The 72,089-nt window shown below is 39.7% G+C and overlaps 1 non-coding gene across 1 annotated transcript; it reads left to right on the top strand.

Moving 5' to 3' along the window:
• Positions 1 to 35,843: 35,843 nt before the first annotated feature.
• On the top strand, positions 35,844 to 35,915 carry TRNAA-AGC (transfer RNA alanine (anticodon AGC)). The gene has a single exon. It is a non-coding gene; the product is annotated as a tRNA-Ala (tRNA).
• The last annotated feature ends 36,174 nt before the right edge of the window (positions 35,916 to 72,089 follow it).

Consider the following 72,089-nt stretch of genomic DNA (forward strand, 5'->3'; position numbering starts at 1 on the left):
CAACTGAGCCCACTGACTCTACCAGAAACAGCACTTCTCCAACAGACACTTCTACACTTCCTTATGGCGTTTTTTTTTGGGGGGGGGTTGTTTGTTTTTTTACCATACAGTTTTCCTAATGCTTTAGGGAATGTGAGATATGAGTAAGCCCTTAGAGCAGGGATGTCAAACTCATTTCCACCTGGGGCCACATCAGCCTTGGGACTGACTGCCTTCAAAGGGCTGAATGTAATTTTAGGACTGTATAAATGTAACTACTCCTTAACAGTTAAGCAAGAGCTGGGCACTAACACCGGGTAGAAACAAGGTGTTGAGCCAGATGAAACAAGGTGGAGGGCCAGATTCAGCCCACAGGCCTTGTGTTTGCCACCTATGCCTTAGAGTATACTGCAATGATGATAAAAAATGGGTAATGTTTGTCCATTTCTAGAACTCTAAATCTGGGGGTTTAAGGTATTATTTAACTTGAAAAATGAAAAAAAGTTATTCAGAAACCTATATATTATTTTAATGTTTTTAACAAGAAAAAGTACATTTAAATGCCCAGCAATTGAATGATGGTGAAGTAAATTATGATGTGTAGCCTTTCTATGGTATTGTATTAATTTTTCAACAATTATAAGCATTAAAAATATAGAAATGTGGACTAATATAGAGGTAAGCCAGGAAAACAGTAAAGTTTTATTTTTACTATGATTTTAATTATGAAAAATAACACATATCTACTAGAACAAGTAGTGAAGAAACAGATAACTGGGTTACGGTTATAAGACTGACACTCTCTAGGTGATGCTATTGTTACCCAGCAGCAAGTGGGGCTCCACTGCCTGCACCCAACAGACAAACTCCAGAGGCACAGGTTTGGTGAAAAAGGACAGGGTGATTTATTCAAAAGCCACATGATTTTGGAAGAGTGGCAGGCTTCTGCCTTAGGGCCCATTCCTTTTAAAACCTCCAAAGAAAAATAACGCTGCCCCTCTTTGCCAGGCCAGATCAGAGCAGTCCAGTCTGAGGCTGTGCCCAGAGTTCCTTCTCCCATTTAAAAATACCATCCTTTGGAAATGCAGGCGGCTGCCGCACCATCACCCAGACCACTTTCACTGGTTTCGGTTGCAGCTGGGCTCAGGCGTCTTTCTGAAGTCTGAGCGTTTGCCAGAGTCCTACTTTTCAGCACAGACCGTTCTTCCACATGCTGCCCACCTGTCTGGCACCTACACCCTCTGGCTGCAGGCTCACCAGTGCACTGTACACCTGGCTGGACAGGGCCGCCTGCAGGGCAGTGCCACATCGCTGCTGCTTCTCATGCCAGGAGGGGTCTGGGTTTGCTGCCAGACCACCCTGTTCCCAGAACCTGCCGGTCCGCCGCCCCTCCAACAGGGTGAGTAAGGGGAAGGAGAAAAATGGGTGAGCCTCTCTGTGTGCTGCGTTTAAAAGTCTGAGCCCAAAATCCCGTGTGCAGCAAAAACGTCCAAATTCCCAGCCAAGGCAGGCTCCTGTTCATCATGCTCATCAGCCTGTGCAGTGTCTCTGCCCCTCCTCTTGCTGCCAAGATCCAGAAGGAGGGAATAGTTTCTAGCTGTGAGCAGCATCAGGCATCACACACAGGTTTGTTTACCCTTTACCCTGGGGGTGTGGAAATGTGTCACAAGTTGGCTGCAGCTCCCGACCCCTCCCCCACTCCACAGAGTGCAGCCTCTTGAGCCACCTTGCGGGTCCCTCTCCTACTCAGATCTGCCAGATCCTCCTGTAACACTATTTCCTCTTTTAAATAGTTCATTACATTACTTGGGTACTATTTGAGTAATAAATAATGTCCCTTTTAATTTTTTTTTACCTTTCTCTTCAAAATGTATGGGAATAACATATGTTAACAGATTAGCACACTATTTTTAGTGGCTCATCACGGCCATCCTCAGTGCCCCCTGTGCCCCCAGCCTGGTAACCAACCCACCCTCGACCTTCTCCATGTTCATACAAACAATGCTTACCTAGAGTCACATTTTAGGAGAGTTTTGTCATTGGTATTTGTTTTACATACAAACAAAAAAAAGGATGTTGTTAAATAAGTTACCCTATGTGTTTTACTTAGTAAATGTCGCATTCTTGATAGCGCTTTACAATACTCTTTTCTTGTCCTTGCTGGGTTGCTCAGCTGGTTGGTGCATTGTCCTGTACGCCGAAGGTTGTGTCACTTCTCTCTCCATCAGCTGTGGGTTCCTAGGCTGTGGGTTCCTGCCCTGTCAAGGCATGTACCAGAGGCAACCTGTCAATGTTTCTCACTCACATCAATGTTTCTTTCTCTCCTTCTCCCCCTCTATCTCAAAATCAATAAACATATCCCCTGAGAGAATTTTTTAAATTACTCTCTTAATAGCTGTATGGTAAGTATCCACTATTTAAAACAAAAATAAAACAAAAGGCATTGCACTCTAATTATCCGTTTTGTCCTCTTACACCATTACCAGCATCTTTTTTCTTCATTTTTATTGTTGACACTATTACAGATGTCTCCATCCCCCTCTTTGCCCTTTTCATCCCTGCCGCCACTCCCTTCCCTCTTCAGCGATGTATTGCAAAGCACACACAGCTTCCTTGACCTGAAGGTGAACTTTGCAGCAAGCACAGCAGTAGCTCCAGAGCAGTTGGAGGATCTATGCAACAAAGGGAGCCATTCAGCCTCACTTTGCAGGACTAAGACCAGCTTTTCCTCCCCCGAAGCAGAAGAGACTTTAGCAAGAATGTCATCACACACTAACAGTGTGCTCTGTGCGGTCACAGTTCTGCAGCGGTGCAGCCCCTCTGCTGTTGTTTCCTCTCCCGAACATCTAGTCACTTCACAGAGTTGGCGAGAAGTTTCAGAGCCTCAGTGACTTACTTTTTGTTTTCCAGGTTAAGACAGAGGTCTTTAATGACTCTGAGATGACAGTTCTTCAATCAAAATCAAACAATTCACAACGTTAACTTTACAAGAATGGGATTTGAGGTAATTTAAAGAAAATTGCAATATTCAATTGAAGCTTTTAACAGCTCTAACTTGGCTAGCTCTGAAATTTTGTGTTTGCTTTGTGAAATTGTTACAGAGCAAGAGGGGGGGTGGTTCCTTCACGATAAATTATTACAGAAAGGATTCCCCTTTTCTGTCTCTGGAGGTTCCTTCCCCCACGCCCACCTGCTAGGTTTGCAATGCCCGCCGCCAGAGGAAAGACGTCTCTCAATGCCAGAGACTGGTGAAAAGGAAAGGAATTGTTTATTTAAAAGTTACACAAACTTAGAATAATGACTTAATGTCTTTAATAAGATACTAAAGTCCTCTAGAATACCCACAGATGCACAGTCCTTCCCTCTCCCTGTGCCCAGTCCGGGGTACCGTGTCTCAGGAAAAGAAGTAGAAGTCTGTGATTCAGGTTCCCGGCACCATCAACTGTGTGGCTGCTGCAATCTCCAGTTAATCCAAAGCCATGTGGCACCTTCTCATGGCCCAGCAGCAAGAGTCCTTTCTCCCCTTTTCTTCCCGGCAAAGTCTCTCCTGCTGCCTAAGTCGCGTGGCAAGAAGAAGCACTCCAAAACCTCGTGTTCCTCTCTACTCTCCTTCAGAACCACGTGGTCCTTTTCCCCACTTCAGAATCACATGGACCTCTATCTACTTGCTTCAGAGCCTCGTGGTTCACTCCTTCCTTCAGAGCTGCATGGTCTCCTCCCCATTTATTTTGGAGCCGCGTGGTCTCTTCTTTCTCCCCCAAAACCTTGTAGTCCTCCCCATTTACTTTGGAGCCGCATGGTCTCTTCTTTACTTCAGAGCCGCATGGTCTTCCCTTTCTATGGCTGCCGGGCCTAGGTTTAAATCCCAGCGCCCAGCTTCCTTTGCAGCCCCGTTTCCGACTCCTCCTACAGTCAGTTACACCTGCCAGCATCCCCGTATTCTTCCAGCTTTACTGGGCTGCCATAGTAAGTCTGGGCAGGTGTGGCCCCATGGCATGGAGCCAATTATCTCCAAGCTCTCACGCAGGCCCTGTAACCAGGGGGAGTTGCTTCCCAGTCCCACCTTGGGTGGAAGTCACTCCCATCTCCCTGGCTCAAAGCAGGGCCACAGCTATTTAACATATCTATGAAACCAGTTAAAGATTATAGATATGTTAAATGACTGCCAGGGGTTAGCTGCAAAGCTGTTGCTACCCAAAACAGCTCTGAATGGCCCTGTTCCATGTGTCCCATCCCCCCTGGCTCAGGCCTGTGGGGGTGAAGACATCCTACATACATTTTTCTAATATTTCCTGGACACCCCGAGTCCTGGACCCCATTACAAATCCCTTCTTGGGGCCCTCCTCTTGGCTGCACCCTGCTTCAAAATGATTCAGATCTTCTCTCTGATGTTTTACTCACTGAGCAGTTTTGCTTTTCCACATCATCTCATCCATCAGAATTTATGAAGTTTTCAAATACACCTTGTCTGAACATACACCTTAGCTGGTAAAATATCTCATTTGAATATAAACAACTTCTTTTTTTCTTGACATCACTGATTCTTCTGAAATAATAAGATCGAAGTTAATTGGGTAGATATGAAGATGAAAGGCCAGATAATTAAAAAGTAGAGTAACATATTTCTTATAGTCACACAGTTAATAAACTCAAAAGCTTTGAATAACGTTTCAAATGAAGTCATTCTCCTGGGACTAATATGAAAAGCAAAAGGCAAGAGAAGTAAGACAGAGGTACACATATACTTTCCATTTCTAAAGCCTGAAAATAGCAGAAAACGTTTTCTGAAAGCTTTGAACTGTCTGGGCATCACTCTACAAAAACAATACTTTTTAGGGTTATTGATTCAAAAGAAAATTGTCCGGAGACTACAAAAGATTATAGTATGTCCACACAGTACAGAGTTATATTAAGAACTACCTGGTTCATTTGATTCACAGAGAAGTGCTCACAAGAACACTCTGAAGTTTTCTTTAATCCATGTGAAGACATTAATTATTTTGATATTAAAGTTAACCATTTTAGGATCTTGGTTCCAAATCTCGCTATTTAACTAATGATTTTTCTCTTTATGCATGAAGCTCGACTACTACGTTTCACTTGAACAGGTAGCGAAATGGAGAACAGCTGAGCCTCACTACAAGATTGTGCTGAAGTTCATTCAGTTTTGCAGTGTTGTGTTTGGTTCTGGACAGGACAGAAGGGGAAGGAAGCGACATGGCTAGTCTCCACTATGTACACCAATCATTTTCTCTGTTGACCTTGCAAGGCCTTCCTCTCTGATTGAGGCCATGTGTCCCCGCTCACGTCATGCTGCTCGGGTGACTTCCACCCACAGCAGCAGTTCCTACCCAGTGAGAAGTTGGAGAACCTTTGAGAACCTGTGGAAATATTCTCATACACACCCCAAGTGTCCATGGATGCTACAATTTCCAGGGACTATCAGACCTTCTGAAACCCATTCCCAAGTCTTGTGTTAAGAATCATTGCCAGCATCCAGTGTCACGGATGGAATGCAAACCTGAACCCTTGAGCTCTATATATAACATGCCCTGCTCAGGAGGTCCTGCACGGAGCACATCGTTGGGACAAAGTAGGTTCTCAAGGAGGGAGCTGAATAAGAAGCAGAGGTAGAAATCATACATTATCAGAAGTCATTTTAGGCAAACTCATCTACCCATCAGATGTGGAAACAGAGTCAAGTGCACTTCCTGGGGTCACACCATGGGGAATCAGAAAATAGGGGCTGAGACCCAGGCCTCTGAACTCTCTTAAGAGCCTTTGTAACCTTCCACATGGCAGAGAAAAAGACTTGAGACTGTTACAAAACAGAATGGGGGGTAGGAGGGTGGTAAACAATATACTATTACCAAAAGGACCCCTCCTTTCTCTGGGGGTCCCCCCCCTGCCCTACTAGGTTCGCCTTCCCACCACCAGAGGAAAGATGTCTCTCAATGCCAGAGACTGGTGAAAAAGAAAGAAATTATTTGTTTAAAAGTTATATAGACTTAGAGTAATGACTTAATGTCTTCATTAAAATACTAAAGTCCTTTAGAATACCCACAGATGCACACAGTCCTTCCTTCTCCCTCTGCCCAGTCCGGGGTACCGTATCCCAGGAAAAGAAGTAGAAGTCTGTGATTCAGGCTACCGGCACCATCAGCTGTGTCTCCGCCATGGGGTCCCCACTCTGCCAAAGCCGCGTGGTCCTCTCTCTCTGGTATGGCTGCCGTGCCTGGGTTTCAATCCCAGCACCAGTCTTCCTCTGCAGCCGCATTTCTGACTCCTCCCACAATTGGTTACACCTGCCAGCATTCCCTATTCTTCCAGCTTTACTGGGCTGCCATAGTAAGTCTAGGCAGGTGTGGCCCCATGGCATGGAGCCAATCTTCTCCAAGCTCTCATGCAGGTGCTGTAACCAGGGGGAGTTGCTTCCCAGTTACATCTTGGGTGGAAGTCACTTCCATCCCCATGGCTCAAAGCATGGCCACAGCTATTTAACATATCTATGAAACCAGTTAAAGTTTATAGATATGTTAAATGACCAGGCCAGAGGTTAGCTGCAAAGCTGTTGCTATACAAAACAACTCTCAATGGCCCTGCTCCATGTGTCCCTTCCCCCAGCTCAGGCTTGTGGGGGTGAGGACATCCTATATATATTTTTCTAATATTTCCTGGACACCTTGAGTTTTGGACCCCATTACAAATCCCTATTTGGAGCCCTCCTCTTGGCTGCACCCTGTTACAAGACCATGCTGGAGAATAGGGAACCAATAAATAGCATTTCTGTTTTCTCTGCTGCAGGTCATAATCAATTGAGAACTGAGGCAACTAGGCATCCACTCGATGAAGATCATGATGTTATTTTTATTATTGATAATTAATTTCTAGGATGTGCTTCTACATGTGATTAGAAGGGCCTGCTCACACCCCATGCCAACTGAGGGGGGTTTAAAGCAGACATGCTCAGCCAGGATTGAAGAAAGAGAGAGGGACATGAATCCCTGGTGCTTTCCTGTTTTAATAGATAGTTAGCTCCATCCAGTCAAGGTGAATGGTAGCTGCAAATCAGGAGACTCACCCCTTCACCAAGGAAGAGAGAAAAAGACACCAGGCAGCAGACCAGGAGTGATCTCCAAGTACAGAGCTCTCCACCTGGAAACACAAAGCTGGCTGGAGAGTGCATGTGCATATGAGCTAGGTCTCTAATTCACAGGGCTGGCACAGTACTTTATCATGCCAATACACAAAAGCCACATCCCAGGGAGGGCTGCCTCATCTCATCGGATCCATGTGATGGGTTGCCATCATTCACAGGTAAGCAGGGATAGCATGTCCAAAACGAGCCATATCTGGGGTCAACAGATTAGGACTCATTTGGTATAAAAACCCTGAGCTTCCATACTTTAGTAACACTCTTCCTCTGCAGGTGCCAGAGCTCTCCTCATGCTAAAGGTCGACTCTCTGCCAGAGGCTCTGGCCTGCCCTCCCGCAAGCGCTCTTGCCCTGGACGTGCTGTGCAGTGACAGTATCAACAGCCATGAGGAAAGAAAGTGTGCACATGCCCAGTGACTCATGGCACAGCGAGCATATGCTTGCCTAGAGGTTAAGAACTGTGTCGGCCTACAATGCCACTGCTATAGAAGTGCGTAAATGTGTGGGAGGGGGTGGGTGTGCCACATATGCATTCATGCAAGAGATAGGTGTATATCAGGAGGAAGGTCTAGTTCAGATAGATTAGGGAGTTCTATATTAAATAATCTTTTGTTTGTCAAGTAATGCATTATAAATAATTTTAATAGGCTATCTGGTTGCTTTCTACATTATTATATCTAAGCCAGTGGATTGAATGTATTGAGGGTTTTGTATGAATTATTATTTTCTCATTTTCTGTATTCATGAAGTTCTAACATCTGGTATCTTCCTGACCTTAGAGAGACAGCCTCCCAGGGTTAGCCAATTCTTAGAGATAGTAAAGACTTAAACCTGGGAAAATACCTTTAATATGCAAATTGATCAATCCAGTGCCCACACCCCTAACCACCTCCTTTATCTCACACTCTGGGACACAGTCCCACTGCCCAGTGACTGTATTTCCTAGGAATCCTGGCATCCATGTGCCAAAGGACTGAGTTCAGGCCTGTGAAATACAGTCATGATGTACTCCAGGTCTGGTCCAAATTAGCTTCCCAGTCCTTAGGTCTCTCTTCCCTCTTCTCACTAGGCCACCCACAAGCATCATGTATCCAAGATGGCAAAGTCTCCACCACCCTGAGTTCCTCAACCATGGTTTCCAGGAGCATCATCCCTCCCTGTCCCCACGGACCTTCATGTGAGAAATGTGTGAAGTGGCTAAGATTGAGGTGTTACTACTGTGGTGGCTAGTGTTCTAATTCACTTAAAAGCACATCCGAAGACATTTTGAAGGTTAATACATAATTCAAGAGCACCATTTAAGTGATGGAAAGCTTTATTTGTACAAGGATAAAATAAAAACAAATGCTTCATTTCAGAAATCAGCTTGTTCTTATGTAAGGGTAAAGTAATCACAATGATTATTTTGTTTTCAATTTGGCCTATAACCCTATAACTTCCGGGGTCAAAGATATATAAAAGAAAAAGGACAACAGAACCAGTTCTGCCATGTTTGTATTGCTAGGGTAACTCTTAGAAGCAATAAAAAGAACATTTGTTATCAGATATAATTTTGCAAGCAAAACTGGGATTTGGGAGAAAAACCTATTTAAGTCTCATGGACTCTTTTCAAATCACAATTATTTGCCTCTCCTAAAATAATGCCTCATTGCTTTACTTCTTCTTTAGCTTTCAAGTGAAGCTGTCTTCTGAATCATTCATCACCAACAATAGCTAGAGACATATGGAGTCCCAGCCAGATGCAGTTTCAGCCAGAACGCAGTAACCTTGAATTCTTAGTTTATTTACAACAGCAATAACTTTTGTAGTACTACTACAAATAGCCTTAATCAAAACACTTTGCAGCCTCTTATGATATTATGCCACCTTCACCATCACCATTTGTATTTCTAGAGCCAGATGACCCTACAGCTCAAAGGACTAACATCATATTTGTGAGGGTTATCTCATCATCTGACTTCAACTGTCTCTCAAAATTTGGAAACCACATCCTTGTAGGACATCTCATTTACCAAGGCAATTTTAAGATTTTTAAAAATTTAATAACCACATTTTATGTCAACCATAGTAAAAGGTCCCATGGGAACCACTCTCTGCCTCCTCATTCGCTGAGACCCTAAAATCACTTATAGTCTCAACCAAGCTGTAGGCTGGTGTCAATTTCTATAGACAACCTGATCCTCACAGTGCTTTTCCTGACCTTCATTTCAATATATACAGTATCCAGCAGAAATAATGCCTGCTTGAGTGTGGTTGGTAAGGTAATAATATGTGTATAATAATTTATGGTTTTAATTTGAACATTTCATCTAAAATGTTACATGGTATGTTTGAGTGTGATATTGTTATGTTGCAGAATTACATGCTTATGATTTTGTAATAAAAAAGGTTATTCTTGCTGAACCCTGTACAATAGAAACATTTATCTGAAATGTCCAAAACTTGACCTGAGATTTCTGGAACTTAGGTCTTGTTATTTCAAAAAAGTACAGTGATTTAAAAGAGAGAGAGAATAAAAATGAAAAGTAAAAAAGGCTCTCTTCCATTAAATTCTCCAAATGACCCTAAAAAGTTGTCACTATTGTTATCATTTTATATATGAAAACAATGGGGCTTAACCAATAAAGTTTAGTGAGTTTACAGAATACAGGAGCAATATCCAAAAATAAATTGTGTGTCTATATGCTAACAACAGACAATTGAACATTAATTTTTTATTTAAGTGCTATTTGTAATAGCATCAAAAAATGAACTATTTCATGATAAATATGACAAAATGTGAAAGACCTATTGCAGTAGGCAGAATCTAAAATGACTCCCACTAAGCCATATGCTGGTATTATTCTCTCCCCTCACTATGGGTAGGCCCTCAAATTTCTTCTAACAAATAGAGTACAGCAAAGGTGAAAGGACTTTTCAGATAATTATTAATAAGTTGACTAAATTAACCAAAAGGGAGATTATCCTGGATGGGCCTGAGCTAATCAGGTGAAGAAGAAAAAATTACAGAGGTGGTGAAATATATCTTCAGTATCTTGATTGCGGGTTGTAGTGATGGTGTAATAGGTGTATACATATCTTAAAGTATGTAAAATTGTAAACTTTAAATATGTGCAGGTTGTTGTATGTCAACTACACCTCAAGAAAGCTGTTTTAAAAACTCTTCAGTGATATCCCATCATACTTGAAATAAAATCCAATCTCCTTTACTTGATCTTTAAAGCACCATACAATCTGGTGCCCAGAGCTCATCTCCCACTACTCTCCCCTTTGCCCAATCTTTTGCAGCCACATTTTCCTTCTTATTCTTCAAAAGATCAAATTTACTCTCACTTCAGGGCCTTTTACTTTTGCACTTGATTTTCTTCTACCTGTACCACTATTCCTCTGACTCTGCTCCTGCTATTCAAATCTCAGCTCCAGTGTCCATTTCTCAAAGAAGCTTTCTCTTCATTCCATCTAAAATCGCCCCCTAAATCACTCATCACTGTTTATTTCCTTGGAAATACTTGGCCCTACCTGTTCCCATGTCTAGGGAAGGTCCACACTTTTGCTGTCTGCAGAGATATTAGATTAAGAGTTATTAATGGAGGTAATAGAGAGTAAGGAACCCATTTTAGGTAGAAAGGGAGTAAGGAGACACAGGGACAAAAACGATCAGTATGGCAGATTTCTGGAACTAAAGCATATCTTGAAGCAATAAATATTTAACATCAGATGACAGACATGAAGGAGCCACCAGATCATGTAGATTCTTATATACAATGCATTAGAGACAAAACTTCACACAAAAGAATTTTAACTACGACAGTGACAACATAACTTTTGTTTTTAATTATGCACTCTAACAACAAGAAACCCTAGCAACCGGAATAGTAAAGCAAAATATTTTGAGATATATTTAAGAGAAGTAGATAGCACTTCATTAATCAGTCATTGATTAATGTTAAGTTATGAGAAGACATCAAATCTATTCCTTTTGCTATCAGTTGACTTGTCTAGATAGAGGATGAAACTACTCAACTGAGAGACAGAATGCAGAAAAGCTGGTTTAAATGAATTCTGTACATGTTTAATTGAGAATTGTTTTTCATGGCCTGAAAGAGCTATCTAGTGGTCAGAATACATATGAGATCTGAAGCCTGGGAAAAGGGGCTGATTTGAAATCATTCACTTGTGAGAAACAATTCCAAACAATGAGAAAAACTGCAGTATTGTGGAAGTAAAAGAATATTGAGCCAAGAGTGGAACCATTGCCATCTCTACTATTTGTCACTTCCTACATAACAGGTGCTATACTATGAACTTTATGTTTTCTCATTTAATCACGAATCTGTCTTTCTGCCTTTTTTATTGGAACCTTCTGTACCTAGTTCATAGTTGTAAGAGATGTAAAGAATTCTGAATTAAGTAAAAAATATATAGATTACTACTATTCTCTTGTTTCTCAAAGGCATAGGAAGGTTAAATATTACTTGTGTGTGAGCACTGAAGGTTTTCATAGGAAAAAAAGTTTAAAATAAAAATATTTTATAAGTATAGAAGAAAGGGATGATATTGGGGAGAAAAGCATGTAGAACAAGATGAAGAAAATAAACTAGAATGTCAGTAGCAAGTAATTTGGAGAGGACTGGGGCTGTGTGGTAACGTAGCTGTCTAGGGTACTGACTGAAAGCAGTCTCATGGAATCTAATATTTAATGGGCTGAAGGGAAAGCAAAGGATGTTTTGAATGAAGAGGATAATCTGGAGTTTTAATATCAATAAGATTACTATGACAATAGATCATTTTAAAGAGAGATCATTCAATTACAAATAAATCCAACAAAACAAGAACCGGGAGAATCTCTCCATTGGAATAGGCAGGTGACCTAAACTAGTTTTAGTAGAAAAATGACATAATTTTATTTACATATACCTATGTAGAAAAGTGTAAAACATGCACATAAAGAATACATAGCAACTTAAAGACAGCAAATATCTGTGGAGAAGGAGAGGGGTGGGGTAGGAAAGGGATATTACCACTGTACCTATAAATGTTTTCTTTTAAAAAATCTGAATCAAATACAGCTAAATGTTACCTTTTTAAGTCTGTGTGATGGGTACATAAATGCTTATATCACTGTTTTCTATAGATTTCTGTACTTAAAATATTTTATATTTTAACAGTAAATAGAAAATGGGAACATTGAGTTTGAAATGTTTCTCTGAGGTGACTAATGGAACGAGGTCTCCAAAGCAAACAAAAAAAGAGAAGTCCTTGGAGAGAGTCATGTCACAATGTCTGATCCTAGATGAAATTAAGGTGGCTGTGATTAAATCAACATGTAGGTAAGAGAATGTGATACTAAAGCTCTAAACTGGGGCTTTATCACTTAGTCTGCCATATCTCGTGGTTTTCAAAGACATCCTGATGAAATGAGAATTTAATGTTATTTTCCTGCTTACATATATTTAATAGCTGTCCATTCTCCTAAGGAAAAAGCCCAAATTCCCTTCATTACAATAAGTTTCTGCCAATTTTTCCAACCTCCTCTATCACCTTTCATTCTCTATCCTTCTTTCTACCTCTTCCCATCCCAGAAAAGTACACTTCAGACACACCAGACTGGATTCAATCTCCTGAACTCACCCTTGTGTGGCAGTTTTATAATTAGAAGCATGCAGTTGCTTCTTAGAATATCCTTCTCCGCCCTGTCTCTTAGCACCAGACCAAGCTCATGAAAATTGGTGAGATTGGCCCTAACCATACCTGCCTGAGCTGACCATTTTCTTTTTCATGCCAACACTGAGTGTTTTTCAGAGAACTTACACCAGTGTATTTCAATCAGTGGCTCACATAACACAGACAATAAAATCTCAGACGTGTCTCAGAGCAATATTGTTTTCTAATATATCTCCTCAGGCAAGAAAAGAAATAAGCAAATTGTACTACTTCAAACTAAAAAGGTTTTACACAGCAAAAGAAACCATGAACAAAATGAAAAGACAACCCACTGAATGGGAGGACATATTTATCAATGATAATACATCGGATAAGGGATTAACATTTAGAATTTATAAAAAAACTTATACAACTAAACACCGAAAAAAAAATCCAGTTTAAAAATAGGCAAAAGTCCTGAATAAACACTTCTCCAAAAAGAACACACAGATAGTCAATAGATATATGAAAAGATTCCCATCATCACTAATCATCAGAGAAATGCATATTAAAACCACAGTGAGATATCACCTCATACCTATCAGGATAGCCATCATCAATAAATCAGCAGACAAGTGTCGGTGAGGATGTGGAGCAAAGGGAACCCTTGTGCACTTTTAGTGCAAAGACAGACTGGTACAGTCACTGTTGAAAACATTACAGTGTTTCCTCAAAAAATTAAAAATGGAACTGCCTATGACCCAGTGATTCCATTTCTGGTAATATATTCAAAGAATCCTGAAACACTGATTCAAAAGAGTATATGCACCCCCATGTTCATTGCAGCATTATTTATAATAGCCAAGCTATGGAAGCATCATCCCAAGTGCCCAACAGTAGATGAATGGATAAAAAACCTGTGGCACATTTACACAATGGGACACAATCTTACCTTTTGTGACAGTATGGATGGGCCTGGAGATTTTTATGCTAAGGGAAGTAAGCCAGTCAGATAAAGAGAAGCACCAAAAGATTTCACTCATATATAGAATCTAATGAACAAAATAAACAAACTAAATAGACACAGAAACAGCTGTGTCTAGCAGCTGTGTCTAACAGCTGTGACAGCTGTTAGAGTGGTGGGGTGTTGGGAGGTGGGCTGAAAAAGATGAAGGAATTAAGCAAAAAGTAAAAAATACCCTCACATACACAAATAACAGTATGGTGATTGCAGAGGGAAAGGGCTATGGGGAGAGGTACAAGAGGGTAAAGGAGGGATAAATGGTGATGGAAGGAGACTTGACTTTGGGTGATAAACACACAATTCAATATGCATTATAGAATTGTACACCTGAAACTTACATAATTTTATTAACCAATTTAACCCAAATAAGTTCAATTAAAAAAATTTAACACATTTTAAAAGGAAAATAAAAAATAACCCATGGCAGACATTCATTATCTCACTAAAAGGTAATATATAATTTAAGAATTATTTTTTGGAATTTTAAAACAACAAAAAAGAAAAATAACTGTAATAATACCATTTGAAAGCAAGTAAAGTGTTGTTTAATCTCATCTTTTGTTATACTAAATGTTCAAGTTTGATTACTTATTAAAATTACAAGATATACTGATTATTTAAGTCTCTAGTTATAGGTAAATCACAAAGTTATACCTGATAAAGCATTCCAAGCAGAGGATCATCCTTTAATATAATTCATAAATAATTAGCTGGGACTCCAGAGTAAAAATTAAATGTCATCAACAGTCATAACAGCAAAAGCACTTTTTTTTCTTAAAATTAGTAGAACAGGCCCTGGCCAGTGTGGCTCAGTTAGTTGGACCATCACCCTGCAAACCAAAGGCCGCAGATTTGATTCCCACTCAGGGCACATACCTAGGTTGAGGGGCTGGGTCCCTGGTTGTGGGATGCATGAGGGGCAACCGATTGATATTTCTCTCTCACATCGATGTTTCTCTCCCTCTCTCTCTCCTACCCTTCGCCTCTTTCTAAAAAAATCAATAAGTATGTCCTCGAATGAGGTTAAAAAATAAATAGAATAGTATGTTAGTTAACTCTCACAAAGAAAGGGAAAATTCAAGTGAATGTGCAACTGAGTGAATTTTTAATTAAACAAATCAGTTTATTTGACTACAAAAAAATTACAACTAAAGTACAGAACAGCCATCATTGAAAGCCACCTGAAATATAGCTGTACAGAAAAGTCCTATAACTAAGAATATACAGAAGAAACCATATGGACACTTGTTCACAAACCCCAAACTGGCAGCATTTAGACATGACGTGAGCCATACCTCTTGCTAAGCAGCCCCAAGTCTGACACTGGTGGCAGCCAGCCAGAGTTTACAACTTAGCCTCTCCCATTTACCTCCAAGCCCAGCACAAGTAGCAACCATCAGCAGATCACTTTGAAGATCTTACCAAGTGGCCCCAGGCAAGGCATAGTCAGCAGCTGACTTAAGCCTGCAGCTCTCTAGAGGCCCCAAAACTAACAGGCTTGGTGGCCATCTTCAGAACACACCAGAGCACCACCAAAAACAACTTTTCAAATGACACAACCAAAGACTATGCTCAGCAAGTGACAGAGTCCCATTAAATTAAATCTTGCTCTGTAGGTTCAGCCCCAGCATAACACCTCCTCCACTGTAGTCACAGTCAGTTCTTATGACTAATTAGCTTAAGGGTCAATTGCTCCCAGTGATGTCTCACCAAACAACAAGCAAGGTTAAACTACAACACGAAGGCACATACACCCACACAAGGGACACACCTGGAGCATCCAGTGCAGGTGACCAGAGAAAGTGTACTACTGGGCCCTATAGGATACCTAGATACATAAGGCCACTCTACCAAGACTGAGGGGTTAGCAGTTTTACCTAATATGTAGAAACAAACACAGGGAAGCTGCCAAAATGAGGAAACAAAATAACATGTCCCAAATAAAAGAACAGAATAAAACTCCAGAAAAAGAAATAAACAAAATGGAGACAAGCAATCTACCAGATGCAGAGTTCAAAACACTGGTTACACGGTTCTCAATGATCTCAATGAGAACTTCAACAAAGAGATATGGGATATAAAAATGGAGATATAAAATGGAACCACTCAAAAATAACTGAAATGAAGAATACATTAGAGGGAATCAACAGATTAGATGAAGCAGAGGATTAACTCATCGATTTGGAAAATAAAGTAGCAGAAAACACCCAATCAGAACAGCAGTAAGAAAAAAGAATCTGAAAAATGAGAGTAGTTTAAGGGACCTCTGGAAAAACATCCAGCATACCAACATTTGCATCACCAGAAGGAGGAGAAAATTGAAAATCTATTGGAAGAAATAATGATGTAATACTTCCCCAACCCGGAGAAGTAAATAAACATACAAACCCAGGAAGTGCAGAGAGTTCCAAACAAAATGAACTCAAAGAGGCCTACACTAAGACACATCATAATTAAAATGCAAAAGGTTAAGACAAAGAGAGTATCTTGAAAGCAGCAAGAGAAAAACTGTTAATTACCTATAAGGGAACTCCCATATATCTGTCAGCTGATTTCTCAACAGAAATTTTGCAGTCCTGTAGTGACTGGCACAAAATACTCAAAGTTATAAAAAGCAGGAACCCACAACAAGGCTTACTCTACCCAGCAAAGCTATCATTTAGAATCAAAGGACAGATAAAGAGCTTAAGGGAACCAACCATATGAGAAAACATTTGCCAATGATATCTTGGACAAAGGTTTTATCTCCAGAACATATAAAGAACTCATATGACTCCACACCAGAAGACAAACCTTCCAATTAAAAAACGGGCAAAGGAACTGAACAGACACTTCTCCAAGGAGGACATACAGAGGGCCCACAGACACATGAAAAAATGCTCAACATCATTAGCCATTAGAAAGATGAAAATTAAAACCACAATGAGATACTACTTCACACCGGTCATAATGGCTATCATTAATAAATCAACAAACAAGTAGTTCTGGCAAGGTTGTGAATACAAGGAAACATAGTACAGTGTTGGTGGGAATGCAGACTGGTGCAGCCACTGTGGAAAACAGTATGGAATTTCCTCAGAAAACTAAAAATGGAACTGCCTTTTGACCCAGCAATTCCACTGCTAGGATTATATCCTAAGAACACTGAAACACCAATCCAAAAGAACCTATGCACCCCAACATTCATAGCAGCCTTATTTACAATTAGGCTGGAAACAGCCTAAGTGCCCATCAGTGAATGAGTGGATCCAAAAATGATTGTGGTACATTTACAATGAAGCGGCTTACGTTATGCTTGAGATCAAAAGACACACAGAGACAGAAAGTAAAGGGATAGAAAAGGCATTTCATGAAAATGGAAATAAACAATGAAAAATAGCTGGAGTAGGATTTCTTATACCAGACAAAATAGATCTTAAAACAAAAGCTATTACAAGAAACAAAGAAGGACCCAGCAATTATACTTTTTGGTATTTGTCCAAAGAAACACAAAGCACTAATTCAAAGAGACATATGAATCCATATGTTTATTTCAGCATTATTTACAATAGCCAAGGCAAGGAAGCAATCTAAGTGTCCATCAATACATGATTGAATAAAGAAGTGGTCACATATACAATGGAATGTTACTCAGCCATAAATAAGAATGAAATCTTGCCATTTGCAACAACATGGACTGACCTAGAAGGTATTTGCTGAGTGAAATAAGTCAGAAAGACAAAGACAAATGCCACATGACTTTATTTGTGTATGGAATCTAAAAAAATGAATAAACAAAACAGAAACAAACTCATAGATACAGAGTATATTTTGATGGTCGTCAGATGGAAGGGGTGTTGGAGAGGTGGATAAAAAAGAGGGAGGTATTAAATATAAATTAATAGTTACAAAACAGTCACAGCAATGTAAAGCACAGCATAGGAAATACAGTCAATAATATTGTAATAACTATGTATGGTGCCAAGTGGGTAGTAGATTTACTGGGGTAATCAGTTTGTAAGTTTATAAATTTCTAATCATTATTTATATACCTGAAACTAATATAATATTGTATGTCAACTGTAACTAAAATATTATTTAAAAAATAAATTCAATAAATAGATCAAGAAAATGAGGAAAAGGAATGTTATAGAGGTCTGCTTCTTAAGAGGACATTTACAAATTACTCTGACCTTCGACAAATTAAGAATTTTTTCTAGGAAGTCAAGTTATTAGAGAAACATCAAATTAAATTTTGGATGGGTTTGTAGCTTAATCATTCAGCTTGAGTTTCACAATGCTTAATTTTTGAGGTTTGCTTATTTATGAATTTCTAATACAGTTATAATTATTATAAATCTCAACTTGGCAATTGTACATATAATGATTTCTTAAAATATATCACCACAAGACTTTAGAAGACAGTTTAATAAATACCCATGCGTCCTGAGTAGACTTTGTTGTTATTTACAAATCATCTGCTCTCTACAAAACTATATTATTATTGTTTAGGCTCTAAATTCACTATCTCACCTAATCATCATATCATACTACTTATAGGATTAAGTATCATTATCTACATTTTATAGATGAAAAAGAAAAAGGAAAGCTAGTGAGATTAGGAAACTTCCCTATGTTCACTTACCAGAAGTGATAGAACCAAGATTTTAATTCATGCCTTTCTGATTCCAGAGCTCACACTTTTTAGTCACTGCTATGCTGAAATCACCTTTAGGTAGGGCATCTGCCTCTTCATCATTGTGTCCTCCACAGCTTATAGTACTGCATCTGGCCAGTAGCAGATGCTGAATACTGTCTGAGTAGTTAAATGAAAAAACAGTGAATGCTTGCAAAATAAATTATATGGGGAAAAGTCCAGCCATTGTTAATATAAGGAGAACCGTTTGTGCAACACTGATATAACCTGGCAGCCAAAGAGAGTGGACTGGAATGTGCATGGGTGAGCAATGACAACTTCACTGTACTAGTCAGTGGGGGCAGTAGACACCGTCGAATGAGCATGTATACTGTGTGGCCATAACATTCAAAATGACTGAGCAAGTAGAGCAATGAATGAATCTTCATCCAATTTTGTGTTAAGCTTGAACATGCCTCCACAGAAACTATTTGGATGATTCAGGAGGCTTTCAAGGATGATGCAATGAGTGCAGTGCAAATAAAAGGGTGGCACAAACATTTCAAAGATGGTTGAGAATCTGTTTAAAGCAATCCATGTTCTGGAAGGCCTGCAACAAATAGAACACCTGAGAATGTTGGGCATGTATGGGCTTCAATCAACAAAGATAGGCAACTGACAGTGTGAGACTCAGAAGCTGATCTGGGGATTCCAAAAACTACGGTATTTGAGGTTTTGACGCAGGATTTGGCATGAAACATGTTGTGGCAAAATTTTTTCCGTGGATTGTTTCCTGAGCAGGAAGAACATAGTGCAGCAGTTATTAATGACTTGATTCAAATTGTTACCAATGAACCAGATTTCCTCAAGAAGGTCATAACCAAAAATGAATCATGGGTCTACAGCCATGATCTGGAAATGAAGACCCAGTTGTCCCAGTTAAAGTTCCCTGGTTCTCCATGCCCAAAGAAGATATGGCAAAGTTGCAGCAAGATCAAAACCACATTAACTGCGTTTTTTGATTGGGAAGATGCTGTCCATCAGGAGTACACCCCTCCAGGCCAAACAATTAATAAGGAGTACTACTTCAATGTTCTTTGTCAGTTGAGAGATGCAATATGACGAAAACAGCCACAGCTATGGCCACCTGGTGATTGGCAGCTTCATCATGACAATACATCTGTGCCAACTCATGCATCACATCCCGTGCAGAGTTTTTTGGTGAAACATCAAATCACCCAGGTGACTCAGCTCCCCTACAGCCCAGATTTGGTGCCCTGCGACTTCTGACTTTTCCTAAAACTAAAATCACTTTGAAAGAGAAGAGATTTCAGACTGTTGATGAGATTCAGGAAAATACAATGGGACAGCCAATGGTGATTCCAACAGAGGATTTTGCAGAGTGTTTTGAACAGGAAGAGCTGTGTGAGGTCTCTAGGTGCCTACTTTGAAAGCGATTGAGGCATCATTGTCCTATGTACAATGTTTCTTGTATCTTGTATCTTGTTCAATAAATATCTCTATTTTTCATATTGCATGACTTGATACCTTCTAGTAGACCATGTAGAAATTTTCAAAACAAACCTGGGTTATATATCAAATAAGTATCATCCAAATTTTGCAGGTGAGCAAACCAAACCTCAAAACCCAACATAGCTGAGAACAAATAGTAACTGGTAAGCTTGAAATTCACACCAGGTCTTTTATCCCTACAATCAGTTGTGTCGGCACCACATCACATTGTCCCGCACTGCAGTGTAAAGGGCCACAAAGTATGTCACAGAGAGTCTATGCAACATAGTGGTGATGAAGATGGACTTTGGTATCAGTATGGACTCTGTTCAAGGCCCAAAACCCACTCTTAGGTGACGGGATGTAGAGCAATAAAATCTTACATTCCTCATTAATGAAAGGAGAATAACACATAGGTACCTGCATTGTAGAGTTGTTTGTAGGAGTATCATATGAGATAATACATTAGGATCCAAGCACAGAGCAACGGTACACAAGACCTATTATTTTGTACACTCTTTTCGCTACAGATGAGAACCCCTCGATGTGGGGAGCTCATGACACTAGTGGCATCCAAGATGCATAATTCGTTTTTCTTTTTTATGTGTGTGTTGGGTTACTTTTGGGCAGAAGTCCGAAGACGTTGCTTCAAGTCTTCTTTCTGTCCCTAATCAGGAATGTGACTTCCATTTCTCTGGGCATTGATTGTATTATTTTAAAATGAGTGGGTCACTAGGCACTAATTTGTATCCTAATTCTACTGAGATGGAGGAGCAAGGAAAGAAAAATGTTATACTATCTTTACTATCACAGTAAACGTTGTTGTCTACTTTCTGTCGTTCGTACCCTTCACAGCAGAACCCAGATTCTCCATCTCTTTCCCTGCAGGAATGTGCTCCAGGGGAAGTTGACTACATCCTCACTTACCAGGGGGTGAGTGCTGGTGATTAAAACACATGTAAACCCAATCCAGTTGTTGACACGGTCAATAAACATGTGGTTCAATTTCAGCCAGTAAATAGATGGGAGCTCTAGTGAGGTTTCTTAAAAACAAGACTCAGGAGTTTGGAATTATGGAGTTTGCCATTATGTGGATCTGATGCCTAGGATTTTGCGACCATCTGAGGGGAAACAAATAAACAGGAGGGCAGAGCAAACAGAACATTAAAAAGGCAAAGTTAGAGCCCTGACAGAGCACACCTTACCGCTGAACATTTTGTTCTTTGGGATAACTTTTGTTATTACGGCTTTTCACCTACTTGAAACCAAAGTTTCAGCATGACTAAAATCTCCATGGACTTTGTGAACAATGGTGTCTTGATTTGAACTAACGCAGCTCAGTTCCCTGTCCATTTCATTATCCAAGAGTGCTCACAGTTATGGCTCACTTTCTCTCACTGTGACCTTCCAAGGTCAGGAAGAAAAGAGTTAATCTTTACATACGTGGTTAAAACTAATCCATGGGCTAGGTCAGACATGTACTCCAAACTTACCCAATAGTGAAACGTTAAATGAGTATGGTTTTTTGGAGCCACTTTTATTATCTCACATATTTTATTACACTAATGCTATGATCTGTAAGCATGAGAGGTGAAATCCTGGGAGCTAAAATAAGTGTGTGTTGAGTGCAAGTGTAGCTGTTTAGTGTGAAATTAGGCTTTGAGTCTAAAACCCTTGTTTGGCTTTTTAAATTCTCTTTTATTTGGATTTTGTGTTTAGTGAGCCAATTCCTATGTATCATTGTAGACAGTAACTTGAGTCTTCTACTCCGAATGGGAACAATAAAAGTTTGAAGGTGGCAAGAAGGAATTATTTTGCCATTTTGTCTCCTTTGGGGAAGAGGAAGTAAAAGATAAGGTATGTTCATGTCATCTTAATCCAATGTTTCTCTTTTAAAAAACATATTTTAGTGATTATGCTATTACAGTTGTCCCATTCCACCCCCCTCTTTATTCCCCTCCTCCCTGCGTCCCCCTTCCACCAGCATTCCATCACTTTAGCTCATGTCCATGAGTCATACATATAAGTTCTTTGGCTTCTACATTTCCTATACTATTAACCTCCCCGTGTCTATTTTGTACCTACCATTTACACTTCTTATTCCCTGTACCTTTTCCCTCATTCTCCTCCCTCCTATTCCCCACTGATAAACACCATATGATCTCCATTTGTGTGATTCTGTTTCTGTTCTATTTGTTTGCTTAGTTTGTTTTTGGTTTTGGTTTTGTTTTTTTAGGCAGTTGTTGATAGTTGTGAGTTTGTTTTCATTTTATTGTTCATTGTTTTGATCTTCTTTTTCTTAGATAAGTCCCTTTAACAATTCATATAATAAAGGCTGGGTGATGATGAACTACTTTAACTTGACCTTATCTGGGAAACACTTTATCTTCCCTTCCATTATAAATGATAGCTTTGCTGGATACAGTAATCTTGGATGTAGGTCCTTGCCTTTCATGACTTCAAATATTTCTTTCTAGCCCCTTCTTGCCTGTAAGGTTTCTTTTGAGAAATCAGTTGATAGTCTTGTGGGAACTCTTTTGTAGGTAACTGTCTCCTTTTCTTGATGCTTTTAAGATTCTCTCCTTATGTTTAATCTTGGCTAATGTGATTATGATGTGCCATGGGCGTGTGCTTCCTTGGGTCCAACTTCTCTGGGACTCTCTGAGCTTCCTGGACTTCCTGAAAGTCTATTTCCTTTATCAGATTGGGGAAGTTCTCCTTCATTATTTATTCAAGTAAGTTTTTAATTTCTTCCTCTTCCTCTCCTCCTTCTAGCACCCCTATGATTCTGATGTTGGAACATTTAAAGTTGTCCCAGAGGTTCCTTAGCCTCTTCTCAATTTTTTGAATTCTTGTTTCTTCATTCTGTTCTGGTTGAGTGTTCATTTCTTCCTTCTGCTCCAAACCCTTGATTTGAGTCCCTATTTCCTTCCCATCACTGTTAGTTCCCTATACATTTTCCTTTATTTCACATTTCATAGCCTTCACTTTTTCCTCAATTTTGCGACCATACTCAAACATTTCTGTGAACATCCTGATTACCAGTGTTTTGAACTCTGCATCTGATAGGTTGGCTATGTCTTCATCAGTTAGTTCTATTTCTGGAGCTTTGATCTGTTCTTTCATTTGGGCCATACTTCTTTATCTTGGCACAGCTGTTACATTATAAGGGGTGGAGCCCTAGCTATCTGCCAGGACGGGGCAACCCACGTTGCTGTTTTGTGGCACTATATGTAGGGAAGGGGTCCATGATGGAACAATGTTGCTTGCTCAGTTCTCAGGTTGGCTTTCAGTCACTCCCTCCTCTACTCACAAGCAACTTGGGCCCTTCTGGTGCTGATTCCTGGATGAATGGGGTTTGTGTACATTCTAGGACCCTGTGGGTCTCTCCAATAAACTCTCCTGTGAGGCTGGGAGTTTCTCCCACCACCACAACCCCTACATGTTTTTACTGCTAGAGGTTTTGAAGCTTTATTTCCCCACACTGGACCCAGGGTTATGCGGTCTGTCTTGCTCCCCAGTTCTTTCTCCCGGTTTATCTGCATGCAGATGTGGGACTGCCTGGTCTGCCAGCCACCACCTCTGCCATACCAGTCCTCTAGCTACCGGTTTGCCACAAGTCCTCTGCACCCCAGCTGCCTATCTCCACCCCTACTACCTACCGGTCTGCATGAATGTCTCTTCTTTTACTCCTTGGTTGTCGGACTTGCATATAGTTTGATTTTCTGGCAGTTCTGGTTGTTTTTTTGTTTTTAAATTTGTTGTCCTTCTTTGGGTTGTGGGAGGGGGCATAGTATATATATCTACACCTCCATCTTTGCTGGAAGGCTTAATCTAATGTTTCTTAATCTAATGTTTATAAAAGGAGATTCCAGTTGAAAAACACTACTGTTTAAGAGACTATAACTTACATTGTAACCTGAATTATTTTTTAAGTATTATTTTGTAAACCTGTCAGAATGGGATCATTTTCTTGACAATATTTTCAAGCTCTTTGTTAATGTATGCCCTGACACTTTAGAGCTGGTATAGCCAAACTGCTTGGTAACTTTCACTGTATACTGCACATAAAAACTTCTAGTTATGTTCAGTGTTTATGTATGAATTCAGGCAGTTTGTTGTCATTTCTCTCTATTTCTATCCTTTTACCTTTTGACCCACTTCACCCATTTCTCCCACCATCACAGTAGGATGTTGATGGTACGAAGATAAGACATTAGTACTATTGAATGATATACTACAAGATCAAATCCTTTTTAATGATCTTTTTATTCATATTATCACACCAAATAAAGGTCACCATTCATTTTTAACACCATCTCTTGTTCATCTCTCTTTTTAACAAAAAAACATCAAGCTATTATTGAAAGTAAAAACAGGTAATAGTAACAGGAGAGAATTTAATTAAAATGTCCTGTTTTCATTCTATTTACTTTTATATTGACTTTATATACACAGGAAGAATAATTTGTTTTCTATTCATGATAATAATATTGCTTGCTATTTAAATCAATTTATTGAGGTCTGAAAAAGGCCAAACTAGCAGAGGACAACAAACAATGCAAGTTCACCAGTAGAAGATTGGTGGAATAAACAATATGCTCACACAAAGGAGTGTATGCAGCTATAAAGGAATGAGAAATATCTCTGTTATCATAAAGTTACCCTAAGGTACATTAAGTGAAAAAAGCAGGCTGAAGAAAAGTGCATATAGTATGTTATCATTTTCTAAAAAATATATGTATAAAATATATCATACATATATTCATAAATATATGATCAAACCTCAATAAATATATACTTATAAATATTTGTATATGTGTGTATATTTGAAAATATATATTTCCTTATGTTAAAAATGGAAATATATACTAGAAACTAAAAATATATTACCTAGGGGGGAAATAGTCATGAGGGTAGAAGAATTAAGAATAAAAGATAGATTTAATTGAATATAATTTATTTTGAAGATTTGACCTAACAAATAGGCAAATAAGTTCATATATAATTATAAAACAAAAGTAGAAAATTCTGCTTCCAAGACAATGGAGTAAATAGACTTTTCCCTCCTCCTCCTACTAAATACAACTAAAAACTCTGGATTGTATATGTAAAATAAACATACAAAGACTCTGAAAGATAGAAGGCACACTAGCAAGAGACCTCAAGATTTGAGAAATAATATAGTAGTGAGTTTTCTTTTTTTGCCTCAAATTCTGAGACTGAATACTGGAGAACCTAGCAACTCAGAAATGCCAGTGGGCACAGAGGAAGGAAAAATCCCCAAGAAAAACCTACTCCCTAAACTAAGAGGAACAGGAATGAGCAGCCTAACAAGAAAAAAATATTTAAACAATAACCACTCTACTCCAGCCAAACACCTCAGTACACTACAACCCACCCTCCCCTCTCCTTGCAAAGGTTGAGACCCAGACCCAGAATGAAGTGCCCCATCTTCTCCCACCTCTAGGGCAACGTTAGAGAACAATTTGGGAACTGGACTTTCATCCATGCTCTGCTTCTTATTTCCTATTGTCACATAAAGAGCCTAGACTTCAACATACAGCAATGGTAATAAGGTTTCCTACCCTCTCCACCCTCAATGAGACTGAAATGGTTTCAGACGAGGCACAGTGGAGAGTCATGACTTAATCACTGCTCAGGAGTTATAAACACCCTTCATCACCAGCATCAGTAGCTATCTCAAGTGGGGAAGTAACAAGATTTTACTCTTCTTCTCAGACATGCTACTTTCAAAAGAGGTCTTGTGGCAAGCCTGAACTCCCACCTCTACCCAGCCACAATAAAGAGCCCTTTTGCTCAGATGCCAACAGAGTCTGAATGGAAAAGCTGGACTTCCATCCCCACTTGGTGGTAGCAAGGCAGTCCCACAGCCCCTTAACCATGGAGCATGGGCAGAGGAGATCTCCTAAAACACAAGATTTAAATAAGATCAAAACCTTAAAACATAACAGTCCTCATTTCCAAGTTTTAATAAAAAATCATTCATCATACTAAGAACCAGCAATTTCTTAAACTGATGACAGAATAGACAATCAAAAGAGGCCAACAACAAGATGGCATTGACATTAGAATTATTTTAAAGCAGCCATCATAAAAATGTTTTAACGTGCAAGTATGAAAACAGTTAAAACAACTGAGAAAATGATGTGTCAGAAAAGAAATAGAAGATATAAAAATGTATATTTTTAGAACTAAAAATCATCTAGATTAAAATTAAAATAACTAAGGTAAAAAATGGGTAGACTCACAGAAAAAAATGAAGATAATAGAGGAAAGAAACAGTGAACTGGTATATAGAACACTGAAATTTAACCAATCTTAACACAGAGGACTTAGAATTATAAAGAAAAAAAAAAACAATCTGAGCAGAGCTTAAGGGAGAAGTGAAACTACATAAAATATCTCACATATCCCACATTTTTATCATGAGAGTGTCAGAAGGAGAGGAAAAAACAGTGGACTGGAGAAGTGCTCAAAGAATTAATGGCTGAAATTTCCCTTAACTTGACAAAAATAACCATAAACCAATAGATTGAATAAGCTGATTAGACTCAAAAAGGATAAATGCTTCCTTCATAAGGTAAGGAACAAAGCAAAGATGTCCACTGAAACCACTGTTATTCAACATAGTGAAAGTCCTGGCCAGAGCAATACAGCTAAAAAGGAGAAATAAAAGGCATACAGGCTGGAGAAGAAGAAATAAACCGTTGTTATTAGCAGGTGACATAATGGTCTACATAGACAATCCCAAGGAATCTGAAAAAAAAAATACCACACACAGAACTAATAAGTAAATTTCAACAAGTTCTTAGGACACAAGATCAATACACAGAAAACAACTATATTTCTATATACTAACAATGAATATGTGGAAACAAATTAAAAGCACAATGCCCTTTACAAAAACTTAAGAAAAATAAAATGTAGTAAAACATGTACAGGACTTTTATGCTGAAACTAATGAAAGAGCATATCTGAATAAATGGAAATACAGACCATATTTATTAATTGAAAAGCTCAACAAAGTAAACATATCAATTCCCCCAAAATTGATATACTGGTTCAAATAATCTCTATCAAAATACCAGTAATATTTTTATGGAGATGTAGACAAGATTATTCTAATATTTATATGGAAACACAAATGAACTAGAATAGTTAGAAAAATTCTGAAAATTGAAAAAGTAGGAGGAACCACTTTACCCGATTTCAAGACTTGATAGTCACAGCAATCAGAGTGTTGTTTGCAGAGAAGTACACACAAAGATCAATGAGACAGAATAAAAACTCAAGAAATAAAGCCATACAAGCACAACCAACTCATTTTTGACAAAGGTGAAAAAGCAATTCAATGGAAGAAGTATAGTCTTCTTAACAAATGGAGTTAGAGCTATTTGACATCCTCAAGGAGAAAAAAAAGAACTATAAACTTCACACTTATACAAAAATTAACTCAAAATTGATCATAAATTTAAATGTAAAACTATAAAAATTTTAGAAGATATACAGGAGAAAATCAAGTGCCTAAGGCTTTGTTAAGAATTTTTAGACATAACACCAAAAGCATGGTCCCTAAAACAAAAACTTGATAAGCAGATTTAAAATTTTTTAAAAAATTGCTCTATGCAAGATCCTGTCATGAAAAGAAAAGACAAGCTAGGTACTGAGAGAAGATATTTGAAAACCAAATAGGTAACAAAAGACTCAGAGCTACAACCTTCAAACCTCGACAGTTAAATCACAGTCCAATTAGAAATGGGCAAAAGATGTCTCACCAAAAACAATACACAAATTGGCAGATAAGCACATTAAAAGATGGGCAACATCACTAGCCACTAGGGAAATGAAAGTTAACACCACAGTGAAATATCACTACACACTTATCAGAACAGTTAAATAAAAAGTGACAGCCAAATGCTGGTGAGGATGCAGAGTAACTGGATCTCTCATATATCGCTGGAGCAAGTATAAAATGATACTGCCACTGTGGAAAACCATTTTGTCATTTCTTAACAAACTAAACTTAGACATATCATACAACCCAGCAATTGCACTCGTGGGTATTTATCCTAGAAAAAGAAAAACTTATGTCCACACAAAAACCTCTTCATAATTGTTTACAGCAGCTTTATTTATACCGGCCAAAACCGGAAAATAACCAAAACGTCCCTCAGTAGATGAATGGTTAAACAAACTGTGGACTAGCACTCAGCAGTAAAAAGGAACTATTGAAACTCATAACTTGGGTGTATTTTAAGAACATTCCTGCTTTTAAAAAGCCAATCCAAAAGGTCATATAAGGTATAATCCCATTTGCACAGCATTTTTCAAAATAAAAATGTATAGAGATGGAAAACGAATTACTGATGGTCAGGGATTAGGCATGGAGGAAGGAGGAGGGGGATGTAAATGTAAAAGAACAGTACGTGAGAGACCTTTGTGGATGGGATATTTTCATTGTGGAGGTGGTTACACAAGTCTACTCACATGATAAAATAAGATCAATCTGTACACATACATTTACCAATGTCATATCCTTGATTTTGATATTGTACCATGATTATGTAAGATGAAACCACTGGTGGAAACTGGGTGATGGGTACATGCAAACCCTCTATACTGTATTTGTTAATTCCTATGAATTTATAATTATTTTAAAATATGAAGTTTTTTAAATTAAAGGGAAAAGATAGTTTCTAAAAACTGAGAGCAAAAAGAAGTAAAATAAACCTAATTGTATAGCAAGTAAGTGGCATAATCACACATAGGGTCAGAAGACTTTACAACCAGCAATTTGACTGTGCATACTTAGAGGGATATATATATATATATATCCAAACTGGCCAAACAAAAAAAAACTGGCCAAACAAAATCTGCAGCTGTTTCCAATAATCATATTGTTGGTGATAAAGTTGTTATTTTTCTGAGACAGTTCTACGTGTATTATGGAAAAAACAAATGTGTTACTGCGTTAGTCTCATTGGAAATAACATGGTAACAAAGAGATAGATATTTAACATCAATGAGCTTGAATTAAAACTTTTAGTTCTAAATTTGAGTTGGAAAATATCAATATAAACTCAAGAAATGTTTTATCTTTGTCAGTATGTTCAATAAAAAGGCATAGAAACAATGAGCAAATCAGCAGCAGTGATCACCTCTAGATTCCAAATACACATGTGAAGATGGAATCGCTTTGCACCAGAAGGCAAGGAAGCTATGAAGGACATTGAGGTCATGTAAAAGGTATTCAAAAGTGGCTACAAAAAGGTCCAATTCGAGCCTTGGTGGTGATGATAATGATAATGATGGTGATTAAAATCGATTGAAATATCAAAAATATTTAAATCCATGAATTAATAATGATACTAATAAAAATTCATTGTTCCTCCACCTGATGAAAGCACGTAACACCACCTAGGGAGGATTCTTTCTGGGGCGAGGGGGGTAGGTGAGTAATTATAAGTACAGAAGACGGAAAAGTATCTTTACTTGGGCATGCAATTAGCAAAATTCAGGCTAAGGGAATCTCTACAGCACAAATGATGAAGTATTAGCAGGAAGTAAATTGTGAGGGAAAAAGAAAGGAAGTGGGAATCTATAGAATAAAGAAATTTATGAGACATATCAACCAACTGCAACATATAGACTTTTCTGGATTTAGGTTTAAACAGACTGCAGAAACAATTTATGAGTATTTGAACACTGATTAATTACTTGACAGTATTGAATATTATGAAATTACTGTTTATTTTTAAGGCTGATAATGCTATTATGATTATTAATTTTTTTAATACTCACCCGAGAATACATTTAGAGGGGAAGGAAGAGAGAGAGAGTAAGAAAAAATTATCAAGTTGTTGCCTATTATATGCACCCCAACTGAAGGACCAAACCTGCAACCTAGGCATGTTCCCTCACCTGGAATCAAACTTTCCACCTTTTGGTTTACAAGATGACATTCCAACCAACTGAGCCACATGAGCCAGGGCTATAATTATGAATTTTTAAAGGTACCTCTTCTTTGAGAGATATACCCTTAATTATTTATGGATCAAAAAATGTGATGTCTGGAATTTACTTCAAAACGATATAGAGGAAGAAGGCATGTGAGGATAGAAGTGGACAAGGGTATGGAAGAAACAGAACTGACAATGAGTTACTGGTTGTTGAAGTTTGCTTCTTAGTACACAGGGTTCCTTATACTATTTTTCCTACTTGTATATGATTTATAAATTTTTTCATGATGAAAACATTAAAATTAAGTTTGATCAATTTTAAAACTATTTGGTCATCGTAGTGCACATTGTATCCAGTTATAGCAAATATCCTGACACAACAGGCTGGGGAAACTGCTATAGACAGTTTAAGGTCACACTAATTTACTAGTCACTGTTTAACTAAGACAATGATCCCAGCCCCGATTTGTATTTAGATAGCAATCTTTCTTTCAAAGAGCTCATCTCATTAATGCTTTCCATATTCCCACAAGTCAGATAGGCAATTTCATCATCCACAATGACATATAAAATTTAAGGTTCCACTGAGCCACTGCTTTACAGTGCAGCCAGTGACTGTGCGCTCCTTATAAACTCACAGACCGTGAATCTAGTGACTGATGAGACTGCTGGAAGTCTCAGCCCCAATTGAGATTTTGGAAGTACAGTCAGGAGGATAACTATGCCACAATAGAAAAAAATTGCAAGTGTGAGCGGTATACCTTCTTTTTGCATCTGCTGACATCTTCTGGAACTCCCACCATGCCGCATGGTGTTTAGCTTAACATGATTGGACAGAGCAGACTCACTAAATCTTCCTAATCCCATTCATTACTTCCCAGCTCAACTACCCTTTGCCCTAAGATCATCACCTATTTTTCAAGCATGTTGAAATTACTGCCTAATTTGCACAATTGTCATAGTGTTCCCAAAGATGCATCCACTTCTCCTGGAGCTCAAATGTTCTGCACCTGCGCACTAACTTATCACAGGTCTCAATGTTGATAAACCTTGGAGCTCACTAGAGGATACATTTTGGTAATAATATGTTTTAGGTGCCTTACTCATATAGAGCACTCCATAATTTTCAAAGTTCTTGCATCAGTTCAAGCTACTGTAACAGAAGACCATAAACTGGATGGCTTAAACAATAAACATTTAGTTTATTTCTCACAATTCTGAAAACTGGGAAGTCCACGCTCAAAGTGCCAGCAGATCGTGTGTCTGGTGAAAGCCTGCTTTCTGGCTTTTAGACTGTCACCTTCTCATGTGTCCCCACACTCTCATAACCTAACTACCTCTCCAAGGCCCCACCTCCAAATATCATCACAATGGGGCTTCAACATGTGAATTTGGGGGTAATGTAATATCCAGTCTATAGCAACTTCTCTCATTGAATAAATTATAGCAAATGCTATTATTACTATTATTATGGTATATGCACACAAAGAGATATATTAATATGAGATATTATATAATTCTTTAAAACCATAATTCTTTAAAATCTGAACTGGAAGCTTGCTGTCTATACTATGTGGAAGAGTCTAAACCACCATCTTGCATAGAGTCCTTCATTTATTCTTATCATTGATGAAGCAGATACTCTACACAAGACTAGACAGCAGTGCATGAGACCTACAGGGTCTGCTCTCCTAGCCAGTGTGTTCAGGTGAGAAAAATAGAGACAATTATGTTAAACTCTATATTGCCAAATACTATTGTACAATGTGATGACTTTGAACCTTAATTCACACACTAAAGTGTGTAAGAAACATTATGTAAGTTTATTTTTTAATAAACACATTTAATTTCTATCTTGAGCCCCCCCATCCCCACAGAATAGGAGAAAAGAATTAACCTCAGTCATGTGGGGGGTTTCCTGGCATCCCCTGCAGGCTCAAGTTAGGGTTCCCAGGGCCATGAGTTGTCAGCCCATTGCAGGGCCCCAAGGATTCATCTGTTCATATGTCACACTGGAACACTCATTGTCTTGTTTCTTTGCATTAATTTTGATTTCTAAAAATATTGAAATAAAATAAGATTTATCTTGATGATAGTATTTTTGGAGCCCTCCTTATGTTTTACTCTCCAGGCAGGTGCCTCCCCCTAGTCTGGCCCTGCAAGTCAACACGAAGGCCCTCTGCCTTTGCATCGGCTCTCTCTCCCACTCACCAAGGGTCTGGTCAGAGAACCTCAATGAGGTAAATTTCTGAGTGTTGCTATTTATTTCACAAGGACACTTTATTTCCTTCCAAAGAATCAGTATAGTATTTTATTTTTCTCAAATAAGTGACAGTAACTTACAAAATTCCTCCTCCTGAGAAAGTGTTTTCTAATTTTTGGTTTACTTGATTGAGCATCTGGAGCTAACTGTCCAGATTCAGGAGGAATGGATCTGTGCCCTGAGGAAGTACGCTGTGCCCGCCCTCCCGGCCCTCCCTAGATGGAGGTTCTGTCTCCAAGTGTGGAGGGCAATGTTCATACTTTTCTGGCCTTAAGGAATTGAGGCCAGGAAGTAGCACAGAGCCAAAACCAGTTAGCTATGGATGACAATTTATTTTCACTCCTAACAAACTGCTAACTCCCCAATTAACTTCTTTACCTAGGAAATGCTTTTCCCCCAATGAAGCTAACTGCTTTCTTTACAGAAGGAAAAATGGCAGAACCCATCAGCTACACTGGCTGACATTCAAGGTCAGTATTACTTGAAGTTTACATTTTAAAAGGCTCATGGGGTTGAAAAATCATTCAAAAACCATTTAGCCCATCAAATGTGTTCAAGCCCAAGTGGTCACTGCATTCTAATTACTCTGGCAACTGCTTTGCAAATAAATACTTTTTATAGACAGAAAATAAACAACAACAACAAGAAGAGAATGGATAACAGCTCCTGCCAAATAGATGACACTGAAGAAATTATATGTTTAAAGTAAGGTATCTTAAAATACTGTATCCTTTAAAAAATAGTCTTAAAGAGGCAAGCTCCTTAAATGAAATATCTCTTTTTCCACAAAGAGACTTAGAAAGAGCATTCATAAAACCATAAATTCCCCTTGAGGGATATAAATATCTACAACAGCAACAGCATGTAACTATACAAACAAAATTAGCTTCAGAAACAGAAGAAATAGAGGATTTTCAAGTACAGAGAGATTAGGTAATCATTCAAGACACTGTGATCTCATATATAGATATATATCTTTTAAATTATTCCTTGCCTTGTCCCAGAAAGGATTTAAAATAACCTAAAAGGATTCATAAAATCTAACCTCATAATATAAATCAATGTGAGAGTCAAAAAGAGAAAGAAAACAGACATAAAATAGAGGCAGAAAATAAAAGGTAGAAATAGGCCTGCAGAATAATTAATTGTGAGCACAGTCACATTTAACATGTGCTGGCTTCACTACTGGCAGAAATATTAAAACAAACTACTGAAGGTAAGATTCGGAAAGACCCTTGAGGATATGTATCTATTACCAAATCCTCATAACATAGAAACAGTACACAGGTGATCCAGCTGGGTCGAGGTTGTCCTTCTAGCCCCACATCCTTTCTACCTGTGCTGCTTCAACCTCAGACCTTCTCTCTCCTTTTACCCCTGGGTGAATCCTAATGGATAACCCATGAGGAGGGACAAGAGGGTGGGGATTTATAGGCATTAACTGCTTAATAATCAATTAATCAACAAATAAGTCAAAACACTGTTTACAGTCATTGTGCTGGTCATCAGTGTGATATGCCAAGTAATACAAAGGAGTATCTAAAAGATGTGAGTGTAGAAGTTAGTAAAACCAACACTTAGCTGTGGATTCCTGTCTCATCAAACAGGCAAGATTTCTAAATCCTTACAGATCTATTGATGACTTTTAAATGCTGTTAAATTTGTCTTGTATAAATTAGAAGGAAAATAAAATGCTCTGTCTAGCATTAAAACTTTATAATTATACCCCACATATTCTTGGCACATTTAGTAAGAGACTTGTGCTAGATAAGGGACAAGGATGCAGATGTTATCATAATTTCCTCAAGCACACTGCCGGGCTGTGTCACGTGAACCCCATCTGACAGGGAAGTGATAAAAATATATTTTAAATGTTTTTTACTGTTTCCTTTTAATACATATTCCAAATTGTGGAAGACCATATATGATCTTGTAGGTTTATAGAAGCAGCAATCACCCACAAAATTTAGTCCACCATTGCCATAGTGATCATGAATTATGGAGCCATTCTACCCACAAATATCATTCACTTAAAAACTAAAGATCCCAAGTGACACTAAGTTGAGAAAATTGTAATATCAGGTGGGACGAAAAGAAAGTGGCAAAGTCTAAGACATGACAAAGCACCTGGACAAGAAGCAGGTGCTTCAGCTCACTTTACCTCAAGACACAAGCAGGGTGGAATACCCACAGGAATACAGTTTTAGATAACTTCCAAAGCTGAAAAATATATATGGTACTTGGAAAAAAGATATACTTCTAGGAAAGTGAAGAAACAACAAGTGAAGACATGCTGGCAAAATAATAAAGTTGGTCTTCCATAGAATAGACCTGCTTAATTAAATGATATTACTTCAGATAGTGTGACATATTTAATATGGTTAATTGTTGTGAGATATTGATCTAAGTACAAAACTAATTCCAAAAAGAGAAATGAGTATTACCATTCATGTGGCCACGTTGGACCATGTGAAGAACATGGGAACAATGTGCCCTGTAGGTGTTTAGGGTGCTGGCCCTTACTGCCTAGCACATGTCCTTGAAGACATGATGTTGGTGCCTTGCTGCCGTACTGATATCACATGACTCCCACCCCCTTGGTAAACGAAAAGTTTCTGTGACCAAGGCTGAAAATGTACATTATCAGACGGCAAATTCACCTTGTTATAAAGCCATCATCTCTTCTTCCTTCGTCCTTAGAGAAGTTCTATCAACATTTGCATTTTCTATTACCTCTCATGCGATGCCTGCCTAACAGAATTTGTGACATTTCCCTTAGGTGTTTTACTGGTCTCGTTTACCTTTTATCTCTTAATGGCTGGTTGTCCACATCAACTCTGATATTTCTAAGTAAAAAATAGTACTGTTAGCTTACATTTTTGAGCACTTACTATGTGCCACACACTGCTTCAAGTACTGATAATTACTAATTAATTAATTCAATTAGTCTTCACAATAATTCTATTGGATAGGTAACACAATATGCACATTTTACATCCGTGGAAAAAGAGAGGGGTGGGGTGGAGGGATGGGGAGAAAATGCAGACAACTGTAATTGAATAACAATAAAAAATTTTAAAAAAAGAAAGAAAAAGTGAGTAGTAAGGCCATTTTCCCAAGGTTGTATCTCAAGTAAGTTGTGCAGCAGGTATTTGATTCCAGGCAGTCTGGCTCCAGAGCCAAACATACAAACACCAGCCAGCACAGCCTACCTAGCAAATTCAAGTCCTCATGCACACTGAAAGGTGATTAGCAATATGCCCCAGGAGATGCCATATTTTGAGGAGTGTTCCTGGCTTGTGGAGCGGCAGTTTTATGCAGTTTCGACTATCTTCAGTGATGTGCGTGCATGCACACAAGACACACACAAACAGCACATGCACACACAGGCACATGTGTGCACAAACGCACACACACTTTGACTCATGGCTGAAATTTAACAGCATTCATATCAGCTTGAGGAGACCATTTAAGACCATTAAAGGTCTGAGTCTGGAGGCCAAGATAAACTCAGTCTGGGACAAAGTGTGCCACAACTCTTAGCATCTTGAAGACCAGTAAGCCAGCAATAGGCAGTTTACTCCTTAATACTTAGTTGAACCACTTTTTTAATGTAAATTTATGTTTTATTACAAGAAAATAGTTTAGAAAACTTGAGCTATATAAGCTGGGGATGTAGCTCAGTGATAGAGTGCATGCTTAGCATGCATGAGGTCCTGGGTTCAATCCCCAGCATCTCCAGGTACTTTTGTTTCCTTAGCGCACCAATAAATGGGCTGGACTTTGTAGGAGCAATGAGACTTTAACAGGTTTGGTTTTTTGTTTTTGTTTTTTTTAAATTTTTAACAGAGGACCCATCCTAACCCCAGAAAGGTCTCTTGCTTTAGATCAGAGTTGCCAAGATTTGAGCTTCATGCCCAGGAAAAATAAAGGTAAGCTCAGTAACCATGCGTGTGTATACGTACGTGAAAGTGCCATTAAAACAGTGTATCTAACTACACAGGTAAATGTTCCGGGCTTCAGACATACCAGGTTCATAGAAATCACAGGATCATGCAGAAAAAACGAGGTTTGCAACAAGAAATAGAAAATGTGTAGGAGGAACATTAAGTTCTTGACAGAAAAGTGATACATTTTCTCCTTGCAATTATTGGAAATAAACAGCTTCCCATCCAATATAGCCCTCTCTCTACCATTATAGAAATACCTTCAATTTCTCTTTTTTGTTAAAGTTGTTGAAATGCTTATACAACCTTGAAAGTAAACAAAATATCTACCATTCACAAAGGTGTCTTATCTCCTTGGCCCTGTATATAGAGTTAAAGAATGGAAGGAAACACAAGGTGTTACTTATCCTCAACTTTATATTCTTAATTTCTAAAAAATTAAAGTATTCAAGAGACAACAAAGCAATATTGTATAAAATGTAGACTTTGGTTTTGAATATAATGTTTAAAATTCATGTAAAATAGAAAGTAAGTTCAACAACCTGTGCCTCAGTTTCTTATATTTGGAGTAAAAAGCTTGGATTTGATAGTGTCAAAGGTTTCCCAGCACTGAAATTCAGTGATTCTCTCCCTGGATGTTAACTTGACCTTTCTTGTGAAAAAAAAAGGCCATGGGTTTTGGAGTTCAAGACCTGGCTCAGAATTCTGACTCTTCTGCTTAGCAGCTTTATTACTCTGAGCACCTCAGCCTTAAATTCTTGCTCTAGAAACCGGGGATAATGAGGTAAACCGTTTGTTGTAAATGTGGGAAGCAGTTTGGATGATAGTAAAGCCTCTGTCCCAATGCCAGGCCAGTGGTTGTCACACAGCAGAAATAAAACAAAATAGTGTGATAAGTAGTGAACATTTGAAAACAGAAGTTTTTCAGAGAAATGGGGGAAGCAGAAGGAAGCCCTCTGAGACGCTGCAGGACAGGAGAGGAAGACGGCAGGAGCACCGCAGAGTGGAAACCCAGCACCTGAGCCTCCACTTGACTGAGCCCACTTCAGATTGTACTGATGTTATTTATTTCTAAGAAATTGGAGGAGCAAAGAATTTGAATATTGTATTCAGTATGTCTCAAAGATTTGGTAACAATAAATATATAAAGCTGTTCTAGAAAATCTGGAAACTCCTGAACCATGAGCCACTGCTATATATCAAGATACTTGGTACATGGTTCCCTAGACCAACGTTTTCCAGAGGATGATCTTCAGAAGGCCTGATGCAGAAGCATCTGGAATGTTGGTCAAATGTGCAGAATCCCAGGCTGCACCCAGATCTCAGGATTCAGAATTTCTAGGGTGGGCACAGGACTGTGCATTTTAAATCAATTTCCTAATTCTGATGTTGTGTGCACTCCACTTTGAGAAGCACTGGTCTAAACTGTAAGACAGGATTAATAAGCTCCTAATGCCAACCAAATATTTCCAATAGACCTTGTTGCCTTCACTGCCCTCCGTCCCCTTAAGTACGGGAATAATCAGGGATTTCCACTGAATACGTTTCCAAGTGTCCAATGTTGCAAAAGCTTTCTGTCCCTGGAAGTTTTTATCTGTGAACTTGACCAAAAGAATTTGAACTGTTTCTAGACATTAAAAGCTTAGATTTACCTCTTTTTCACCTTAACAAAAGTGGGCAAATAGGAATAAATTCTGAATGGAAAATCCAGAAATGCTAAGTAATAGAAAATAGTATTTAAAAATTCATTCTAAATACATGATAATAGAGGTTTCTACAACTCTGTTGGCCTCCACAGATAGTGTGGGTTTTACAGATAACCACACATGGAATTTTTGCTGGAAACCCAGAGACACTCATAGATCACAGCCCACATTTCTGTCTCTGTCGTCAGGACAGAAAGTAAATGTTGCACAGCAGGCAGCAGAGAAAGCAGCTAGGTCCCCAGGGGGTGGTGAGTAATCTGAGTCTGAGGAGAGGCTGACAGCAACCACTTGAAAGGGCTTATCTAAATTTATAAGCCTTCACCCTTTGCCTGTTCTCTGAATGGTAATTCTAAAAGATGTGCCCCAGAAAAGACATGTAGCTATTGAGCTCCCTAGATAGGGGGTGTGCAAAGGTCAAAGTATTTGTGGCAGAAAAAAATAGCGCATGTGATTAAGCCAACTTAAAAATCACATGTTGTCCTTCAGCATTCTTTCTCTATTGCCAGATGCAAATTCCTAGAATTTGGATAGAGGTGCAATCTTACCTGGTCTCTTGTTCTAAGACCCAGTTAATAATTTTTAGCCTCCAAAAGGTCTTTGGGGACTTATTCAAAGGTATCTATCAAGCATTTTTGCCCTACTGAGTGAATGGGGAGATCATTCTGGAAGAACCACAGAAAGGAGTTTGCAAAAATTTAAAATACCATATTTTGCTGTGCATAGTGCACAATTTTTTGCCCAAATTTTTAAGGGAAAAATAAGGATGCACACTATACTTCGGTAGTACCTGAAACACCTTATCTTCTCTTCTTGTGTTTTGTAATTATTTGTTACATAAAATTTCTTGTGCCATAATATATTCAAAAATAAATGCTAAAATCCCTTTATAATACAAAAAACAAGTATCTAAATATAAATAAATAAATAATTGAATTAAAAATTAAAACGCAAGCTTTTTTCCTGAAAGTTTGGGCCAAAAACATGGGTGCACATTATACACCACAAAATATGGTACACGGGCTTAAAAAAAAAAAGGTAGACAAGCAACCACAGATAATAACTAATTATGCAAAACTACCCCTGTGAGAAGTTGATGTGTCTCTCTTACTCAGGTTCACATACAGTCTTCTTATGTAGAAGGACATGAACCATAATTTGTAGTATATTTTACATCTCATCAGTGTAATTTTCTCTCCAAGTTCAAGATGAAAAACATGCCTACAGTCACCAAGTCATTTCAAGTTCATAAATTCCAAAACACCAAATAAATGCTTCTTAGAGAACTAATTTCTGATGAGAAATATATTATTAGTAGTTATCATTGTGATCATTTTATGCCTATCCTAAAGACTGAAATCCTTGTTCATTTACTTAACATCATACTTTATCCTAATTTCATAGAAGAAAAATAAGGAAAGCATTCACTTTCATGTGTAGAAAAGTGACTCAAATCAATTATCAATAATCCAAGTAATGGGCTATATGTAGTAAATTGGAAAACCCAAAATAGCATAGATTTCTTTTTAACTTATGCACTTTTGTGTTTCATTGGGATTAATTACTTTAAATCACTGCATATAACACATAAATATGATAAAATTATTTAAATGGCACTTTAAATCCCTCAGTGCCTAGTGGCTAGTTAGTGGAACAACATGAAAAGGAAATAAAATTTTCTCAACTTTGAAGGAAACTACATTGAAAGTTTTTTTATTGCATTATTAAAAAACGAACATGCAGAGCTGACTACTGCAGACTGTGGAGAGACTGCCTATTAAATGACAACCAACAGCTATTTAGCAAATACTTTGGCACCATTTTCAGAATTTTAGCAAAAAGAAAAATATTTCGTTCAAAATTTACTTTTGAAAAATAAATTTTTTGTAACTTAAGAATGTAATACTAATACATTTTGTTTAGATGGAGTAGGACATCACAACCTACACAACAATACTCAGCTAGAGCCAGACCAAGTGATGTCGTCTTTGCGACTCAGTGATTGCTGCTTGGCTACAAGCACAGAGCTGGCAGTGCCCAGGCTAGGACTCACCACCAATGCCTAAGACTCTGGGTCTGGTGCTGGGGTATTTGCATTTTTATGATGCCAAGAACATTCTGCTTCTAAATCAAGATATTCCCATAAGAACATCAAAAGACTGTAGAAAAGTTAAATAGTCCAGTATTCACTGTTTCTATCTGTGTCCTGACTGTGCTTTCTTATCCAAGCTTTATACTCCTGGTAATAAAAATAAATCAAGGGAATAGCTTTCACTGCAATTGCAGTGAGAAATGTTAAGTCTGCAAGCCATTAAACATTGCTTAAGTTTGGGTGCATTGCTGAAAGCTTTTAGGAGGTTGAAGTGAGGATTGCAACGTTTTTACTTTAGTTCTTCAAATCACGACGAGCTGTCAATGTGCTTCTCTCTCCATAGCAGGCTTTATTTGTCCCCACACCCATTTCGCTCTGCTGGAACCATCCATTTCGGACTTCTTACTGCAATGTACTTTCACCCTTGGATGGTAAAGTGTGGAACAAGAGAATCACAAAGCAGATGACACAAATTCTAAAGATGCCACAGCAAAATCCACGGCCATTCCTCCCTCTCCCTCTTCACCCCCACAATGGGTGAGATGTGCAGTTGTTACTCACCACAGGGCACCAAGGAAAACTCTGCTTTCTACCAAGTTGGCCAACCCTGCATGGACAGGAAGGAAATACAGGCAAGTCCTTCACGACAGCAGCATGGGCAGGACGTCTTGTGCTCCCGCAGGGAAATGCTGCCACTGCTAAGTGCCTCCTGGGAGAGCTGGCCCAGGTTTCTCCAAAATCAAGTCACAAAGACCTACAAAGAGATTTCCTTCCATTGACTGGATTAGGCTAGATGTTACTTCATTCTCAAATGCCATTCATTGCCTCTGATTGAGCACAAGCACGTCACTCCATCCTATAACACAAAACCAAGAGGTCTTTAAAGCAGGAGGAAAGAAAGGGATGGTAAGAGATTATTTATCTCCTTTGGAAAAATTAGGGAGGAATATGGCTGATCACCCTCATCTCCTCTAACAGAAGTAGAATCTGCTACTTTTCCTGCCCCTCAAGTTCAAATAATACACAGATTGCACATATAACTTTACATTTTTGAATGGCAGATGACAGTGCACACAAGCACATGTCTTATAATGGAATTTCACCTACATTCACGGCCTCAACCTCTGGGCAGTCTACTGATTCAGAAAAACCTTTCTCAGTTTGTGAGAGGGGTGGTGACTTCAGGTGTTGCATCCAGATAACTACCTTTGCCACCTTGTGGCTTCCTCATCTGGGGACAACCCTGTGCTTTGTCATCATCCCTCCTATCCAAAAAGCAGTCTTCAACAACTAAACTCTATTTTTGATGAATTTGCATGAAAACTCTACTACAGCTGCTATAAAAGGTAAGAATGTCAGCAAATAGTGATTTAGAAAATTTTTTTTAAGTTTCCGATTGTAGACAGTTTTGCACTTGGAATCATCAAGGAACTAGCAATAGGGCCCAGCAGAAGACATGAAGAACAGGATTTTTATCAGCAACTCCTTTGTAGGGTAAGTGGAGGCAGTCTGGCTTCCTCACCCAGGTGTCTGGGTAACTGAGGGGAGCAGTGTTGCCATAGCCTTGAAGGGGCCTGATAAGTAGTGTACTCATCACCTTGAGACTGGGTCCGATAAACTGTTCCCATAACATGAAATGGGCTTGCATGCACAGAATTATGTTATGTTTTATAATTTTCTGGTATTTGCCAGTTTTGTTCACCTCTAGTACTTAAGACAGTAGGGGCTTCTCACTAGGGACACTCAGCTTGCAGCATGTGTGGCTTGCCCACCCATGAATAAAGGTATGTCAAGCACCCCTACGGCTCCGCACATTTTCTTCCATCTTCCTGGAGCTAGAGTGGACCTGCCCAGCCTTGATCAGCTGCAACACATCCTTCAAGCCCTTAGTTAATTAAATTAACACTCAATTCAAGTTGTCTCACAGACTAGCTGCTTCAATACCCATGGGCCCTTCAGAATGCTCTCAAATCATGGGGTGCTACTACTAAAAGCACATAGCAACAGCTTAATAAAATTAAGCATTTTAAAGTGAAAAGGGAATTTAAAGATGACCCATTCAAATCCTTTATTTTACTGGTAGGGAAACTGAGGCTCAAAAGGGTAAAGGGACTTGTCCAAAGTCACAGAATTAATTAGAATAGACTACAAATAATAACTGATAATACAGTGGTTTCCTCTTTGCCAGAGGAGTTGGAAGATCCACTGTAGCCATCTAAACTTTGCCAAAGAAAATTAATTTCAATCAAGCTCCAGCTCAGCTAGAGCTTCTAGTAGCAACTTGGCAACACCTGGGAGAAACAGAGAGAAGCTGGCAGATGGGAGCAAAAGCAACTGGCAGAGATCCTGCTCATACCCCTGCCTGCCAAGGGCAGCCAAATTTTCAGAAAGCCAGAGATAAACAGAGCCCAAAAAATTGCACCTGATTTTTCATCTTTTCAGACACCCACTGTTTGACCTCAAATGTGCTGTCTTTTACCTCTAATTCTCCACAGTGAAGCATTTGAAGCTGTCGGCTAGATCACAGCATCTTTCCTTGAACACTTAACACACAGGTATGGGGGAAGGAGACAATGGTGTTTGTGATGCTGAGATACCCTAGTGTGTTGGGCAGTAGCCTGATTCAAGAGTCCAGAAATGAGCGTCTCTGGAAGATGTGAAGTAGCTTGAGAAGAGGGACAAACAGGACTGGAAGTTAATGAGTCCACTGAGACCCATCTGGGGAATAGGGGTGCTCCAGGCTTTATTGTGATATGGGGGCTAAGGAGACTCCAATAAATATATCCAAAATGTTCTATGGATGATAATGGGAAGCTATTTCTCAAACTACTGAGAGAAAAAATAGGAATACAGTGGTTCTGAAACTATTACCCTGATTTTTCAAACCTTGGGGCTCTAAGGTTCCATGATGATGGTATCTCAGAGGAGCAGGAGGCTGAGCTCTCGGTTGTACTATTCCCACCTAGACCATGAAGCCTCCCAAGCTGCGAAGCTCAGCACTGAGGGCCTTCCAGAATCCATGTCAACTCTTCTTTCTTCTTTCCTTTCTCTCTCTCTCTCTCTCTCTCTCTCTCTCTCTCTCTCTCTCTCATTCTCTCTCACACACACACACACTTACACATACCATTTCTTGGTGAAGAAACTAACTAAGATAACCAAATAAACTCTATTTTCTTTAATGTAATTTTATTGAATTTATTGGGTGACATCACTTAATAAAATTATATAGGTTTCAGGTCATCTGTGTATTGTTGTATAGTGTGTTTACTACCCCAAGTCAAGTTTCCTTCTGTTATCCTTTATTCCCCCTTTACCCTCTTCTACCTCCCCTACCCCCTTCCCTCCAGTTATCACCAGTCTTTTTTTCTTTGCTTAATCCCTTCAGCCTTCTGACTCTTAATTTCATTTTTTAATGTGCATGAAAAAATAAGATTTGAGCACTTTTATCTCCAATAAGTGGTTTATGAAGAGTCAAGATTAAAAAATGAAATGATTGAATAAATGAATTAGAAGTTAATTGCCAAAGGAAATCTTAATTAGAAAGATACCAACTTCAAAACTCAGCAGCCAAGATAATTAGTTTACTTTTAAGACTTTATTTTTATTGTTGACACTAATACAGATGCCCCCGTTTCCCTTCCCTTTGCTTACTTCCACCCAGCCACTGCCTCTCCTTCCCTCTGGCCATACCACATTGTCGTCTGTGTCTATGGGTTACACATATATGTTATTTAGCTAATCCCTTCCCCTTCTTTTATCCAGTCCCTCACAAGATAATTAGCTTAGATAAGTTCTTGAGGATTCGATCACATTGCCACAAGACAGTACACAGGATTGAAGGCCCAAAGTTTCAACAGCCAAGTTGGAATGTTCTTAGAGAAATTAAAAAGAGAGTAAGGAAGAAAGAATTAAAAAAACTCAGAAACAGAATGTTGAGGAGGCGTTGACATTTTCACTTTGATGAGTAACTTGAGCCACGTATTATGAGCACGGTGGGCCGATAATGCCTCCATCCTTAAGTTTGTCATTCCATATTTTCTTCAATTGTTATATCGGAGGTTTATCAGAAGGTAGTATTAGATTAACATTTGTCATTTCAGTGGAAATGCATATTTTTCCACGTAAAACAGTAAGTAATTGGACCATGTGATAAACCATTGTTGGTTTCAGTTCCTTCTCTGAAGAAAGCCTAATACATAGAGCTTGCATAACCTTGGGGAAAGCGCTGGCATCGCGCACAGAACCTGACCATTTTTCACACCTGGTAAGGGGAAGTACACCAAACAGTGTTGCTCTCTGGAAAATTCTCCTTTCTCTCTGAGAAACTAAATTATACTCACTCCTCCAATTCCAAAGAAATTCTCCCCTTCACCAGAAGTGTTTCTGCTCCAGCACATATTGAACCTCTTTCCTAAGCCCTTAGAAACACATGAACTCAGAATGTTCTTCATATTTTATGTAATATTTTGCTGTTCAAAATTTTACCTTTTCATGAAACAAGTTTTTTTTGCAAGGTGGTGGCCAAGTCTCATATTTCTCATGAATTCCCACCATTCCTAGCATGGTGTTGACCCTGGAAGTCTCGGTGAACACTTTCCAATTGATTGATTGACAGAGAGGATAAGGAAGCTAAACAGGAAAGCTTAAAAAGTACAACATGGAACAGAAGAAAGGAGCCATTACAACAAGGAGTGGCACCTGGCAGGACTTGAGGTAGAAACATGGGCCTTAGGCCAAAAAGCATATGACAGCCACAGAAGCTTCCAGGTACGGAAGGCTTAGTCTGTACCCTAGTGCAGACTAAGTGCAAAGCCTACATATGTGATAACTGATTTAATTCTCACAGAAACTCTATAAGGCAAATACCATCATAAAACCCAATTTACAGACAAGTACACTGAGGCACAGAGAGGTCAACTAGCTTGCATGAGATGGAACAGCTAAGTACGTCAGAGCCAAAATTCAAACCCAAGCATCTGATGCCCCTGCTCCTTACTAATAGGCTCTGCCACCACTGAGGAAAGCATAAGGAGGAGAAGCTGTGAGTATTCAAACCAAACAATTTTTACAGCAATGTCTGATCATTGACAGAGTTCAAAACAAACAGCAAAATATTTTTACTCAGTCACTAGATGTTTAAACACAGAGACTCAAATACAGCTTGTTTTTCTTCATTCTCCTCAGAAGCAAACAAGGGAATAAAAAACGTGTACATACACATACCCTGCCCTCTACAACACACCATATATATACACACCACACTCACACACACACCACACACATGCCATGCACAACACAACACACACTACACAAAATGTAACACACACTTGATGTATCACATAAAACACACACACACATTAAAAAACAGCACAAACACACCACACCACATACACATTGCACACCACACACACCATTCTCAATACAAAATCCACACTATACACAATATGACACACACAACACACAACACATATACAGCACATACAACACAACACACCACAAATACATACAAGCCACACATCACATATACCCCAAAACACAACACACATATAAACACACAAAAAACCCACTACCACATATAGCACATCCATAAAAATGTGTTTACAACACATACATACCATATAGTATGATACCTACAACACACCAAAACCAAATGTGTGCCATGTACATACAACACACGCTACACATACATCACAGGCCACCACACACACTTACTATACCACTTACACATACACCTCACACATCACCACACACAAACAGCAATGCACAATCTACAAGACACTGCAGTGACGTTCAACTGTGCATTTCCTGTGTGTCCAGCAGCAGTGTCTGTGGAAGGGCTCCATCCCCCAAATGGCATGAGTAGGTCCAGGGCTTGCTGCTCTTAGCCAAGGCCTGGGTGCACCCCAGCTCTTACTGTATCCCCTGTGCCCCAGGCCAAGTGCAGGCCCTAGCCAGGCCCCTGTAGCACTGAAACCCAGCCCTGAGCTCAAGCCCTAAGGCTGGGACCCTGACACCCACACCTCCAATCCTTCATACCTTCTAGTTTCATAGAATTGTGGTTAGACAAGATACTTGATATGATTTCAATCTTCTTAAATTTATTGAGACTTGCTTTGTTTCCTAACATGTGATTTACCCTAGAAAACATTCCATGTGCAGTATATTCTGCTGTTTTGTGGTGAAATGCTCTGAAGATATTAATTAACTTCATTTGATTTAGTGTGTTGCTTAAGGCCACTATCTCCTTGTTGATTTTCTGTCTGGAAGGTCTATCCATTGAAGTCAATGGAGATTAAAATCCCTGACTATGACTGTATTTCTGTCGATCTCTCCCTTTATGTCCATCAAGATTTGCTTTACATATTTAGGTGCTCCTATGTTGGATGCATAAATGTTTACTAGGGTTGTATCCTCTGGTTGGATTGTTCCCTTTATCATTATGTAGCATCCTTCTTTGTCTCTTACTATAGTCTTGGTTTTAAAGTCTATTTTCTCAGATATAAGTACTGCTACCCCAGATTTTTTTCCTTTCCATTTGCATAAAATATCTTTTTTCATCCCTTTACTTCTAGTTTGCGTACATCTTTCAATCTGAGATGGGTCTCTTGGAGGCAGCATTTATATAGGTCTTGTTTTCTTATCTATTCAGCTACCCTCTGTCCTTTGGGTGGATCATTTAAGCCATTTACATTTAGGGTTATTATTGATAAATATGTATTTAGTGTCATTTTATTATTAGACTATTTTCCTCTGTTTTTTTTCTTTCTCTTCTTCTTTAAGAAAGCCCTTTAACATTTGTTGCAGTATCGGTTCAGTGTTAACAAACCCCTTTAGCTTTTTCTTGTCTGGGAAGCTCCTTATTTCTCATTTGATTTTAAATGATAGCTTTGCTGGGTAAATTAGTCTTGATTGTAGGTCCTTGCTTTTCATCACCTTGAATATTCATGCCACTTCCTTCTGGCCTGATATGTTTCTGTTGAGAAATCTGATGACAGTCTACTTGGCGTTCCCTTGTAGGTGACTATCTGCTTTTCTCTTATGTGTTTTAGGATTCTCTCTATGTCTTTAAGCCTTGCCATTTTAACTATGTTATGTCTCCATGTAGGCCTCTTTGGGTCCAACTTGTTTGGGACTCTCTGAGGTTCCTGGACTTGTGGTCTTTTTTTCCTCACCAGGTTAAGGAAGTTTTGGGTCATTATTTCTTCAAATGGGTTCTCAGTCCCTTCCATACTCTCTTCTCCTTCTGTTATTCCCATGATATAGATGTTTTTATGCTTCATGTTGTCCAAGATATTTCTTAAGCTCTCCTCATTTTTTTTTAATTCCTTTTTCTTTTTGCGGCTCTGCCTGGGTGGTTTTTCTACCTTGTCTTCCAAATCACTGTTTCGATACTCTGTTTCATCTAACCTACTGTTTATTCCTTCCAGTGTATTATTTAATTCAGATAATTGCATTCTTTATTTCTGACTAGTCCTTTTTTATGATTTCTATCTTTTTTTCAAGCTGCTGAGTATCCTTATAATCATTACTCTAAACGCTCTGATTAATTGCTTGCCTTCATTTCATCTAATTCTTCTGAAGAATTCTTTTGTTCTTTCATTTTGTGTCTGTTTCTTTGTCTTTCTATTTTGGCTGCTACTTTGTATTTTCTACCTTAGCTAATCTAATCAGTGATATAGCCTTATGCTATAATCAGCATCCTAGCTTAAGCAGCACAGGGTGGGGCTGAGTAATTTCTGGGGATAGGGCTATTGTTTCCCCTCAGGCTGATGCTACTCAGAAAGGAGTGCTCTGGCTGAGAAAGATGGCTTATGTGATATGGGGAGTGACTCAACATAGGGATCTTGATGGTTGTTCCTTCAGTTCTCTCTCCAGAGCCATCGAGCCCAGACTCTTCTCAAGCTTCTATAGTCCACTCTGCCCTCCCTCTACCAGAGCCCAGGGTAAGTGACTACAAAGGAAATTTTGTGTGTTTGCCCTTGAGGAGGCTCTCTGAGTTTCTAGCCATCTCTCTCTGGCAGAAAGAAACCCTGCTGTTTTTCACAACTGGATGCTATCTGGGTTCCTTTCCAGCTCTGGTGCTGTAAGCTAGGGAGCCCAGCTTGGGGTTTAGACCCTCATTTCTCAAGGGAACCCCCTGGCCACTGAAAAGTCCTTCCAGAACTTCCACTGACACCTGTGGGAGCCCAGCCAGCTCTTTTGTGCCTCCTCCACACTCCCTACCTGTCTTGTCGTGAAGTAATTTCTTCTGTCTGTAAGTGGTTATAGGCTTCTCTCCCAGTGTTCAGTTAGTTATTCAGGACAATTTCTCTGCAATTTAGTTGTAATTCCAGACTGGTCCTGGGAGGAGGTTAGTGTAGCTTCCACTTACTCCTCTGCCATGGTTGGTATGAATGTATTCTTTTCAATCCTCATCACTAAAGAAGACCAAATGCTGTTGATGTTCATGGGCATACTCTCTTCCCTATGGCTGTGTTAGCCTCCCTGGCCTGCCACAAATAGTTCTCAGGGATTTGGACCATCTGGCAGTCCACAGAACTTCACAGACCCACTACATGGGTGGCTTCATGCTGACTGTATCTGATGCACAAGAGTGGCAAGTACTACAAGCTCAATAAGAAATATGCATCCCTGGGTAGCATGAGACATAAACTCTAAAAGGGTGCCTACTATATCAGTAATGTTTCAAAGGTCTAATGATCTGAGGGGAACAGTCATGGAGAAATCATTGTACCTCCACCACTAAGAAAGAGGTACAGCACTTGATTTGGATTTTGAAAGTTGTGTATAATGCACTTTGGAATTCTACTTAAGTTTATGCATCAGATATCTCAGAAGACTACATCAGGTATCTCAGAGGGCTACCAGAGCAAGTGAGAGTTGTGAAGCACGTTCACTCTCCAGATCAAACTTCTAGGTCAAGGTATAACCTGGCAGACCCAAAGGGGATAGAGTTTTCTGTAGATTAGGAGACCACGTGAAATCTCTAATAAGCCCTAGTGGGATGATGAGAGCATAGACTCCTAGGTTTCTGGAACAAGATCATACAAAGGATTAACTAACCCTTAGAAAAGCAGCTACTACATGTTAGGGCCCTAGCAAATACTGGGCACCTATCTATAAGACATCATTTGACTTTACAAACCTAGCTGCCCTTCATGAGCTGGATATTGTTGATCCACCATGTTTCAGTTGTCTATTGCTGTATACCAAACCCCTCAAAAGTAAGCAGCCCAAAACTATGTTATTTGCTCATAATTTTGTGGGTCAAAGTAGTTGATTTTCAGGCTTCCCAAAAGTACAAAAGTGGAAATTGCTAGCCTTATAAAGATTCTAATGCTTCACCTTGCAAGTAAACCAACACCCTCCCAAGGTACCTAAAATTTCCATTTAATTACATACTCAGGCTCAAGCTCTAGGTCCAGGACCTCATTATCTAAATCAGGCCCAGGTGCAGAGGAGGCTCTCTAAGAGCAGTTCCTCTTGATCAGAAGGCCTGTGACCTCAAGAAACAAGGTATCTACCTCATATAAACCCAAAATACTATGGTGGGGCCAGGGGAGGAAAAGCAATAAACACTCTCAATCCAAAAGGAAGAATGTGGAAGACATGAAGCAGTCAAAGATCTATATCCATCTTGATAACCAGCTGGGCACATGGTCCTGGATTAAAGCCTAGTATAAGTGGTAAGGATGGGCCTTTATGACTTCAGGGCACAAGTGGGTTTTTGTGTCTCATGTCAATGACCACTAGACATCATGTACCACAGAGGATACCTCAGAGTCAAAGATAACTTTCTCAGGAGATGTCAGTTTCCATCCTCAACCTCATAGGCAGGGACAACAATGTAGTGATTGCCATTAATACATAGTAGGGTATTTTAACAACCCCTTGACATCAATGGATAGATCTTCCAGACATAAAATCAACAATAAAATGGTGGCCTTTGTGTCCATCAAGATTTGCTTAATGTATTTAGGTGCTCCTATGTTGAGTGCATAAATGTTTGCCAAGGTTATATCCTTTTGTTGGATTTTACCCTTTATCATTACGTAGTGTCCTTCTTTGTCTCTTAATATAGCCTGTGTTTTCAAATCTATTTTGTCATATACAAGCATTGCCACCTCAGCCATTTTTTCCTTTTCATTTGTATGAAATATCTTTTTCAACCCTTTTACTTTTAGTCTTTTTGTATGTTTCATTGGGAGATGGGTCTTTTGTAGACAGAATATATATGAGTCTTGTATTCTTATTCATTCATCTACCCTGTCTTTTTTTAAGTATATTGTATTAATTATGCTATTACTGTTGTCCCAATTTTTCCTCTCCCTTTTATCCCCCATCTGACCTGACTCCCCATCCTCCAGTACTTCCCCCTTTTAGTTCATGTACTTGGATTGTACATAAGAGTTCTTTGGCTTCTCTATTTCCTATACTATTCTTAACTCCCCCGGTCTATTTTATGCCTACCAATTATGCTTCTTGTTCCCTGTACTTTTTCCCCCATTCTCCCCCTCCCTATCCCCACTGATAACTCTCCATGTGATCTCCATTTCTATGATTCTTTTCCTCTTCTGGCTTTTTGCTTAGTTTGTTTTTGTTTTTTTTAGGTTCAGTTGTTGATAGTTGTGAGTTTGTTGTCATTTTTCTGGTCATAGTTTTGATCATCTTCTATTTCTTGGATAAATACCTTTAACATTTCACATACAATGGGTTGGTGATGATGAACTCCTTTAACTGGACCTTATCTGGGAAGCACTTTATCTGCCTTCCCATTCTAAAAGACAGCTTTGCTGTATAGAGCAATCTTGGATGTAGGTCCTTGCATTTCATGACTTCAAATACTTCTTTCCAGCCCCTTCTTGCCTGTAAGGTTCCTTTTGAGAAGTCAGCTGATAGACTTATGAGAACTCCTTTGTAGGTAACTGTCTCCTTTCCTCTTGCTGCTTTTAAGGTTCTCTCTTTATCTTTAATCTTGGGTAACTTAAGGATGATGTGCTTTGGTATGTTCCTCCTTGGGTCCAATTTCTTTGGGATTATCTGGGCTTCCTGGACTTCCTGGAAGTCAATTTCCTTCACCAGATCAGGGAACTTTTCCTTCATTATTTGTTCAAATAAGCCTTCAATTTCTTGCTCTTCCTCTTCTCCTTCTGGCACCCCTATGATTCAGATGTTGGAGCACTTAAAGTTGTCCAAGAGTTTCCTAAGCCTCTCCTCATTATTTTGAATTCTTGTTTGCTTCATTCTGTTCCCATTGGATGTGTATTTCTTCCTTTTTTTTGCAAATCATTGATTTGAGTCCCCATTTCCTCCCCTTCACTGTTGGCTTCCTGTATATTTTCCTTTATTTCACTTTGTATAGCCTTCAATCCTTCCTTCATTTTGTGACCAAGCTCAATCAATTCTGTGAGTATCCTGATTACCAGTGTTTTGAACTCTGCATCTCCTCGTTGCTTAGCTCTTTTTCTGGAGTTTTGATCTGTTCTTTCATTTGGACCATATTTCTTTGTCTTGGCACACCTGTTATGTCTCTGACTGCTCCCCCACAGACAGCAATACAATGCAGCAAAGAAAGTTGCCCTGCCCTGGTAAATACTTAAGGCTCCACCCCTTACCCTATGTTTTTTGATTGGAGCACTTATAACATTTACATTTAAAGTGATTACTGATAGGGACATATTTATTGCCATTTTATTCTTTTAACTATTTCTTCTTTTTTTTCTTAAAGCAGGCCCTTTAACATTTCTTGTAATACTGATTTGTTAGTAACAAACTTCTTTGTTGTTTTGTTTTCTGGGTAGTTCTTTATTTCTCTTTCAATTTTAAATTATAGCCTTGCTGGATAAAGTAGTATTGGTTGTAGTTCCTTGGTTTTCATTACTTTGAATATTTCATGCCAATTCCTTCTGGCCTGAAATGTTTCTGTGAAGAAATCAGCTGACATTCTCATTGGAGCTCCAATGCAGGTAGCCAACTGTCTTTCTCTTACAGCTTTTAAGATTCTCTCTTAAAAGAATCTGCTCCTCCCTTCACCAGAACCTGGGGTGAATGGTTGCGAGTGAAATTCTGTTCTTTGTCCCTTTAAGAGAGTGGCTATGTTTCTAGCAGAATCTGTCTTTCCCTGGTGAAAGACACCCTACTGCTTTTCACAGTAGGATACTAGGTAGGCTCCTTTTCCCAGCTCTGGTGTTCGGGGCTGGGGAGTCCAGCTTGAGGTTGAGACCCCATGCTTCTCTGAGAAAATGCCCCACAACTGCGATATCAGTCTGGAACCTCAGCCATCACCAGTGGAAGCAAGGCCAGCCCTTTTCATGTCTCCACCCTTCCTACCAGTCTCGATGTAGCTTATTCTGTAAATTCTTTATATGTCTTCTTTTCAGCTAGTCTTCACTTGGTTAGTCAGGATGATTGTTCTATAATTTGGTTGTGATTCCACTTTGGTCCTGGGAAGAGGTGACTGCGGCTTTCACCACCTACACCACCATCTTAGACCCTTCAGGTGTAGTCTCATCTGATATCCCATATAACACACATAGTAAGAAGGCCCAGCCATGTCATTTTTCTGCCCACTGTTGACTTCTGCCACAGCACAGTTCATGGGCTATTCATGTTAGCATGCCAGGGCCTATCATATTGTCCCACACAGAGAAATGGGGGAGAGACTGCAATGTTACAACCTCTTCCCTCATAGTCATGACTTCATTTTTCACTTTCTGGAGCAGAAGGAGATGGGATATTTAAAAGTTGGATTTCTGAAGGCTTCTGGGCAAGATGGTGACATAAGCAATCATGGCTTGCCTCTTCACACAACCACATCAAAATTATAACTTAAAGTAGAACAATCATCACTCAGGAACATCAAAAATAGAGTTGAATGGAAGTCTGACAACTACAGAATTGAAGAAACCACATCCATCCAGACAGGTAGGAGGGGTATGGATGCAGAATGGGCTGGTGCCACATGTGGATAAGAATTTGAGAGGGATATCTCGGGAGTGAGGAGTCCAGACCCACACCAGGACCCCCAGCCCAGAATTCCAATGCCAGGAAGGCAAATCCCCACATGTGTTTTCTGGCTGAAAACCAATGGGGATTGAGTTGGTGGAGGAGGGTGCTGGAATCCTAAGCAGTTCCTCTTGGGGAACCCACATATGGACTCACCTACTAAGACTTGCTCCCTCTGAGCTCCAGCATCAGGGTGGTCAGCTTGAAGAGCACAAGTGGTATATAGGGAGAGACTGAAGTGTCTGGCATTGGGGTGAGCGGAGGCCATTGTTCCTTTGCTGAGTCTTCCCCCCACAGAGCTGGTAGGCTTGTGCCATATCTGAGACTCCATCAACTTGGCTAACACTGTGTGATCCACCTTGAGATCAACAGAGGCCCTACCCCACCCAAGTTGCTTTTCCATGGCTGGTCTTGGCTCCTAAACCCTATTAAGTAAGCAATAACTGGCTTCACTAAGCCCTAGTGGCAGCCATATTAGAGTCACAGCTTGGCTTCACCTGGGAATCTCCACGCCTGGCACAAGTAGCAGACATTTCAGATTGCTTTACAGCTCAGGCAAGGTGCCCCAGGAAAAACACAGGTGGGACTAACCTTGACCTGCACCACCCAGGAAACCCCAGAGCCAATGCCCCCAGTGGACAACTATGGACCACATTAGAGCACCACCACCCTGCCCCTGCACAGCTGACCCTCCACGGAGGGCAGAGGTTGGTGGTAAGTGGTCACAGCCAATCCTTGAAGCTGGCTCACCTGGGTAAAACCCTCCCTTTGATATGCCAACAGCAACCAAGGCTCAACTACAAGAGGAGGGTGTATTCTGCCCACACAAAGGGCACACCTTGAGTACCCAGCTTGGGTGATAGGAGAGGCTGTGCCACTGTACCTTACAGGACACCTACTATATTAGAACACACTACCAAGACACAGAGTCAAAGCAGCTCTACCTAATGCATAGAAACAAACACAGGGAGGCTGCCAAAATGATCAGATAAAGAAATATGGCCCAAATGAAAGAACATATCAAAACTCCAGAAAAAGAACTAAACAAAATTGAGATAAGCAATCTATGAGATGCAGAGTTCAAAACACTGTTTATAAGGATGCTCAAGAAACTTAGTGAGGATCTCAGCAGCATAAAAAAGACCTAGTCAGAAATGAAGGACACACTAGTTGAAATAAAGAACAATTTACAGTAGAATGGATGAAACAAAGAATCAAATCAGTGATTTGGAATATAAGGAAACAAAACAAAACAAAAAAACAACGAATCAGAACAAGAAGTAAAAAGAACCCCCCAAAATGAGGATAGTATAAACACCCTCTGGGAAAACTTTAGGAGGTCCAACATTCACATCATAGGCATGCCAGAAGAAGAGAAAAAGCAAGGAATTGGAAATCTATCTGAAAAAATAGTGAAAGAAAACTTCCTTAATTTGGTGAAGAAAATAGACATGCAAGCCTAGGAAGCATAGAGTGCTGGATGCAAAGAAACCCACTCCGAGACACATCATTATTAAAAGGCCCAAGGTTAAAGATAAAGAGAGATTCTTAAAAGCAGCAAGAGAAAAGAAGTTAGTTCCCAGATGGTTGCCAGATGGGAGTGGGGTTGGGGAGAATGGGTATAGAGGTGAGGGGATTAACAACTACAAACAGGTAGTTACAGAAGAGCCATGGGTACGTGAAGTACAGTGTAAGAAATGGAGCAGCCAAAAATCCATGGACGTGAACAATAGTGGGGGGATTGCCTAAGGGAGTAGGAGGCCCTGAGTGGAGAGAGGCAAAGGGGGAAAAAGCAGGACAAGTGTAATAGCATAATCAATAAAATATAATTTATAAAAATAAATAAAGTTGGATTTCCATAAATTCACTCTCCTTACAGTTTTCTTCTCACAAGGAAAATACTTGTGGATTTGACAATCCCATCAAATAATTATTTTGTTTAAAACTAAAATTAAGGTTTAGGTTTCATCAGTGCTCGATGTCAGCCTAAATTATCTTACATAGACACTTTAAGCCATCGTAAAATTGTTAGTAAGAAATGACTAAAATTGTTTACACTAAAAATTTTAGCCTAGGGAAGAAAGATTTATTGAATTTATGTGCACCACACTTCAAATCCTCATACATTCCCTGTATAATAAGCATCATTACCTCCATTTTGCAGGTGAGGAAGCAGAAGCTTGATTTGAGTAATTTGCTCTTGATAAAAATAGAAGTCATATTTGGAACTAGATCTCTCTTTTACTTTACATGCCACCTACTCTGCCTGGCATAGTTTCAAGGTCAGGTAGGACCTTTAGGGGAGCAGAAGGGAGCTCCCAGGTGGCTCTGACTCCATTCCAAGCATATTTGCTTAATCACAGCTTATGACTCCAGACACTCCTGCCTGGGAGTGACAGCTCTCAGTCTGATAGTGAGCAGAGATATCAGCAAAGACACTGGGGCAGAAGCCAGAGTGAAACACAGGAGCTGGAGGACCTCCACCTGATCAAGAGCATATCAGTACCTGGAAGAGCTTCTAATATACTACTGCAAATCAGTTTTTAAAACTCTCAACAAAAGAAAATTTATTTGAAAAGGTATGTTTAGTTACCCTTAGGCAGTCTCTTTCCTCAGAAATGCCTGGAAATGACTGATTTACTCTATTTCGAATCCTAGGCATGGCAACCTCAAACCTAACAGTAAACTCTAATTTACCTGAGCCCACCAGTGGTGGCACAGACTCGGAGAGCCATCTCCTTCCTCCAGGGAGGATTCTTAGAGCAAGTACTCCACGAGGACATGCGCTGTCTCTGGGGGGCAGAAGGGACGGAAGCCCACAATAATGTGACTGGCTTAGCTTTCCATCTGTGCATTTTATCTGGTAGAATTGAGTGATTTGCCACTATCAAAAGAAATTCTTGTTTTATGCAAAATACCTTCAGGTGTCCTAGAGCATTTAAGATTCACTATTTTCAGAAATATTTACTGACCACCTGCTTTGCTTTGGGCTTTACTCAGAGCAACGGCTTTGGTCTTCTTCAGGTCCCCCGTAAGGAGGGGTGTGATGGACTAGAAAGTGCTGCAAACAACTCTTCAAAGTGCCCACTAACAAACTGCATGAATCTAAATTACTTAGTTCCCTCTGGCCTCTGTGAAATGAGAAGGCAAATAGAACAGATGGTCCCATGGTTTGTTTCAGTTCCTGGGAGCAAATAAATAGAATAATCTTTTCAATCCTTTGTCACCCATTTTACCATTTTAAGATATGATTATTACTAACTTGCAGTAGGCTAGCTCCCTCCAGGCAGGTACTTGAAAAAGCAAGCATAACACCCACTCCAGGCTGGAAGAAATAAACAAGCTTACTGTTAATTTCAGAAATTCCATGTTATTACAAATCATTGGAATTTCTCTCACACACAAATTAACAAAAGGCATTTGTATAAATTCAAATCAAGGATTTTGTTTGGCAGACTCTAGTTTCTGACCCTCTGGAGACTTCTGTGCAGTGCTTGCACAAAAGTAGGCTTAACAATGGGGGTAGAAACGATAATGCAAGTGGTAGCGCCAGCACAGTTTCTCACACAAGGTGGACACTCAAAGGATCATCCCCCAAGAAGACTCCAGCACCATTGAAAGGCACAAGTTACTGATTTGCTGTCAATGTCACACAGGAAGAACCATAAGCTCCACTATCACTGAGCCGAAAGAGGGACCTTCACCCTGTACGTCCAAATGCCAGAAGCTACAGCTCTGGAAACATTCATGAAAAAAATGTCAAGGCTCCTGAGACTGAATCCCTCAGAGGTCTGGGACCTCAGTAAGTATCCATGGGTATGTGGTGTCTGAAGACTCACAGGCTGCTCCTGATGCCCAGAAACACTGAAATTGTCCATAGCCAAGGGCCCACCCATACCAGTAGGGCATGAAGGGGGCCCACAGGTTCACAAGACAGGAACAGGATCATGGGAACATGCTATCTGAGTTCCTGAGAGGGGCAAGAGAGATTCCTGGTATCAAAGCAAGAAGCCCCTCTGGACATTCACCACAAATAAGAGAAAATTGCCAAGGCCCCGCTTGGGTTCAGAGGGACCCCGGCAGCCAGGTTTCCAAGCTTGGTCACTTACTAGCTATAGACATTGGGAAAGTTACTTACCTCTGTGCCTCAGCTTCCATATCTATGGAATGGAAATTATTATAGTAACGATCTCGTTGGATCTCTGTAAGAGTTAAATAATTTAATATATGCAAGGAGCTTGGAACATAGTCTGGGACACAGAAAGTGCTCAGTGACAATTAGCTGATGCTTGGTAGATCTGTCAAGAGGAACCTCCAGAAAGAAAGGGTCTCTGAGTTCTGCAGAGGTGAAGGGGAAATAGTTGGTCCATGGGCTCCTGTGATTTTATTTTACCTCATTCCTGAAAAGAATTAGCCATCAGTAAAGTGCTCCAAACCACACTAAGGGAGTTAAAATTGTTCATGGCCATTAAATCTAGAGTTCCAGTTAAGGAAACAGAACCCGTGTTTCCTCTGGCTCAGCGTCAAAACCAACTTTAAATCCCAGGGAACTGGTGGCCCAAAGTTCTCTGACTAGCCAGTAGTTTCAACCCCTGTGTCCATCCCTGGATGCATATGCCCATGTATTGTATTTACTGGGCAAGAAGACTAATCAATTTACTTCCTTAACAACACAGTGAAAAATCGGAGTTCGGAAGATGGCGGCAACATAGGTGGGAGCGGAGTCCACTTCCCCTCAACGCCAGGGAAATACCTAGCTGATCTGAGGAGCAGAGCGAACAGCCAACAGTATTCCAGCATATACGAAGATCAGAGACCAAAGATAGAGGACACTGAAAGATCTGAGGGTAAGAAGAGTGCTGAAGGACAATAAGGTCCACGGGACCCAGGACCGCGCGGTACAAGGGCGGCAGAAGCGCCAGCCCTGGCGCAGGGGCTGCGGCAGGAGTCTTGGGAGAGGGCCAGGCTGCGCTGTGAGCAGCCAGGTGCTTGATTAGACCGGGGGGGCTTGAAAAGGAGGAATTTCTCAAAAAGAAAAAGAAAATAGAGACACTCAGGGGCTAATTAGAGGACTCTCGGTAGTAGCCGAGGCCCCTGGCGCCCCTCCCCCTCCACCCCTGGACTGCTACGCTCACCTGTGTCCGGTCGCGCGCGCGAGCAGATTAGCGAACGGGACCCACACTTGAAACCCCGGAGGGGCGCCCACACCTGAAACCTCCGAGATAATTTGGAGCAGAGACTAGCTGCTCCACCCACAGGCCCAAAACCTCGGAACCGAGTGCCGCGTGATTCAGCCCCAGGGCGGCCCCGCCCGCCCGAGAGACTCAAGCCCAGGGCGGCTGGATCGGGCCCCCAAGCACAGAGCCTGTGGCTCAGCGGGCTGCGCAGCGCGCTCACCAAGCTCAGGGCAGGCTGGGTGCCTGTTTTCCAAATACAAAGCTGCTGGCGAGTGTCCTAACCCCAAGGCGGCTGAATCTGCCACCTGCGCGCCAGCGTTCCAAGCCCTGGCGGCTCGATTGGTCCGCTGGCTGCGCGCTCAGGGCACAAAATAGCGTCACAACCCAAAGCGGCTGGATTCCCCTGCTGCGCGCGCACGCGTCACAAGCCAAAGCGGCTGGATTGGCTGATCAACGGACTGATTGACTGCCAGGGACCACACCTACAAAACAGCGAAGAGTGTGACCCAGGAAGAGAGAAAAGTGAAACCAATCCTTCCAACCACCCCCTCCCGTTGCACAGACAGGACACCAGCAGAAATAACCTGACCGGTTTAAAGCCAACAGAAGATTTTTTTTTTTTTATCCTTTTTCTTTTTTTTCCTTTCCCCCTGAATTCCTTCTTCCTCCCATCCTTTACCATTTTTATGTCTTCTTCCTGCCTTCTTTTATCTATTTCTATGTTTTAATTTTTTCTAAAATTCCTTCTTATCTTGCCTCTGATCTTTCTTTATTCCTTCTTCCCTCCTTCCTTCCTTTTCTCCTTTCCTATTTCCTTTTTCCCTCCTTCCCATCTTTGTTTTGGTTTGTTTTGTGTGTGTGTGTGTGTGTTTTTTTTTTTTCTTTTCTTTCGCCCCCCCTTTCTCTTTTTCCCACAGGTGAGACAACAAAACCTGGAGTGCTGAAAAGACTAGAGTTAGACCGTGTTAAACACATAAACGTCAGCTCAAGACCAGTGAGCACAGGAGAGTAAGGAGACAGCACCACCGAATCCCATTGGCATTCTACCATAGAAGTTCATATCATAAATCCAGGGAGTCAGAACAAAGCAATTTAAGACGCAGAGGCCAACAAGAAGAGCCTCACAAACAATGGGAAGACAAAGAAACAATTCCCAAATGAAAGGAAAGGAGGAAGTCTCAGAAAGAATACTAACCGAAAAAGAGGCAAGTCAACTATCAGATACTGAGTTCAAAGCAATGGTCATCAGGAAACTCACTGAGCTCTCTGAGCTCAAAGAGAACTACCAGAAACTACAAGGAAACTACAATGAACTCACTGCAAACTATATCAACATGAAAAAGGAAATAGAAAATATCAACAAGAGCCAAGCGGAAATGAAGAATACAATTTCTGAATTGAAGAACACAGTAGAAGGAATTAAAAGCAGATTTGATGAAGCAGAGGATCGGATCAGCGAGCTGGAGGATAAAGTAGAAAAAAACACCCAGAAGGAGCAAGAAAAGGAAAAGAGGCTCAGAAAGAATGAAGAGGCAATAAGGGAAATGCAGGACAACATGAAACGTAACAATATCCGTATAATAGGAATACCAGAAGGAGAAGAAGAAGAGCAAGGGATAGAAAACCTGTTTGAAAAAGTAATGATGGACAATTTCCCTAATCTGAGGAGAGAAAAAGTCACCCAAATCCAGGAATCACAGAGAGTCCCAAGCAAGAGGAACCCAAAGAGACCCACTGCAAGACACATCATAATTAAAATGGCAAATTTCCAAGACAAAGAGAGGATCTTAAAGGCAGCAAGGGAGAAAAAGGAAGTAACATACAAGGGAGCCCCAATAAGGTTAGCAACTGACTTCTCAATGGAAACGCTCCAAGCCAGAAGAGAATGGCAAAAAATATTCCAAGTACTGAGAACCAGAGGCCTGCAACCAAGACTACTTTACCCAGCAAGGCTCTCAATCAAGATAGAAGACCAAATAAAGAGTTTCCCAGACAAAAAAAGTCTAAAAGAATACAGCTCCATCAAACCAGCTCTGCAAGAGATGCTAAAGGGACTGCTTTAAGGAAAGGAAGGAAAAGAGAAAGACAGAGGAACACAGGTAGGAAATAATGGCAATGAATAACTACCTATCGATAATAACCTTAAACGTAAATGGATTAAATGCTCCAATCAAAAGACATAGAACAGCTGAATGGATAAGAAAACATGACCCACACATATGCTGCCTACAAGAAACCCATCTCAGGACAAAAGACTTACACAGACTGAAAGTGAAGGGCTGTAAACAAATTTTCCAAGCAAACGGACAGGAAAAAAAAGCAGGGGTAGCAATACTCATATCTGACAAAATAGACTTCCAAAGAAGGGCCATAAAGAGAGACCCAGAAGGTCACTTCATAATACTCAAAGGAAGAATCCACCAAGAAGACATAAACATTGTAAATATATATGCACCCAACATAGGAGCACCCAAATACATAAAGAAAATATTGGAGGATTTCAAGAAAGATATTGACAGCAACACAATTATAGTAGGGGATTTTAACACCCCACTATCAAAAATGGACAGGTCTTCCAAACAAAAGATCAACAAAGATATTGTGTCACTTAACAATACCTTAGAGGAAATGGACTTAACTGATATATACAGAGCTTTTCATCCCAAAGAAGCAAAATACACGTTCTTTTCAAGTGTCCATGGAACTTTTTCAAAGATAGACCACATGATAGGACACAAAGCAAGCCTCAACAAATTCAAGAAAATTGAAATCATATCAAGCATCTTCTCTGACCACAAGGGTCTGAAACTAGAAACCAACGCCAAGGGTAAAAACCCAAAACACTCAAAAGCATGGAGACTGAATAGCATGCTATTAAACAATGAATGGGTCAAGAACGAGATTAGGGAAGAAATCAAAAACTTCCTGGAAACAAATGAAAACGAACTCACAACAACCCAAAACCTATGGGACACAGCAAAGGCAGTCCTGAGAGGGAAGTTCATAGCAATACAGGCCTACCTTAAGAAGTTAGAAACAGTTCAAACAAACAACCTAACCCTATGCCTACAAGAACTGGAGGAACAACAACAAAGACAGCCCAGAGCAAGCAGAAGGAAGGAAATAACCAAGATCAGAGCAGAACTAAATGACATAGAGACTAAAAGCACAATTGTAAGGATCAATGAATCCAGGAGCTGGTTCTTTGAAAAGATAAACAAAATCGACAAGCCTTTAAGTAGGCTCATCAAAAAGAAAAGAGAGAGGATCCAAATAAACAGAATTAGAAATGAAAGTGGAGAGATTACAACTGATACCACAGAAATACAAAGGATCATAAGAAAGTACTATGAAGACCTGTATGCTAAGAAATTTGAAAACCTAGATGAAATGGACACATTTCTAGAAAAATATAATCTTCCAAAACTGACTGAAGAAGAAGCAGAAAACCTGAACAGACCAATATCAGCAAAGGAAATTGAAGCAGTCATCAAGAAACTCCCATCACACAAAAGCCCTGGACCAGATGGTTTCACAGGAGATTTCTACAAAGCATTTAAGGAAGAACTAACCCCTATCCTTCACAGACTATTCGAAAAAATCCAAACTGATGGAAGACTCCCAAACTCTTTTTATGAAGCCAACATCATCCTAATCCCAAAACCAGATAAAGACACAACGAAGAAAGAAAACTTCAGGCCAATATCGCTGATGAACATAGACGCTAAAATTCTCAACAAAATATTAGCAAACCGCATCCAGCAATATATTAAAAAGATCATCCACCATGACCAAGTGGGATTCATCCCAGGGATGCAAGGATGGTACAACATTCGCAAATCAATAAACATAATACATCACATCAACAACAGCAAAGACAAAAATCACATGATCATATCAATAGATGCGGAAAAAGCATTTGATAAGATACAGCACCCATTTCTGATAAAAACACTCAGCAAAGTGGGAATAAAGGGAGCAGTCCTCAACATAATTAAGGCCATATATGAGAGACCTACAGCCAACATCACACTCAATGGACAAAAACTTAGAGCTTTCCCACTAAGATCAGGAACTAGACAAGGATGCCCTCTCTCACCACTCCTATTCAACATAGTATTGGAAGTCCTAGCCACAGCAATCAGACAAGAAAAAGCAATAAAAGGCATCCAAATTGGAAAGGAGGAAATGAAACTGTCACTGTTTGCAGACGACATGATAGTGTACATGGAAAACCCTATAGACTCCACTCAAAAACTACTCGACCTAATAAATGAATTTGACAAAACAGCGGGATACAGAGTCAATACCCAGAAATCAAAGGCATTCCTCTACACCAGCAACGAAACTGCAGAAACAGAAATCAGGAAAAAAATCCCATTCGATATAGCAACAAGAAAAATAAAGTACCTAGGAATAAACCTAACCAAGGAGGTAAAAGACCTATACTCAGAAAACTACACAACACTGAAGAAAGAAATTAAGGAAGATACAAACAAATGGAAGCATGTACCATGTTCATGGATTGGAAGAATCAACATTATCAAAATGGCCATACTACGCAAAGCAATTTATAGATTCAATGCAATCCCTATTAGAGTACCCATGACATATTTCACAGATATAGAACAAACATTGCAGAAATTCATATGGAACCATAAACGACCTCGAATAGCTGCAGCAATTTTGAGAAAGAAAAACAAAGCAGGAGGGATCACAATACCTGATATCAAACTGTATTACAAGGCCACTGTAATCAAAACAGCCTGGTACTGGCATAAAAACAGGCACATAGACCAATGGAACAGAATAGAGAGCCCAGAAATAAACTCAAGTCTATACGATCAATTAATATTTGACAAAGGAGGCAGGAGCATAAAATGGAGCAAAAACAGCCTCTTCAACAGATGGTGTTGGGAGATCTGGACAGCTACGTGCAAAAAAATGAAACTCGATCACCAACTTACGCCATACACGAAAATAAACTCAAGATGGATAAAAGATTTAAATATAAGCCGTAACACCATAAAAGTCCTTGAGGAAAACATTGGCAGGAAAATCTCAGACATTCCACGCAGCAACATCCTCACAGACACATCCCCTAAAGCAAGGGACATAAAGGAAAGAATAAACAAATGGGACCTCATCAAAATAAAAAGCTTCTGCATGGCTAAAGAAAACAGCACCAAATTACAAAGAGTACCAACAGTATGGGAAAACATATTTGCCAACGATACCTCAGACAAGGGCCTGATCTCCAAAATATATAAAGAACTCACTCGACTCCACTCCAGGAAGACAAACAACCCAATTAAAAAATGGGCAAAGGACTTGAACAGACACTTCTCCAAGGAAGACATACAGAGGGCCCAGAGACATATGAAAAGATGCTCAGCATCACTAGCCATCAGAGAGATGCAAATTAAAACCACAATGAGGTATCATCTCACACCAGTCAGAATGGCCAACATAAACAAATCCACAAACAAATGTTGGAGAGGATGTGGAGAAAAGGGAACCCTTGTGCACTGTTGGTGGGAATGCAGACTGGTGAGGCCACTGTGGAAAACAATATGGAATTTCCTCAGAAAACTAAAAATGGAACTGCCCTTTGACCCAGTAATTCCGCTGCTGGGATTATACCCTAAGAACACTGAAACACCAATCCAAAAGAATCTGTGCACCCCAATGTTCATAGCAGCACAATTTACAATAGCCAAGTACTGGAAGCAACCGAAGTGCCCATCAGCAAACGAGTGGATCCAAAAACTATGGTATATTTACACAATGGAATTCTACGCAGCAGAGAGAAAGAAGGAGCTTATACCCTTTGCAACAGCATGGATGAAACTGGAGAGCATTATGCTAAGTGAAATAAGCCAGGAAGTGAGGGACAAGTACCATATGATCTCACCTTTAACTGGAACATAAGCAATAGAAGAAAAAAGCAAACAAAATATAACCAGAGACATTGTAGTTAAGAACAATCTAACAATAGCCAGGGCGGGGGTGGGGGGTGGGGGCGGGGATAGTGGGAAGAGGGTATTACAGGAACTACTATAAGGGACACATGGACAAAACCAAGGGGGAGGGTGGAGAGGGGGGAGGGAGGTGGGTTCACCTGGGGTGGGGTAGAGGGATGGGGAGAAAAGGCATACAACTGTAATTGCATAACAATTAAAAAAAAAAAAAAACACAGTGAAAAATCAACAAGTATTTATTAATTAAATAAATTAAACCAATGGATATTTGGTGATTTTGCTAGTTGTTTGAAGGAAATAAATTTTGGGGAGATAGAAATAACTTGTAATCTATTTGAAAAATAACATATATGACAGAGGTCATCTGTGAGAAGACACTTGAAGCTCATAATGTAATCTCTACCCCTCCCCTCCAGTTAGTTTTTAAGTTATTTTTAAAGATATAACCCTGTTCAAAACACCATGCATCCATTTCTCCTCTGGATTCAGATTGCAAATCAGTGTGGGGAGACACACACCAGGGTCACAATGGGGGTAGAAGCTACAGGTTTGCTGAACTCCAGACTTGGAGTGGGCAGAGGCAGCCTGGCATTCAATCCCTGCAGGGGCACCAGAACCATGCATTCTTTGCATTACAGGAAATCAAACAAACTCATCATGAGAAACTGGGGCGTGGAATAACAATTCTGCCAGTACAAAACTGTCAATATAAGAGTTTCTTCTAGATCCGATTCTGGGACAATAACAGGAAGCAATACACAGCAGCTTCTTAGAGAAAGCAAGCTCAAAGAACAAAAAGTTTTCACTCAGTGTATGCCTGCAAATCAAAACTCCAAAGTACATGAGCAAAACTTTGTAAGAGAGAGCCAACAAATACAACAATCCAGATATAAATTTACTGCTGACAAAATGCAAGTAGAACAAACTAAAAATTACATTAAAATTATTATATTTAATATTCTCAAGTAAGTAATGTTTTTAACTATGAGTAAAACAGGGAATTATTATTAAGAACCTTAATCTCCAATGTGATGATATTTGGAGGTGAAGACTTTGAGAGGTGATTTGGTTAGGAGGATGGTGCCCTTATAAGGAGATAAAGGAATCTGAGAGTTCGCTCTCTCCCTGCCAAGTGAGGATGCAGCGAGAAGGCAGCCATTTGTAAACTAAAACTTGGCCTTCACCAAGAATCTGACCATGCTAGCACCCTATTCTCAGACTTCCCAGCCTCCAGAACTGTAAGAAAATGTTGTTTAAGCCTCCCAGTTCTACTCTGGTATAGCAGCCTAGTCTAAGACATCAGAGAACAAGTAGCTTCCTCCTGCCAGCAGGAGGTATTGTGTAACTTCATGGACTCCAAGGATCCCAGGTTCTGGAAAGTTAGTGATCCAATTGGCCCCATAGCTTGTATACAGCCCGATAGAGAATTATACAGACCTCAAGCTTGCCTTATAAAGAGGTAGAATAAACGAGGCAAAGTCTCTCCACTGAAATGCAAACCCAATCCAGAAGATCTACCTGGCATCTGCTTCACAGTAGGATGAGGAGAGTAGGGAGGACTCCAGCCTTTTATTTTCTTGATGACCTCGAGACTATTTACATTCCCCTTTCTCCAAGGAAGCCTACTTCCTACTCTATAGCACGAGACTACAGAGTTTGTCCCACCCCTGGTGCATGACACCAGGCTATTTGGCACTTGATTCCCTCTTCTGTCAGTAGTAAAAGTTGGGTTCAGAGACAAGAAGTTGACACTGTGACAAGAATCCTGTGAGACAGCCAAGTCCTTCCTTGCCAATTTCGGAATTTAACGTGAACTCACCTGGCAGCATAACTGCTCCAGCACATAATGAGAATACTAACAACATCTGAGGCTATCGTGACTACTGCATGCTCTTCTTTCACTTTCACTGCATTTGTCAGAGGGCCTTAAATTAAGAGAAAATTGAAATTAAATGTGTCATGGCACCTAACAAAAGGGGTGAAACACCAGAACATGATAATAATAATATTGACTGTTAATTATAAGCCAAAAAGTAAGACTACATTTTCCTATTATTTCTTTTTATTTTTGTCATTGAATATGATGTACATACAGAAAAGCACATGACAGATTTACAGTTTAAAGAATAATTATACAACAAACACCTCTATAACTACCCTCTAAGCCAAGCAAGTGTGTGCCAGAGCCCTACAAGTCACCCCTCTCTCCTGCACCCTTCCCAGACCGTAAGGCCAGGCTCTTCCTCCCCTTTGGATGTTACCATTACACTGACTTTTGTGATGTTAGTTCACTTGCTGTCTTTACAGTTTTATCACCTTTGTATATATCCCTTAGTAATATACTTTGCCTGAATGTGAAGGTTATGTAAAAGGAATCATAACATATGATTTTTGTGTGCACACACATTAGTGTACATCTTGCTAGTGTCATTCAATGTTATGGTTGTGAGAATTATCCATGTTAAAACCATATGGTTTGTTCATTTTTATAACTGTGTAAGATTTCATCAGATAAAGTGATGAATGAACTTGTTGGGTGTTAGGTATAGGCATATTCAACTTCAGAAAATAATGTCAAAATATTTCCCAAAGTAATTGAGTACATTTAGCCAGTTAACCAGCAGCTTATGAGAGTCCCTGTTATTTCACATTTTCATCAATACTTGGTATTATCAGTCGTGTTAATTTTACCTACCCATCCAGTGAGTGTGTAATAGAATCTCATTGAGGTTTAAATTTGCATCTTTCTGCTTACTAATGAGTTTGATTATCTTTTTTTATCTCTAGTAAATGCTTACATAGCCTCTTTGGTAAAATACCTGTTCAAGTCTTTTGTCCTTTTTTCTTTGGGTCTTCCATTCTATTCATTTGTAGGAGCTCATTATACACTCTTGATACGAGCTCCTTCTCTGATACACATGTCACAGTGATCTCTTACTGGGTGACTTGTCTCTTCACTATCTTTAATGGAGTCTTTTGATGAAACTTGTGCCAAAGTTTTATGTATTCAATTTTATCAATATTTTTCTTTTTGGCTATAGTGGATTTTGTACCTTTTTATGAAATCCTTCCCTATGCCCTGGATCATAAAGAACATTTAGAAGATGATCTTCTAAATGTTTGTGTTTACTTTTTACACGTAGGTCTTTAGTCTGCCCAGAACTGACGTTTTGGCACAATGTGAGGTTGAGGTCCATTAGGATTGTTCCAGCATGTTTACTAAAAGGACTCCTCCCCCCCACTGCTCTGTAGTACTACCTCTGCCACACATCAAGTGTCAATACATGTCTTGGCATCTTTCAAGGCTCTTTATTCTGATTCTTAGTTCAAGTCTAACTCTGTACCAGCATCTTCCTTATACTATCCATACCTATTTCCTAATACTTCATAGGACCAGTTATTATACCTCCTCTACTTTGACAAGTGTGTCTTGACTATTCTTGGTCTTTTGTACTTCCACATAAATCTTAGGATCGGCCTGTCAAAAGTATTTTAATGTTCTGTTAGATTTTTATTAGAATTATACAAGGTCTATATATCAACATTGAGTCTTCTAATTCATGAACAATCTCTCCATTGATTTAAATCAATTTATATAGTGCTGTCTAGTTTGCAGCATAGAGGTCTCATACATCTTTTGCTATTTCTATTCCTAGATTCTTCACACTCTTTGATGCTTTGATAAATGGTATCCTTTTTATTTTTCTAACTCTTTAATCTGGTAATGAGAAAAGCAATTGACTTTTATAAGTTTACTATACCAAGAAACTTCGGAACCTTTTTATTATTCTAATGATTTCTACTTAGTTAAAATTTCCTTTCATTAAAAATCCAAGCTTTCAATAAATATGTATGAATGGCAATACAAGTAATTTTTTAAAAATATTGGTGTGGTGTGCTGGTATAACCAATAAATACCCTAATCATCTAACTGTATATTAGGGCTAATGTGCTGCAATGAAAACTATTTTCACAAAAATGTCAGGTTACACAAATATATTACATACCACCACATTTAACTTTTTTTATGAGAATGTGGTCTGTTGATCAACATTTCATAACTTTGCATTTAAATCTTTCCCCTGGAAATGTAAATCTTCATTTACAACCCTTATTCTGAGAGTTGGTAGAGCGAGCATTGATTGAGAACCTACAATGTTCCAGGTACATCACATACCACCTTTCATTTACTCTGTACAAGGATAACCTGAGGAAGCAATTATCTGCATTAATAGGTGAAGAAATTGAGACTCGATGCTGGTACATAATTTGCCTGAGGTTCCACAGCTAGTCCGTGGCTGAGTCAGGATATCATTCCTAACAGTCTAGCCCCCTCCACTGCCTCGGACAAAGGCATGTCCCACAGCTCCTCAGCAGATTGAGAACCACCACCCAGCCCTCTGCACATGCCACTGTGTGTCACTTGCCATTTTGTATGAGGCTTTAAGGGCATGCCAGCTCTGAACAAGATATATACAAGGTCTATCCAGAAGGTATCCAGCCATGTAATGTGAAAAATTACAAGACACAAGTAACACTGTACATAGGACAATGACGCCTCAGTCCCCTTTAAAGTAGGTACCTTGGTACCTTCCCCCAGTCATCATCAGCTGCCCCATCATATTTTCCTGAATTTCATTGATGGTCTTAAATCCCTTCCCTTTCAAAGTTGATTTTAGTTTTGGGAAAAGCCAGAAGTCCCAGGGCACCATCTCTGGGCTGTAGGAGGGATGAGTGTCCTGGGTGGTTTGATGTTTTGCAAAAAACTCTGCATGAGACATGATGCATGAGTGGGCATGTTGTTGTGATAAAGCTGCCAACCACCAGTTGCCCATAGCTGCAGTCTTCTGAATCATCTGAATAGTTTCTGCAGAGGAATGTTCAAGCTTAACACAAAATTTGATGCATATCCGTTGCTCTACTGGCTCAGTCATTTTGAATGCAATAGCCACACAGTACACATGCTCACTCAATGGCATCTACCACTCCACACCCCCACTGACTAGTACAGTGAAGTCATCACTGTTCATGCATGTGCATTCCAGTCCACTCTCCTTGGCTGCCAGGTTACATCGATGTCACACAAACCGTTCTTGTTATATTAACAACAGCTGGACTGCTTTCTGACAGACCTTGTATGTACTGTATATATATATATGAGATACAGATATCTACATCTATATATTGATATATACAGAGAGAGATTTTATTGGCCTTTGTGCAAAAAAAAAGTTAACATAGCAGGTCTGACTCCTAATCTTTGAAAGACCTGCTCACAAGCCTGAAAGACTCCTTCAACTGCTTTTTGGAAACATGGATTTCAGGAGTGTTCCCATAACCCTGCATGGAAAAGTGGCTCATTATGCCTAAACCATTTGTACAAATGTGGTTCATAAACAATGTGGTTTATGATCAACACCTGATTTCCTTCTGGGAGTGTAGAATTTTGGTACTTGCCAGGCAACCCCTAAAAATTCATGGCATGGAGTCTCTAATGGACACGTTTATAGACATTTCACACATTTTCACATATAATTTCTGAGTGACTGGTTGTGTCCTGTGTGAGACTCTACTGGGAAAGGACCCTTGAAAGTTTGCACATGGTTCCCCTGGACTTGGCTGCCTGAGCTTTCCCCTTTGCTGATTGTCACTGTAATAAATCACTGCACATCCTGTGATTCCTCCTAGTGAGTCACTGAACCTGAGGGTGGTCTTCAGGACCCCAACACAGATCATCACTTCATCCAGTTTGTGTAAGCACCAAGCCCACTAAACCCCAACACTAAAGCCCAATAGATTTGCTAGTGCATTAGTTTCTAAAGAGTAAGGTTTTTTTATTGCAACATTAGCCACCATTAAGTTTTGACCCACTGAATAAAAATTACTCTTCCCATTGGCTTAACCTGTGGTTCCAATTGGCTTTTTCCTGATCAAGCTGTTCTCCAGACAACCTCAAGCCCTACCTTTGGTACTTACTCAGCAACATGAGAGAACTCCCTCTGCGCTCTCCCCGTTTGTCTCCCGTGCTCCCTCCATACTCTTCTTACTTCTCTGAACTTTGTGGAATGCTACTGACTTCTGAATGTTTTGCTTTGTTTTGGATCCTGTGCCTTGCCCTTTTTTTAGAAAATATATTCACATGCTCTTGTAAGAAATAATATAGAAGATCCCCTTTGTACCCCTTATCCAGTCTCCTTTGTAGTAATATTTTTATGAGATGATAGTACAATACCATGAATATCTTGACATCGATAGAATCTACTGATCTTATTCAGATTTTCCCAGTTCTACTTATATACTGTGTATGTATTAAGTTCTATACAAATGTATCAACAATGTAGATTTGTGTATCCACAATGATAGCCAAGATACCAAAGTAGTTCCAACTCTACAAGTTTTCCTCATGGTATCTTTTATAGTCACACCCAACTCCCCTTCCCCTGACAACCACTAATCAGTTCTCCATTTCTAAAATTCTGCCATGTCAAAATGTATAGAAACAGACTCATACAGTTCATCACCTTTGAGACTAGCTTTTTTTGCTCATTATAATGCGAGATTCATCCAAGTCATTCCATGCCTCGGTACTTTGTTCCTTGTCATTGCTGAGTAATATTCCACGATGTGACTATACAAGAGTTTATTTATCCACTTCACCTGTTGAAGGATATTTGGGTTAATTCCAGTTTTGGTGCTTATAAGAGACCATTCTGCATAACGTGGGCCCAGCTCCCACTCAGAAAGGCCAGTGGAAAGCGAGGTCTGGCACACAGGACCCACGCCCACGGATAGGTTCTCCCATGGGGAATCAGACCTGCATTGTACCTAGGCCGCTTTGAGACTTGCTTTTTGCTAAAACTCCCTTACCCTGAATTGAGGCAGCAAATGTTTACTTAGTATCTTTTTTATTTTTTAAATTTTTATTGTTATTCAATTACAGTTGTATGCCTTTTCTCTCCATCCCTCCCCTCCACCCTAGCCGAACCCCCCTCCCTCCCCCACCTCCACCCTCCCCCTTAATTTTGTCCATGTGTCCTTTATAGTAGTTTCTGTAATCTTTAAAGTAACTTCCTAAAATCTATGCTAAACCTTCCAAGGATGGGTGTAACCAGTTCAACCACTTTTCCCTTTACATTTGCAAATATCCTTCCTTTTTGATGTAATTAGCAACATCCTCTCCTTTGTTTTCTGTAAAAGGTAACCATCTAAAGTGAACCTGTGCATAGTAAATGAGGACCATCCTCAATGTAATGTGCCCAGAAAAGCAATAAAGGCCTGTCAAGGCAAGGGTCAGGGCACTCTTCTCTTGAGAGAATGGCCATGCAGTCCCTTTTCCTCCAAAGGACTCAGTAGTCCGTGTGAATTTGTCTTGTCTCAGCCACAACGCCGCAGACACTGAAGGCTGGTGTCCGCATCAGGTGCTGACACATAAAGCTGGGGTAAACATTCATGTACAGATTTTTGTGTAAAAGTACATCTTTATTTCTCTGGAATACAAGCCCAGGAGTGCAATTGCTGGGTCAGATGGCAGCTGCATGTTTAGTTTGTCAGAAGCTGCCACACTGTTTTCCAGGGCAGCTATGCCATTTTACATGCCCACCAGCAATGTGCAAGCGATCCAGTTTGCCCTACTATTGATTTTTTTATCCCAGACCTCCATTTTGACTGACTCATAAAGGTAATTAGAAGACACCTCCAAACCATGTTAAACATCTTGAACACTTGCTGAAGTGGTTAGAAGTCTACTTCTAAATGAGTGAAAATACACATAGAGCACAACTCCTATCACTATATCATATATCACTACTATATCATATATCACTACTCCTCCCTTGACCCCAAATCTTCGACCATTGCATTCTGCAGGGAGCTATCCAAGACACCCTCAACACACACCAGGCGGATGCTCCAACTATACCCACACATGTACTGCTGTTGCATTGCCACCTCCATTGGAATAACTAGACTAATTGTTTTCCTTGCTAGATTCTTAATTCTCTGAGGGCAGAA

The sequence above is a fragment of the Desmodus rotundus genome, chromosome 8 (assembly GCF_022682495.2).
Source record: "Desmodus rotundus isolate HL8 chromosome 8, HLdesRot8A.1, whole genome shotgun sequence".
In the NCBI taxonomy this organism is placed as follows: domain Eukaryota; kingdom Metazoa; phylum Chordata; class Mammalia; order Chiroptera; family Phyllostomidae; genus Desmodus; species Desmodus rotundus.